Source organism: Oncorhynchus mykiss, chromosome 16, assembly GCF_013265735.2.
Source record: "Oncorhynchus mykiss isolate Arlee chromosome 16, USDA_OmykA_1.1, whole genome shotgun sequence".
In the NCBI taxonomy this organism is placed as follows: Eukaryota; Metazoa; Chordata; class Actinopteri; order Salmoniformes; family Salmonidae; genus Oncorhynchus; species Oncorhynchus mykiss.
The window spans coordinates 42,615,082-42,669,499 of NC_048580.1; the positions used below are offsets into that span (position 1 = coordinate 42,615,082).

At 41.4% G+C, this 54,418-nt stretch overlaps 1 protein-coding gene across 2 annotated transcripts; it reads right to left on the reverse strand.

Annotated features, from left to right (window-relative positions):
- Window positions 1-325: 325 nt before the first annotated feature.
- LOC110492056 (nuclear factor of activated T-cells, cytoplasmic 2) lies at window positions 326-48,727 on the reverse strand. 2 transcript variants are annotated; one of them, XM_021566034.2, is made up of 10 exons: window positions 48,299-48,727; window positions 44,397-45,324; window positions 44,047-44,215; window positions 38,448-38,650; window positions 37,529-37,701; window positions 23,803-23,943; window positions 17,906-17,961; window positions 17,529-17,661; window positions 16,526-17,272; window positions 326-1,546 (listed from the first exon to the last, which is right to left on the reverse strand). In XM_021566034.2, exons 1-10 carry the CDS (start codon window positions 48,441-48,443, stop codon window positions 1,491-1,493), a joined length of 2,751 nt encoding a protein of 916 aa, XP_021421709.2. In that variant the 5' UTR covers window positions 48,444-48,727; the 3' UTR covers window positions 326-1,490. The 2 variants fall into 2 exon arrangements, with proteins under 2 accessions (XP_021421709.2, XP_021421708.2); XM_021566033.2 differs by having other exon boundaries at window positions 16,520-17,272.
- Window positions 48,728-54,418: the final 5,691 nt, after the last annotated feature.

The following is a 54,418-nucleotide window of genomic DNA, read 5'->3' on the forward strand; positions in this document are numbered from 1 at the left end:
TAATCGTTAAGGACTAGGGAGTTTTTCAGGATAAAAAAAATAAGGGAATGGAGCTAAGCAACGGCAAAATCCTAGAGGAAAACCTGGTTCAGACTGCTTTCCACCAGACACTGGGAGATAAATTTACCTTTCAGCAGGCAAATGTTGCACAATCCAAGTGTGAAAGACTTACCCAGAAAGATTCACAGCTGTAATCGCTGCCAAAGGTGACTCTACAAAGTATTGACTCGGGGGGTGTGAATACTTGTCAATCAAATATTTCTGCATTTAATTTTCAATACATTTGCAAACATTTCTTATAACATGTTTTCACTTTGTCATTATGGGGTATTGTGAGTAGATAGGCAAGATTGTTTTTTAATCCATTTTGAATTCCGGCTGTAAAGTAACAACAAATTGTGGAATAAGTCAAGGGTTATGAATTCTTTCTGAAGGCACTGACAGACTATTGTAGTCAAATGTATTGTAGGCATACACTCAAAAACTATCCTGCTTAGACATCTTTATAGCCTGCTAATTTTGTAACTGGGAACAATACGCTATTACATTTCCCACTAATTATTTCCTGTGTAAGGATTTGCATGTAACTATTTGAATATAAGCCTTTTGAGGCTAATTCAATATTCAATAATTCATAGAGAAATGTACAATACTTTTTCTCTAAGCAGTTCAAAATAATAACCTGTATTAAAAACACTGGCCTCTTCGGCAAATCAAGTGCTTATACTGTAATATACATTTTAGTTACATTAAGTTCATCACATGACTCAAACATAATGAGGAAAAAAAACATTAAATATTGAAATAAAGACAACACACCATGTAAGAATACACATACACAACGATTCCCCTACTAAACAGTGCACATAACTTTGAAAAGCAAGAATATGGGGAGATGAACATTCCATCAAATATTTTGGGGGTTATTAGGATGGCAGTGTGCGTCTCCTTTAGAGTAGAAAGATGAGATGATCAAAGTAAGCTCAAGAAGAATTTCGGTCATTACATTTCATAACACAATACACATATCACAGTGCAATGCTGACATGTTGGCATATTTTATGCATGGTGTCATTAGTAGAAGTGTCAACAAGATGGGTTAGAGGGTGAAAGTTCCTTGAAAGGTTTGCATAAGGTTTTAACACCGAGTATTGCCACAGCTACTGCCATGATTGTGACTTGCTTGAATTAATTAATTTTCACCCTCTCTTCTACATTATACAAAATAACAAGGCACAATCTAGTTTACGATGATCCTAAAAATTAAGAAGATTTTCTTTGGTAGAACGTTCTTTGGCATTGGGTAAAAGGCACTGAATTTTTAGCTGAGAAACAGTTATTTGAAGAAAAAGGACTGAACAGCCAAAATGCTGGTAGCTGATAGTTGATTGTTGTTATGGAGATGGACAGTTGGCCACACAGGGAAGAATAAGAAGTTCCCGTGGCGACGCAGAGCGAGCTGCAGCTGTCCACTTCCTGTTTGCTGTCGTCTATGTCTGACCTCTGGCCTGCACGCCGGTCAGATCCTTCCTTATGATCTCGTTTACTACAGGGAGGAGAAGAGAAACAAGTACTGGGCGTTAGTTAGTCAGAGCATAAAATGTGTTTGATGTAATACTGTACTGTCATATGTTCTTCCCAGGCAGCATTTCACAGCTCCAGAGAGGGCAATTTTCACTTCTGGCCTTTTCATATTTTCCTTTCTCTTACAACAAATGCTCATAAAGGTACATTACATCGTAGAAAAGGGCATAACATCTTGACAAAAACATACTGATCCGACAGTAAAACATCAAGGGACACAACACCAAGAACTGCTGATTACTGTCCAGGTTGGCTGTAGTAGTGATAACAGAATATGCCGCAACAGTTCATGAGCTGCATTGGCACAGAGTGTCCACTAGGAGGAGGGCCTCAGTATACGATTCTACCGCTCTTTTACTCCCCCATTACTTCCTGTTGTTCTGCTGACAGCCAGGTGACACACAGCACAGGGGGAATAAATGGAAACTTTCACAGCTTCAGTGTTCTAAAAATAGACTCAGTCAAGGTGTGTGGAGTGCTTACACACACCATGTTGTGTGTAAGGTGGGGGAAACACATTTTACACACATAGTGATGTGATGAAACCTGTCTAAAGTTAATGTCTGGGAGCTCTGCGATGAGGGTAAATAAAGATGTATTAAAAACAGATCACCACCATTAAAGGCCCAGTGCAGTCAAAAACGTGATTTTCAACACATTTTGGAATTATTGTGAAATTGTGAAAATAATGATAATGCCCTTTTAGTGCAGGAGCTGTTTGAAAAGACCACCTGAAATTTCAACCTGTTTTGGTTTGATGGAGTTGTCACTAGGTGGTAAATTAGTTAATTGACCAATAAGTAGGAGTTCCAAACCTCTCTGCCAATAACAGCTACTGTAGTTTTCAGTTTTCCCCTCCCCCCTCAGACCACTCCCAGACAATTCTAGAACAATTCTTGCTCGAGAAATTGCTCTTTGCTAAGAAGCTAATTTTGTTTCTTTTTGACCATTTTAATTGAAAACAATCACAGTAAGGTACTTAATCGTTACCCAGAAATGATCTGATATTAAGATAAAAATGGCTGCGTTGGACCTTTAAGTAATTCAGATATATTACCATTTGAAAAAGTCTACAAACAATGATTGTACGCTTTCTCATTTAGCTTAATATGATCAGTTTGTATGGGGACCATTACAACATATTTATAGGCCTATCGTGAAATATAAAAAATTATACCTATACTGCAAGGTGTCAAACTGAATGCTGTATTGTATTCATAAACCACAGCCAGATGGTTATATGAAAACAAAGAGTGATTGTATAACATCACGAAACCAATAAGATAGCTACTGTAGCAGTAGCTTACACTACAACAGTATGTAATCACACTTTGATTCACATTGACAATAGGGAAAACCTGTAGTAAGCTCAGAGGAATGTCCAGTATGATGAGCATGTAGTGTGTCCGGATAGGCCACATCCTCTGTACTGCAGTCGATCTGTCTTTATCAGTAACTAACAACTCCAACAGCTCTGGAAGCACACTGTGTATACTGGCACTATGACATAAGAGCCTGGCGCCATGGCTTCTTGTTGTGACTTTTAGGGAACATTTTAAGGCATGCCCAAAATGGAGGAATTATAGGGTGAAATTGGTTGACAATGACATAAATTGAGCCAAAATGCCTTTAATTCTAGTACATCTGTGATTTTAAAAGCTAAACCCATTCATGTTCATGCGTGGTATACTATAACATGTTTTGAACATTCACAGGGAGGTTGGGTCTCAGTTAATACAGTAGTTTCACTGATATGAAGCATCCTAAAATATATGAAAATATGATCAATCTTTTTTAAGAGGAAACCTTTTCACTTAAAAGGGATGAATGGGGCAAGTTAGTAAGCAGTACCACCCGGGTTTTAGAGGAACTCAATATCCAACGGGCTTTTAGGGGGCCTTTTTAAAGCATTGACCTATATAGTGGGACAATGGAAAGGGTGCTGCCATTAAACAGCAAGTTAAGCGAAAACAGACACCGTCAACCAACCCACACAGATACACTCATCCCTGGCTGAGCAGTGTGTACCAATGTAACTCCCTCAGAGACACACAACAGCCTTTACATGCTGACCACACCGCTCGCGTCGCGTGCGTGAGCATCGCAAAATAAGTTTACGCATACATGTTATTCAATCATTGCACCCACACTTCTCGCGCGCGCCAACGAGCGGTCGTGGTAATACTATGAAAGTTAGAAGCCAATCACCATATAAAGTCCAAAGAAGAAAAAGCCTGGAAGGATGAGAGATGACTAGAAATGATTCGGTTGACCGTTTTACATGTGGATTAATTGTCGGAGTAGAGGACCTTGTACATTTCAGGTAAAACAACAACTCAACATTTATATCCCAGGACAAATTCGCTAGCAACTGCAAGCTAGATAAATAGGACAAATTAGCTAGCAACAGCTAGCTAGATAAATAGGACAAATTCACTAGCAACTGCAAGCTAGCTAGCTAAATTGCCATAAATTGTTTAATGTTTTTCGACCTGTCCACAAATTAATATAAGTGGTTCTGTTTTGATATTTCAACCTGCGTGTTGTGATCGCGCTTGGTGTGGGGGGACAAAATCAATTTGCGCATGCTCGCGTCCGGTCTGGGCATGGTGTTACCCTAAATAATTCTCAGTGAAACTGGTTGCAAAGTATGCACTAATACTTGAACCCTGTTTGTGTAGTTACAATGAGATAAAACAGGGTACAGTTAAGATAAAACATGATTCTGTAGTTTTCAATAACCTTCGCTTGTTATTGCAAGTCACTGAGTTATCTATCAGATATGCATTTTTTTTCCCCTGACAAACAATTCAGAAGCTGATCTAAAACAGCCTGCCAGCAGAGCAAACTCTAGGCCCACTTCTATCATTAAGAGTAGCTGCTAGACTATCCTCCTCCCAGTCCTCTCGACTCCTTCTGTCTCTGATCATCTGAAAGAGAAAATAAATAAACCATGGCTGTTTACAGCAGTTCAACACTAAGCACACTTTATGGAGCAGAGCAGAGCTGCATCTGAAACAGGGAGGGCAAACCAACTAGAGCGGCCAAACCGGCCCGGTTGCTCCAGCTCTCTCTGCTGTCAGAACCTCAACGTCCATGTTTATTTTATCCTCTAGTGGAATTCCCTTTGACACCTAATGCCTTAAAGAAACCTTCAACTACTCAACGGGGCCACAGGATTCTCCTGAGTATAAAAAAGAGGGATTAGAGAGGCGAGTCATGCTCCAGAGCAAGTCAGGCTGGGAAGTTATACAGTAGAGAGCTTTAACTGAGCCTCATGAAGGGTTGGCACGGTCTGGCCATTTAAGGCTGGCCCAGGGAACACTCAGACTTGACCATACAATAGATGAGTGTCTGGCTTTAGAGTCCTGCACCAATAAACATGTTTGTTTACCAACCAGGGGTGGGAGAGAGACACACGCAGTACAGTAGCTGACTCAGTCACTTCACACTGCCTCCTATGAGGTGGTGGTGTGAGTGAGTGAGTGAGTGAGTGCTAAAGTAAACTTCTCAGAATACAGTACTCTTTAACCCAGTTGAGTTTCTTAACTCTGGTTCTCTGAGTGACCATGGGCATGTTGCTATTGTTGTCGTTGATCTGCTCGCTCATAAGTGGGACGTAAGGGACCTAAAACTAATCTGTGCTCGGCATGCTGTTATGGTGTGCTTTTTCTCTGAATAGTAGCTCTCTCTCCTTTCACCTGCTGGAATATTTTCACCTGCGCCACTGCCTCTGGGGGTTAATTCCAGTCCGTTTCCCTACACCTATAGCATGAGTGGGCACGGAAAGATGCAGGTGCAAGAGTGCATCCTGACTCACTTTCTAAGTCATAGACAGCACCTTCACAGTACAAGACAGTGTTAGCCTATATATGAGCAAAGACACTAGCTTCTAGAAGAGGTCTTTAGAGTACAGTATGTGAAGCCCATTCCATGTTTTAGTTTTACTCATAATGAAATGCATTGCTTTCTTCTATTGCCCTTTATCTCGGTCACACCACAGAGAGCAGCACGACCAAGATGATATAGTTCTATAATCGAAACCACAGAATCATGACGCTCCAGAGTTAAAAACCTTTTCGAAATGAGCAAGGTGTGAAAGAGAGATCTGAGTGACTAATTTGAGAATCTTATTTCTCTGAAAACATCTTTGTGAAGTTCAAATAAATGAATGTTTAGGGCATAAACTACACCTTGACATCTAAGTAGTGAAAGACAATGGGACTTTCTGCATTCCCCATCTTCCTGTGCTTTGTTTTGAAGAAAGGGTTTGAAGGTGGAGCGGGGGTGTGTAACTACAAGTGGCACTGGGGAGGTGGATTCACACCCTACAACTGAAGGCTGTGTTTAAGAAAAAGTATTCTACTGATGCTCTCTCAAACTTCACCTATAGCCAACACACTATCACAGGTTATCATGAAATACAGTAGACACAAATGACTTATTCAACATTTTTGACAGACACACACACAAAAAAATGGTGTCCACCATACAATTTTCTATACGTTATGTTTTTGTGTTTTCTTCTTCTTCGCATTCGTGTCCAGTACATGATTTTCTTCATAACGAATTACATTTTCTTGGTGGCTAAAGTTAGCGAGGTTAGTGAAGTGACTAACCTTACCTAGGCTAGGGGTTAAGGGTTAGGAGTTAAGGTTAGGGATTAAGGTTAGAGTTAGGCGTTAAGGTTAAGGTTAGGGTTAGGTAAAATGTTAGCAAAGGAGTTAAAAAGTAGAAATAAGACAAACCTGAGATATAGCTTCATCCAACTGGCAAATCTCATCTTGACCATCCAGAATACAACACACACGTTTTCTACTGCCAAGGAGGCTCAAGACTTCTTCGATAAGCACACAAAATGTCCAACGCACAAGGGGAAGAGCTGACAGATCTAGGCTTTTGGCTGACTCAATATTCAGGTATGCTATCCACGCACAATCACGCAGCCTAGCCTATGGCTGTGGTGCTGCCCTCAGCATAAGACGATGATGAGAAACCCCTCAATTGGGTAAAAGGAACACTATTATTATTATTTCTGAACATTGGACTTTGTTATTATTAGATTGCCTATGTTCGAGGACATTTCGACATTGATGACTCCACGCCAATTAATGAAATATTTCCAATATATTGAAGTACCATACATTGAAGAGCCATACGGACTAGGGTTGCTTCCTTACGGGGCTACAGCACATTACACCCCTATGGGCTAAACTGTTCAAGATAGAATGTCAGTCCCATATGGGCTTCCACACAATTCCTTTTTTGCTTGTTTTTTATTCTTCCTCCTATGTTTAAGGTAATTTAGAGTTTATTGCTAACAATAGTGAGAATATTTGGCTGTTTAGGCTTGTATTTTCAGTTGCAATATTTCATTCTTTTTTAAAAATTTGCTAACTTAAATGTAAAGGTCTGAAGGGGTTAATTATTAGTTATTTTATGTTTTACTTTACTTATGTTTTGCAATACCTTAAGACCCCCCCAACATACAGTGCCTTGCGAAAGTATTCGGCCCCCTTGAACTTTGCGACCTTTTGCCACATTTCAGGCTTCAAACATAAAGATATAAAACTATATATTTTTGTGAAGAATCAACAACAAGTGGGACACAATCATGAAGTGGAACGACATTTATTGGATATTTCAAAAAAATTTAACAAATCAAAAACTGAAAAATTGGGCGTGCAAAATTATTCAGCCCCTTTACTTTCAGTGCAGCAAACTCTCTCCAGAAGTTCAGTGAGGATCTCTGAATGATCCAATGTTGACCTAAATGACTAATGATGATAAATACAATCCACCTGTGTGTAATCAAGTCTCCGTATAAATGCACCTGCACTGTGATAGTCTCAGAGGTCCGTTAAAAGCGCAGAGAGCATCATGAAGAACAAGGAACACACCAGGCAGGTCCGAGATACTGTTGTGAAGAAGTTTAAAGCCGGATTTGGATACAAAAAGATTTCCTAAGCTTTAAACATCCCAAGGAGCACTGTGCAAGCGATAATATTGAAATGGAAGGAGTATCAGACCACTGCAAATCTACCAAGACCTGGCCGTCCCTCTAAACTTTCAGTTAATACAAGGAGAAGACTGATCAGAGATGCAGCCAAGAGGCCCATGATCACTCTGGATGAACTGCAGAGATCTACAGCTGAGGTGGGAGACTCTGTCCATAGGACAACAATCAGTTGTATATTGCACAAATCTGGCCTTTATGGAAGAGTGGCAAGATGAAAGCCATTTCTTAAAGATATCCATAAAAAGTGTTGTTTAAAGTTTGCCACAAGCCACCTGGGAGACACACCAAACATGTGGAAGAAGGTGCTCTGGTCAGATGAAACCAAAATTGAACTTTTTGGCAACAATCCTTGGCGTAAAAGGAAACACAGCTCATCACCCTGAACACACCATACCCACTGTCAAACATAGTGGTGGCAGCATCATGGTTTGGGCCTGCTTTTCTTCAGCAGGGACAGGGAAGATGGTTAAAATTGATGGGAAGATGGATGGAGCCAAATACAGGACCATTCTGGAAGAAAACCTGATGGAGTCTGCAAAAGACCTGAGACTGGGACAGAGATTTGTCTTCCAACAAGACAATGATCCAAAACATAAAGCAAAATCTACAATGGAATGGTTCAAAACTAAACATATCCAGGTGTTAGAATGGCCAAGTCAAAGCCCAGACCTGAATCCAATCGAGAATCTGTGGAAAGAACTGAAAACTGCTGTTCACAAATGCTCTCCATCCAACCTCACTGAGCTCGAGCTGTTTTGCAAGGAGGAATGGGAAAAAAATTCAGTCTCTCGATGTGCAAAACTGATAGAGACATACCCCAAGCGACTTACAGCTGTAATCGCAGCAAAAGGTGGCGCTACAAAGTATTAACTTAAGGGTGGCTGAATAATTTTGCACGCCCAATTTTTCAGTTTTTGATTTGTTAAAAAAGTTTGAAATATCCAATAAATGTTGTTCCACTTCATGATTGTGTCCCACTTGTTGTTGATTCTTCACAAAAAAATACAGTTTTATATCTTTATGTTTGAAGCCTGAAATGTGGCAAAGGTCGCAAAGTTCAAGGGGGCCGAATACTTTCGCAAGGCACTGTATATGCTGTTTAAGACATGTTATAGATAAGGGGAGGGAAGGGGGGAATGGTTCACTGGGTGGGTTTCCCTGTGGGTCCTGCTTTTTGTTTCACATCCATGGGCTTTTTAACACTAAAGATAATAATAACAATATTAATACTACTTTTTTTTAAACAATGGCAACGCTAGCTATTCTCTCTTGACATTTTACAGGCCTGAACTCACATATTAAAAGTTCCTGCTGTCTTGATATCCTAAGAAGAAACCATATTGATATAGCAATGTTCAAAGAAACACACCTGCCCCAAAAGGACACACAGAAAAGAGAACCATTTGTGTCACTTCTTCACAGGAGAGGCATTTGAAAATGTTTATTTTTTAAAAGTGTTTTTTGTTGTTGTCTGAAATGCCTTCTGGAACATGTGAACTTTCATGTGCCCTAATAACAAATGTGTATGCCATGTGCAAATATGAATGAAAATGTAAAATTACGAGCCTAGTTGGTTAAGCCACAGAAAAAGTCAGGAGCCTTCCCGCTAGACATGATTGGCTGAGATAATGGATGGGCTGGACATGCCAAGAGATGAGTTTGGATTGGTCTGCCATGTAGCACGCTTCTGTCTATAACATGAGCTGCTTAGTATGTGTAGGTAGTCCTTTCTAAAGTGGCTTTTTTGAAAGCTATCACAAAGAACTGAAAAAGTGTTGATAAGGCTCTCCACTGTCTGGAGGACTGCATTTTGAAATCTATGGAATGCCCGGTGGAAGCAGAATATGATAGCTAAGGAGATAAAGAAAATTCTGGCATTTGTTGGCAAATGCGGAGGGAGTCGAAAAGAGAACACAGAAGGCTGTTGTAATAGCTGTTGTATAAAAATCTCTGGATTACATCTTCAAACTAAGGGTAACCATGGCATCCGTGACAGAGAGGGAGAAGCGTTCATCCATGTCTACGGGTAAGAGAGTCTAGCTAGCTACATTTTTTAGATACTATACATTTCAACATTTTGTCAGAAAGTCGTTTTCATTGCATGTTAAAGTTTATGAGACAAGTTCTAAAATTCTTCTATAGAATAGCCTGCTTTTATTTCGACACACTCACACCCGTAAACTATTTTCTGTAATTAGCTCGCCATTGACTTGTAAATAATAACATTGTTGTGAGTTTATTTTCCTGTAATAATGAATACAAATTAGGTCAAGTTTAGACGCTGTCAGCTACAATTGAAGTCGGAAGTTTACATACACTTATGTTGGAGTCATTAAAACTAGTTTTTCAACCACTCCACAAATTTCTTGAAACTAGGCACTATTTTTTATTTTTGGAAAAATAACGTTCCCAAAGAAAATGGCTTATTTCTCAGGACCAGATGCTAGAATATGCATATAATTGACAGCTTAGGATAGAAATCACTCTAAATAACAGAACTGATATTGCAGGCGAAACCCTGAGGAAAATCCAATCAGGAAGTGTCTCTTATTTTGAAACCGTTGTGTTCCTATGCATCCCTATTGGCCATTGAAAGGGAGATCAACCAGATTCCTTTTTCTACATATTCCACAAGGTGTCTACAGCCTTTAGACGTAGTTTCACGCCTTTATGTTGAAGAATGAGCGTAAACAACTACATTGCGTAAGTGGCCAGCTGAGGGCTCTCAGAGTGAATCTTGCGTAAAAGACAGAGTCATTTTTCCTCTCGCTCCTACTGAAAAGCCAATTGTCCCGGTTGATATATTATCGAATATATATTTGAAAAACACCTTGAGGATTGATTATAAAAAACGTTTGCCATGTTTCTGTCGATATTATGGATATAATTTTGGCGTTGTCGTGACCGCTATTTCCGGTGGATTTCTCAACATAACGTGACCAACAAACGGAGGTATTTTGGGTATAAAAATAATCTTTATGGAACAAAAGGAACATTTGCTGTCTAACTGGGAGTCTCGTCAGTGAACACATCCGAAGATCAAAGGTAAACGGTTAATTTGATTGCTTTTCTGATTTTCGTGACCAAGCTTCCTGCTGCTAGCTGGACATAATGCTATGCTAGGCTATCGATAAACTTACACAAACGCTTGTCTTGCTTTGGCTGTAAAGCATAATTTCAGAATCTGAGATGATAGGGTGATTAACAAAAGGCTAAACTGTGTTTCTCTATATTTCACTTGTGATTTCATGAATATGAATATTTTCCCTTACACAGCCTGGAGGTGTGTTGGGTCGTTGTCCTGTTGAAAAACAAGTGATAGTCCCACCAAACCAGGTGGAATGGAGTATCTCTGCAGAATGCTGTGGTAGACATGCTGGTTAAGTGTGCCTTGAATTCTAAATAAATCACAGACAGTGTCACCAGCAAAGCACCCCCACACCCTAACACCTCCTCCTCCATGCTTTACGATGGCAAATACACATGCAGAGATCATCCGTTCACCCACACCGCATCTTCACAAAGACACGGCGGTCGGAACCAAAACTCTCCAATTTGTACTCCAGACCAAAGGACACATTTCCACTAGCCAATGTCCATTGCTCGTGTTTCTTGGCCCAAGCAAGTCTCTTATTCTTATTGGTGTCTTTTAGTAGTGGTTTCTTTGCAGCAATTTGACCATGAAGGTCTGATTCACGCCGTCTCTTCTGAACAGTTTAATGAGATTTTTAGGGAGATTGTTCTAGTAGCTACCAGAATAAAAGTCCAGAACAGAGAGAAGACAGAGAGAGAGAGATATTGGTAGGGAGCTCTCAGATCAACACCTTGCAAACACAGTCCACCCAGTATGACTCTCCCAGTATGACTCTCCCAGTTACTCTGTGTTAAATCAGAAACAGTAAACGCTGTTGCTGTTTACAGAGGGAAACCCTGTTAGGCCATCTAAAACAAAATTCCACTCGTCCACTGCTGGACCCTTTTCTCAGTTTCATTTTTTCCATCCAAACTCAGCCCTTTCCTTTTTCCTGCTGCTGTTGCCTCCCGACTCCCACCCTAAGCGCTATCTTATGGAGATCAGACCGGATTTTCTGGAGGAGAGCAGCTGCAAATAGGATTTTCTTGTGCCAGATTGGCAGAATCTTGGGCCAGGGATGGAAAAAAGCAAATCCTCCAGTGTGTTCTCCACAGAATTGAGGGGTGTGGGGCCAAGGGAAACCCCAGCCAAGTATAACAAACAAAGAGGCTTTCCCGGGCTCTCTGAAGCAGCCCATTCCACTGTTTGACAATGGTTACCATGGAACTTGTTTTTCAGATCATAACAGTGTCAACACATCCAGGCGGTCGGTCAGGAGAGCTGGCTGCTTAATTTTTTTCTTTTTTTCTGTTGTTTTATAAAAACAAAATTGAAAGAAAGAGAAAAAAAGAGAAGTCTCATTTCCTGGTCTGTAGTAATGCCAGAGAAATCCCTCTCTCTCTCTCTCTCTATTTCTTACTGGGTTGTGCTGAACTGAACAACATGGTGATCCTTCAAACTACAGATCACCAGGGTTACAACACTTCCACATGGTCTAGGACATGACCTGTCACTGACGAGGACTAGCTACCTCCCCAACCAAAGAGAGGTTTAAAGGGACAACATCATTATCAGGTCTGGTGATCACACTGCAACAACATGTAGTTTGGATGTGGTCAGTTATTCTGATCTCACAGGGTGATAATGGGGCCGACATGGGTAAGTATAAATATATGATTCATAATCCATGTTATTTCCACATTGAGTGGAAAACTAAGTTGAACATATGTAACTACATCTCCTGGACTGGCAACTTGGGAAGGATTGTTGTTAAAGTGCACATGTGATTAGGGAATAATTTATGTTTGTCTATCATTTGAACCGGATTGGTCAGTTACGTGAACCAATCTATCGTTTTGGTTGAAACTATTTTTTAAAGAAACACTGACATCTAATAGTCAAATCATAATGTAAATGCAGGTCAGCTGCATCTAATATTTTTGGCCATTTTCTGTTGTTTTGTGGTAGAAAACTGAGCGCGTCAAGCATAACACGTCAACCCTGCTACCCATACACAGATACAGTACCAGTCAAAAGTTTGGACACACCTAATCATTCAAGGGTTTTTCTTTATTTTTACTATTTTCTACATTGTAGAAAAATAGTGAAGACATCAAAACTATGAAATAACACATGAAATCATGTAGTAACCAAAAAAGTGTGAAACAAATCTAAACATATTTTATATTCTTCAAAGTAGCCACCCTTGACGACAGTTTTGCACACTCTTGGCATTCTCTCAACCAGCTTCACCTGGAATGCTTTTCCAACAGTCTAGGAGTTCCCACATATGCTGAGCACTTGTTGGCTGCTTTTCCATCACTCTGCACAACTCATCCCAAACCATCTCTATTGGGTTGAGGTCAGGTGATTGTGGATGCCAGGTCATCTGATGCAGTGCTCCATCACTCTCCTTCTTGGTCAAAAGGCCTTACACAGGCTGGAGGTGTGTTGTGTCATTGTCCTGATGAAAAACAAATTATAGTCCCACTAAGCACAAACCAGATGGGATGGCAAATCACTGCAGAATGCTGTGGTAGCCATGCTGGTTAAATGTGCCTTGAATTCTAAATAAATCACAGACAGTGTCACCAGCAAAGCACCCCCACAACATCACACCTCCTCCTCCATGCCTCACAGTGGGAACCACACATGCGGAGATCATCAGTTCATCTACTCTGCGTCTCACAAAGACACGGGGGCTGGAACCCAAAATCTCAAATTTGGACTCATCAGACCAAAGGACAGATTTCCACCAGTCTAATGTCCATTGTTCGTGTTTCTTGGCACAAGCAACTCTCTTCTTATTATTGGTGTCCTTTAGTAGTGGCTTCTTTGCAGCAATTTGACCATGAAGGTCTGATTCACGCCGTCTCTTCTGAACAGTTGAAGTTGCGATGGATATGTTACTTTAACTCTGTGAAGCATTTATTTGGGTTGCAATTTCTGAGGCTGGTAACTCTAATGAACTTATCCTCTGCAGCAGAGGTAACTCTGGGTCTTCCTTTCATGTGGCGGTCCACATGAGAGCCAGTTTCATCATAGCGCTTGATGGTTTTAGCGACTGCACTTGAAGAACCTTTCAAAGTTCTTGAAATGTTCCGGATTGACTGACCTTCATGTCTTAAAGTAATGATGGACTGTCATTTCTCTTTACTTATTTGAGCTATTCTTGCCATAATATGGACATGGTCTTTTACCAAATAGGGCTATCTTCTGAATACCACCCTTACCTTGTCACAACACAATTGATTGGCTCAAACACATTAAGAAGGAAATAAATTCCACAAATTAACTTTTCACAAGGCACAACTGTTAATTGAAATGTATTCCAGGTGACTACCTCATGAAGCTCGTTGAGGGAATGACAAGTGTGCAAAGCTGTCATCAAGGCAAAGGGTGGCTACTTTCTAAGAATCTTTGTTTAACACTTTTTTGGTTACTACATGATTCCATATGTGACTCGTTTCAGGAAACTAGGCGTATATCGTGGGTCACTGCTTCACAGGAGAGCCATTTTAACGGAAACTTTCTTTTAATCAAAATGTGATTTTTGGCAGAAATGCCTTCTGGAACATGTGAACTTTCATGTGCCTTAATAACAGATGTGTATGCCATCTGTAAATACAAATAAAATTGTTAAATTACGAGTCTATTTGGTTTAGCCACAGAAAAAGTGAGCAACCTTCCCGCTAGCCATGATTGGCTGAGATAATGAGTGGGATGGACATGCTGACAGATGAGTTCGGATTGGTCTGCCATATAGCACGCTTCTGTCTATTTGAGCTGGTCAGTATGTGTAGGTAGTCATGTCTGACGCGGCTTAAAACAAAATGTATTGTGTAGTACGTGTAATAAGTGTTATTCAGTGGAATTAGTGGAATCAGTGGAATTAGAGTATGATAGCTAAGGAGAAGGAGAAAACACCTGTCTCCGGATTACATCTTCAATCTAAGGGCAACCATGGCATCCATGAAAGGGAGAAGCATGCATCTATGATGTATACTGGTAGACGTTTCTAATTTTGACAGAAAGTCATTTTCATTTCGAGTTAAAGTGCACTGTTAGCTAACCAGCTAATGTCAGCTGGCTGGGTCGCTAATTAACGTTACATGTATGAACTTATTATTCATATCTAAGAGCCATTTGCTTTGCTAGTTATAGCCTAATGTTAGCTAGCTAACATTGAACCTGGTTGGTTAGCTACCTGCAGATTCATGCAGGGTAGTAACGTCATGATATGTGATTATGGTTCATTGTTTACCAAGCTAGCTAGCTACATGTCTTACCAAAAGACTCCGCTATGCAAGTAACCATTTCAATAGAATGTCACTGCGACAACTGTTGATAGACGTAGCTGGTAAATTCGCTCTGGTTATCTACTCCGATTTCAGAGCACTCTCATCTGAGTATGCCAGAGTGCAAAATAACTGACAAATTTACGAACACTCAACAAGGTAGTTTGGGTGCTTGACTGTTGTTGTTATGATTGAATGCTCAGATCAACCCTTAAAGAGATGGTTTGGGCTAAAGCTTAAGAGGGTGTGAACGATGCTAAATAAGACCGAATCGAGGCAGTCGGTCACATATGTGCTATTTCATAGTTTTGATGTCTTCACTATTATTCTACAATGTAGAAACTAGTAAAGAATTAAGAAAAACCCTGGAATGAGTAGGTGTGTCCAAACTTTTGACTGGTACTGTAGACTAGAAATGTTTAACACATTTTTTTGGGGGGAACCTCCCTGTTGCACACAACAAGCTTCCTTCAACCCTGTTACAGTCAACCCTGTTACGGTCAACCCTGATTCTATAATTGGCCCATTCTATAGTATTTTTATTTAATATTTTTTTATGCTACAGAGGTGATGTATCATTTCAGCCAGTAGTTTTAAAAGTAGCGGTCACGAGCCAAAGCGCGTCTCAGAAAAGTGTGCACAATTGTGTACAACTTCACTCACTTCATGTCATATGGTACAGCCTGCAAAATAAATATATACACTACCATTCAAAAGTTTGGGGTCACTTAGAAATGTCCTTGTTTTTGATAGAAAAGCACATTTTATCCATTAAAATAACATCAAATTGATCAGAAATACAGTGTGTGTTAATGTTGTAAATGACTATTGTAGCTGGAAACGGCTACAATAGGCGTACAGAGACCCATTATCAGCAACCATCACTCCTGTGTTCCAATGGTACGTTGTGTTAGCTAATCCAAGTATGGCCAATTGATTGATTATTAGAAAACCTTTTTGCAAATATGCTAGCACAGCTGAAAACTGTTGTTCTGATTAAAGAAGCAATAAAACTGGCCTTCTTTAGACTAGTTCTATCTGGAGCATCAGCATTTGTTGGTTCGATTACAGGCCAGAAACAAATAACTTTCTTATGAATCTCATCAGTCTATTCTTGTTCTGAGAAATGAAGGCTATTCCATGCGAGAAATTGCCAAGAAACTGGAGATCTCATACAATGCTGTGTACTACTCCCTTCACAGAACAGCGCAGACAGGCTCTAACCAGAATAGAAAGAAGAGTGGGAGGCCCCGGTGCACAACTGAGCAAGAGTACATTAGATTGTCTAGTTTGAGAAACAGACACCTCACAAGTCCTCAACTGGCAGCTTCATTAAATAGTACCCTCAAAATACCAGTCTCAATGTCAACAGTGAAGAGGCGACTCTGGGACAATAAAAATATTAAGATTAAGATGGGGAAAAGAACACAGACACTGGACAGAGGAACTCTGCCTAGAAGGCAAATAACAAAATCGCAGGGATGTTACATGCATCATTCAAGAGCATTAATTATATTGATGTATAAAAGCCTGGCACTAACTTACACTCACCGTCATCAAGGTACATTTGATCCAGGTTCTCCTCCTTGACTGTGACCCGTCCTCCAGGGAGGCTGGCTCTCTGCTCCTCTCCAGGGGGGCATCTCTGGGCCTCCATCCCACCAGGGGAAGACCTGCCCTTGGGCACCGCCTTGGGCACATAGGGCTGCTGCTGGATCACTGTGGTTGGGTAATGTTGGGGGGAGTGGGCCGAGATAGGGGAGTGAGCTTGGGCTCCAGACTGCTGAGGGTAGCCATCACAGTAGATGATGTGCTGATGGTTGTCAGGCTGGAGAGGTGGAGGGTCGCTTCCCCGGAGCAAGTGTTGGTTGTTGGGGGAGAACTGGATAATGGAGGGGTGCTGGCCCTGGCCCCCTCCATGCTGCTGCTGCTGGGCCCCCAGCGGGGACGACTGAGCTGGGGAGCCCGTGTGAACCAGGACGGAGCGGTGTGGGTCGGGCATCACCCGCATCTCCCCAGTTTGCTGGTAGAGCCCCCCGGGACTGCCGCTCAGACTCTTTCCCCCACGGGAGTACACAATGGCTGGGCTCTGCTGCTGGAAGCAGGTGTCTGGGACGGGGGTGGGGAGGCCGGAGCGGACCTGCTGGCAGGAGGCCATGCTGGAGACCAGGCCGTTGTCTGGGTGGATGATCCCACGGGACCCAGGGCTATGGTGGTAGTAGGACTGGGGGGACACACCCATAATCTGGGTCATGGAGAAAGGATAGTCATCCACAGGCTCTGTTTTAATGGACGGGACTGTGGGAGAGACGGAAGACAACAGAGATATGAGTGGGGGTTAAGTCATACTGCTTAAAGTAACTATAATCTACTACACCAATCATTAATCTTAGTGACATATTAATGACATGGAATAACATGTGACTTGATATCATTCCTACATAATTGTAATGCTCTTTCACAAAAGCACCTAAAATAACACACAGTTCACTCAGACCATCACAGTCATATGATGGGTATTGCCTCCTTATTGCTGATGCTTATGGTTCCATACCTGCCAGTGGAGTGAATGTGAAGTGCTGAGGCTGGCTGCGCTTCCTCTTTCCGTTGATGACATAGAAGTTCACTTTGGCGGAATGGCAAATCGACAGGTCGCGATAGGAGGGTATTTCAACAAACAGCAGACTCTGTTAAAATGACATAATTTTTATTTCATATCAATCTGTCACATTATTATTAGAAATTGTATTCAGAGTATAACCACTGTAGATGTGTAAACAATTAAATTTGTGACAAAGTATGACATTATTATAAAAAAAAATGTTATTTAAACAAACTAACAGACAATTCCCACATTATAATCAGTGGACTGTTTTGACCACCTTTTCAGACATCGAGAAGTGGGCCATCTGTAAAAGTACTGATACTTACAGGCTGACATTTATCTTTGTCTACAGTTGCCTCCATCTCCCAAATCTGCTGTCCATCTGCAGAGACAGAGAAGGGAATGGTTGTTTCAGGTCATATACATATTTCAGGGTGAATTACAACACCCTGTTGGACACAGCAAAAACAGGAACACAGTACAGGGAGAGGTTATCTAAAACCAGAAAATGTGTGCATTTGCTACTCTGCTTTTGATTAATTGCAAACATGCTAAGTTGCAAACCAATTAAAAATGAATTCTAACCAGTAAAAATGTATATCTCAGATGTTTCCGTGTGTTTATAGTGAATTCATGAGCTCTATTGTCTCTTTGGCAGGTTGAGCCAGCGTGGTAGAGGATTCTCCGCTTTGTCTCAGAACACAATGCCTGGTTTCAACCTTCACATCATTGTCTGCCTGCCACTAACCCATAGGCCATATTATTAACACGCAAGAGGAGTTAGGAGACTCTTTGTGTCACATAGATTATATATATACTCTCACCACTTCCTCTTTCACCATTCTGCTCACCTACAGCCAGAGACAGCTACAGATTTATCATGAAGTAAAACCATTATCTGAACCTATATTTCCCATAATATATTGTAAGAAATCATACATAAAATCACATATTTACTCTGTGTCAAGCAATATTGGAATTATTTTAGAGGTTAAGAAAAGTCTATTCTAAAAAGGCACCCTGGCGGAGAGCTTTGGTCCAATGGCTGATGGTTGACGCACTGGTGATCAAAAATAGGCCAAACCTGTCTGGGTATGAAGGGATTCTTAACTAGGAAGTTGTTCATGTTCTTAACTCCATCCTTTCAAAACAGACATGTGAAAAGATTCTGGGGAGGAGCATGCACATCTCCAATAGATCCCCATTGTTCCTCTTGAGTGCATTTAACAATAACATTCAAGTAAAAGTTTTGGGTGGAGAGTTGACACAATTCCAAGTCTGGAAGGTATAAACCACCCTCAGACTTAGGGACATGTAAAACGTTCGTATTTATTCTATGCGTTTCATTTGCCCATATAAATTCTTATGGCCGAGTATACTTTTTTAAAGAATGTATTCGGTGGGGTAATAGGTATTACCAAATATAAATATAAAAACTTTGTTAAAAGCATGCCATTCTAAAGAGTTTTATTTAGATTTCTGGGAAGATTGCTCCATTTAATTATCATTATATATTTGTTGTTACTTATTAAGCATCCTAAGTATTTAGTATTTTTTGTGGTCCACTTAAAGGATTGCTGTAGATCATGAGTTATTATTTTTCCTATTGCCATTATTTCAGTTTTTTCATGTTCATTTTATTTCCTGATATTTGAATACTCAAGGGGGGCATTGAGTTTTCAAAATTAGTCATTGTATATCAACAGATCGGTGGCAAATAAGTTTAGTTGATATTAATGTTTACCAATACTGATACCTGTTACGTTTGGGTCCTGTACAAACAGGAGGGGGGAGAAAGGACATCCCTGTCTCGTGCCCCTTTCTAAAGCAATTTCAGCAGATGATGTATTATTTTTTTTTAAATTGCTTTAAGATATTTATATAATATTTTTTAGGAAATGTATTATTTCAGTTGGAAAGTTGAATGCTTCCAAAGATTGGAATAGAAAAGGCCATACAAGAAGGTCTAAAGCCTTTTAGGCATCAACAGCCATAAGTGATATATCTACATCTTTTTTTTTTTGCATATTGTATTATAGTGAATACATTTTTAATAAACCCTGTTTGTATCAAGTCTGGTAAGACTTTGCCATTCTGTTACTTATGAGTTTTGTTATTATGTAAAGGTAATTTAATTCAGATTTCTATAGATTTTCATGGAAGCTTTTAAAATTGTAATTAATTGGATTGTTGTTTCTAATTAAAGCATTTTTATCCTTATCTTTTAAAATGAGAAATGGTTTGGCGTGTATTCGTTTTGTGAGGGCTGTTTAACAGGTTTATTATCCGTGAAATAGTATGCTTAATTTGAGTGTAACCTACAGTTGTTGGCTCTCTTCAAATGTAAAAGATCATATTTTTGCTTAAAGGAAAATTCCACCCAAAAGCTATGTTTTGGTATTTGTTTCATTAGACCATTGTTGACATAGTCCCAAAACGTTTTGCTTGTCAGCTATCAAGTTTTCAAGATGCGCAACTTTCAAAATACAGAAAGCATCCCTGTATGATAAATGTAGCATTATATGATGCAAAACGCAGAATCATATGATGCAAAATGCATCATACAGGGATGATTTCTGTGTTTTGAAAGTTACATATCTTTTGAGACTATGTTAACAATGGAATAATGAAACAAATACCAAAACATACTTTTTCGGGGGACTTTTCCTTTAAATTCAGAGGTGTTATTTTCCTCTTTGCCTTGTGAAGATTATTTATGGCCCTTTCCCAAGATAGAAAAATAAATAATGAACTCAGATTGAATTTTTGCAGAGTTTAATAAGATTATAATTCCGGGTCTTGAAGATGCGCTGTAGGGCATTAATTGATACCTCAAGGTTAGGTCTTGCTCAATAACGTAACATTAATGTGTTGAACATTTTTGATGTGCTGGGTAAATGACAGCACAGGTATTGTTGCTGCTATCTGCATTTAGCTGTGTCATTTAATGTTATTTCATCATATTGCAGTCATTTACAGTTAACTGGAAAAAGAGTATAGGTCAACAACTCAGGTGTTGGAAATTATGCTGACGATGACTTCTTGTCATTGATGATCATAAACTTACAAAAGCAAGATAACAAACTGACAACATGTCAACCCGAAACACACAAATAACCCCAAATGTTTTTTTTGTTATCATCAACATTTTAGACATTTTAACTAGATTAGCTCTCTATTAAAAATAAACAGCTTAAGCATTTTCTCAAAAAAGAAAGAAATCCTGTATTTAGCAGTCGGATATCTGTTTAATGCTATGTAGGAAACCTTTATGTCAGACTGCAAATGAAACGCATATGGCTGAAATGAGTCAGAAGGAGAAAGGGGGATTCCATATGTCTTGCCAAGTTTTCTTTTTCTCTCGTTTTATGATCAACTCGCTCCGTTTCAGTACAGAGTAACGACAGGTGATGACTGTTGCTTTCTTGGCGTTTTACATTTGTTTGCGTTTTGTTCCAAAACTACTCTACGGGACACCCCTTGTCTTTTCTTTTTTCTCTGGTAATTAGGAATGGAGGCAGCCAGAAAGAGTTGAAGAGGCCCAGCTTGGCTTGACTGTGGGAATCCTCGGTAACACTTTATGTTAAGGGGCCATAATAAACCATTTATAAGACATTTACAAACCGTTTGCTCACCATTTATTAATCATTACACCCTCATTTTTGTGAGAATTGACATTAGTCACTCAAAACATGTAATAGCACTCACTTTAGATTAGGGACTGCAAAAATACTTTACGAATGATTAGTAAATGGTTCATGTGGGAGTAACGATTTATTAATGCCTTATAAATGGTTTATTACGGACCTTCAAATAATGTCTTATGGAACACTCCTCTCCTCCCCTCGTGGAGCCACGTCCATGAGATCGAGCCAGAGGAGCCCCAGCCGAAGCCAGCTGTGTGTGTGTGTGTGCACAGTGTGTGTGCACGTGCATGCATGCGTGTGTCTCCTAGAGCCAGAGAAGGCCAGAGCCAGTTGTGTCCCATTCAAAGGGATTTCACAGCCTTACTGTTCCAGAACTCTGGGTCACATGGAGAACCTCTCCAAAACAATGGCAATCCCTCTTCTACGTAGATCTACTTTTTTTTATTTGCGTCTCCAATACTAGCCATTAGTGCAGTGTGTCGTAACCCGACAGCAGGAAAGCCTTGATTAAAAAAAAACCTGGACAGACAAGGTCCAAGTTCTAGCTGAAGCAGCCCCCTAGAGAGCCCACGTATCATAGCTCCCCACACTCGGCCCCCGGAAAGCCCATGCCTCAAAGCTCCCCATACTCAGCCTTCAGACAGGCCATGGATGTAATGAGTCACAACCATTATGCTAACAGACTAGTAACAGATAAAGCATCTAAACACTAGGCTACTCTTCTGCTGTCCCATGCAGTCCAGAGACATCTGAGGGCTATTAACAACAACAACTAAAGGACCATAAATAAAAACCTAGATCTGATTTATGGAAGGTTATAAACAAAGATTGGATAGCCAAGCTATATATAACAAAAACATAACATAACAGCTAACCAGGAATAAATAGTTACATTAGAATAGTCCCTAGGTTGTGCATCTGGCTTTATAAGAGCTGGCGTTATGGTTAGTGTTTGGGTGACGAATGCCAAGGTAAACCAAGTAGCTGCCGTAAGTGCTGTAGATGGATCAATGAGGACCACTCTTCTCTCTGGACTCAGTATTGAGGATATTGAGGTGCCATAAATTATATATCCCTCACTACACAGGCAGTCTGTATTGAGGCGACAGAGAGCGGGACAACAAAGACTGTACTGAAAACTGTGACTGACAACTATAACAAAGTACATCTCCTCAGCATACAATCCTGTAAGCTGTCAATGAAGCACATGAACAATCTGCACAATATACTAATACTTCAGTAAGCTTGTTAAATAATCGTGTGAAGTTCTAAAATAAACCCACAATAAAACCTATCTTGCTGTGATAAGCTCCTTATCCTAAAAGGGTTGGCACCGTTTAGCATCAGAAGGAATTGGAATGTCATGCAAATATCTGAGCGGTGGGTGAGGAGGAAAGGTCGGGATTCAAATGACAGACAGAAAGTATGGTGGCCTTTGTCACTATTACGCAATCACATTGATTAATACAGCAATATCTGAGACTATCTTGTAATGGTGATTCTGCCATTCCAATGTACAAGTTAAATAATTGTGTCACAAGGCCTATGACTGGATAGAGCAGACCAATAAGAATGCAGTAGTACACACACTAGTAAATGCGCACTTTAGGTAGAATTCTGGTACTGCGATGTCACAAGTAAGCCTACTATCACTTTTTTTCCCCCCTAATGTACTGAGGTATTTGAAGCTCGTCTACAGTATTGTGCAGGGAAAGGGGAGTACCTAGTCAGTTGCACAACTGAATGCCTTCAACAGAAATGTGTCTTCCCGCATTTAACCCAACCCCTCTGGATCAGAGATGTAGGAGGGGGGGGCTGCCTTGATCGGCACCCAGGGAGCAGTTGTTGTTGGGGGTTAACTGCCTTGCTCACCTTGCCGGCTCGGGGATTTGAACCAGCGATCTTTCGGGTTACTGGACTAACGCTTTTAACCGCTAGGTCAAATTCCGCTTGGTCCTATTCCTTAACAGAGGTCCTATTCCATGCACAACAAAATAAACAGCATAATGATAACATAACACATGGATAACAGGCGAGGAAGGAGAGGGCACAGGAGAGTGAGGCTGCTGCCTTATCTGATGGATCATGCAAATTATTCATAGGTCAAATGCAGCATGGTGGTGGTGCTGTGGCACTAGTGAGCGAAATTTGTGGAGGCATGATCAACCAGAGTAATAATAATAATAATAATAATAATAATAACAATATAGGGCTGTGAAGTAAATTGCCTCTAAATGAGCATGGGAAATAACTGTCTACATCTGATTATCATGGCTGGTTTATGAGGGTAAACACTTGCAAAAAGGTCAAAAGTGAATAAATACCCATATATTCCTATGTAAAGTTTGGAAAATTCCCAAAACGTTTTCAATGCTACTGGCACGTATTGTATGAGTGTTTTTTCTCTCTCAGCAGAATCTAACAACGGTCAGAAGAATACCGGCAAACATTTCACTCTAGTAAAATAACCGTAACATTTTTAACAGATGAGGTGGGACATCATATAGAATATGGTCCATGCCACCATCATCCACTTCCACCCCCAGAGGTGTTGACTCATATTGAGTAATACTCACCATGGGTTTTCTCCATAAAGATGACCTTGGAGTCGGAGCTGAAGTTTTGTCCCGTCAGAATCATCTGCTGACCTCCCAGGACAGAACAGCTGTCCATGTCTTGTTTATCCACCATGGGCAACTCATGGGCGGAACGCTGGGCTGTGAGATGGAAGAGAGAACATGACGTTACACACTGTGGTACTGACAGGCCGTGTTGGCGTAGTGGGTAGAGCTGTAGGACAGGAGACAGAGCATGGCATTACTTTGACAATGTTACACACTCTGTGGTAGGTCATTTTGGGATAGTCTGTTTGATCTCTGGTTGATGTTTGCTTTGAAGTCACAAGGTAATTGTTGACTGATTACAATGAGACTAGTACCGGCTAATTAAAAAAAAACATATTTCCTCATTGTGCAATTTAAATATTTGTCTGAATATTAGATTTGTGTAGACATTAATATGGGGCAATTACTTGGTATATATGAATGAAGAGATCTTGTTTGAATTTGATGTTCTAGTGTCAATTGCGGCTACACGCCACAGGCCTGGACAAACAGAGCACATCATGGAAGTGGGACTCTGTCCAGTGGAAACATATGACAGCGTGTGGTAGCCTACAGTACAGAAAGGGGTTGAGGGAGGAGGGGGAAGGAACATGGAGGGTGGACCTCTCCAACACTATCATCATTATGCAATGGAGCGTATGTTGGAGTATGTTCAATAAACCCTGTGACCTGTCCATGATGTAGACACTGATTGGCTGCTGTACTGTATCCTCTCCCGGTACTGTAGATTTCCAGGACTGATAGCTTAATCAAGCAGTGGCACTGAAGTTGCAGCCACAGAGACAGTGGTAACCATAGAAGTATACTTTGCTAGAACGGAAAAGCTCCACAGACCATGGCAATTCAACTGGAACACCTATGGGTGCACTCAATATGGCCACCAGTTCACCCATTACAGACCCAGTGACTTGAAAGGGAATATCCGTTCTAGTAATTCTATTTCTATGGAGGCAGCCATGTTTAGGGAACCAATACCTTACTACAGAAAATCAGGGCTTGACTCTCTGCTCCTCTCTTTTAGTGACTGACCTTATTATTGGGGATCGACTGTCAGCAATGCCAGCATAAGGAGTTGCCTTCCTTTTAGCCGGATCATGTTTACTACTAGAGAGTGTGTGGCAATTAAATCTAAAAACATGTTGTACACATGATGAGATTGAGACCAAATTCATGGAAGTTACTTACTCAAGCTTATCATCACGTCCCGCCTGAAAGACTGAAAACCTATCTCCAGTGAGGTGTGTGAAGTGTAGACAAACAGTTGTGACCTTCGGACAGCCTACTATACTGTGAGTCAACACAGAGGATAATACCTGGAAGCTAGTCTCTTCAAACACACACACCACTGACACAGTTTAGTTTGCTTATTGGCCATTTTAACAGATGTGTTGGGGGTGTTCTTTTACTTGACTGGTTTTCAGTGATGCCAGGTTTGCTGGGGAGCATGACTGCATATTTTTCTTTCGCTCATCAGACAACAATGTTCTGACACTGCGGAGTGAGATTGCATCCGAGTGTTGGACAGTACCCACTACATAATTTTGCACAGCACAGTGACGTGCAATCAGGGTAGGCAGTGCTTACCCTGTGATAATCTAATTTAGAAAACAAAAACTGTCATGAAAAGCCAAATAAAAGACACATATTTAAAAAAATTGTTATCTAATGTTTTTTTCTTAATGATTATGGTGGTTTTTATGCTCAAAAACGAAAAAAATGTGCTGAAACTGCATCAAAACCTCAGGAACTGTGCCAGGGCGTTCATGCCTTTCTTTCTAGCCATTCAAATCCATTCAAATCGTTGATGCTGCGGCCATTCCTGACTCCAGTCCCTGTTAATGGACGGGGTCAGTACATGCGTCGTTGCTTCGCCTAGCTTGAAGTAGCTTCATTTATTGCCCTTGAGCTCAATTTCATATTCTGAGCATGAGTATGGCCTAAACATGTTGTGTGGTTATTGCCTGGGGTAAGCTACATCATTTGGCGCTCACGTCCCTTGAACTGATCAAACTCGAAGCTAGCTAGCAAAAACAACCGGACAAATGGACTATACTGCACCTCAAATAATATTCCAAGTTGGAATAATGTAAGGCTCTGTTTGGAGGGTTCGAAAGAGAGGAACGCCAACCATAATGAAAGTTTCGACCAGACAGAGGCAGCATACCTCTACAAGACATGACAGGCAACCACCATATCCCTTACTGCTAACTGTCGGGCAGGCGAACAGCGAGTACAGGACTGTCCACTTGTCTGAAACGTCGCAACGACTTCCACGTCGCTGCCACTGCAGGGTTGTACTGTTGAATCGTGTGAATAGGCAGCATTCCTTTGAATGCATTTGATTTATCAAGCTAGAATTTCATTGTGACAAGACACATTTTCAGTCATTTCGATTGTTGATGTGGAAATTTCGTTAGAATCTTCCCAGCAAACCAGGAACATTCCCAGAACATTATGTACGATTCCTATTAAGTTCTAGTTAGGGTTTTATCTAACAAAAGGACATGTTTTAAGTAAAATATCCTTGGGAATGTTCTCCTAACGTTCACTAAAATGTTGTGCACAACATCTGTAACAACCACCACAGAACATTCCCCAAATGTTCTCATTAGGTTCCAGGTAATGTAATAACACAGTGTTCCGGTAATGTTCTTAGAACATACTGGCACAACTAAAATGTTCTGCAAATGTTGATGGATATGTTATTCAAAACACCCATAACAACAAGCAGGGAATATTCCTACAATGGTCTCATGAAGATATTCTGTAAGGTGATCCATGATGATCAATCATTTTTCTAAAAACATACTTCTGTGATAATGCATGATAATGTTCTGCTAATATTAATGTGTAATGTAACATTATTATAACTGCCATCTTCAAGCCTTGTAGGCTACTTAGTCTGCTGCGCCAACAGGATCCTAATGTTTCTAGTAGATTTCCCTTTGTACTAAAATCCTTAAATTATGATGCAAACTACGGCTATTATGATCCAAACTATATGTCTTGGTACATTTACATTTTAGTATTTTAGCAGATGTTGTTATCCTGAGCAACTTACAGGAGCAATTAGGGTTGGTGCACTCGATGAGCTCAAGGGCACATCAACAGATTTTTCACCTATTCGGCTTGGAGATTCAAACCAGCAGCCTTTCGATTAACTGCTAAGCTACCTGCCGCACTGTACATACATATGCACATCTACACTCAGCAAAATAAGAAAATTTTCATTTTTCAGGACTCAATCTTTCAAAGAAAATTTGTAAAAATCCAAATAACTTCATAGATCTTCATTGTAAAGGGTTTAAACACCGTTTCCCATGCTTGTTCAATGAACCATAAACAATTAATGAACATGCACCTGCGGAACGGTCGCTAAGACACTAACAACAACGGTAGGCAATTAAGGTCACAGTTATAAAAACCTAGGACACTAAAGAGGCCTTTCTACTGACTCTGATAAACCCCAAAAGAAAGATGCCCAGGGTCCCTGCTCATCTGCGTGAACGTGCCTTAGGCATGCTGCAACGAGGCATGAGGACTGCAGATGTGGCCAGAACAATAAATTGCAATGTCTGTACTGTGAGATGCCTAAGACAGCGCTACAGGGAGACAGGATGGACAGCTGATCGTCCTCGCAGGATCGGTATATCCAAACATCACACCTGCGTGAGTTACACCAGGAATGCACAATCCCTCCATCAGTGCTCAGACTGTCCGCAATAGGCTGAGAGAGGCTGGACTGAGGGCTTGTAGGTCTGTTGTAAGGCAGGTCTTCACCAGACATCACCGGCAACAATGTTGCCTATGGGCACAAACCTACCGTCACTGGACCAGACAGGACTGGCAAAAAGTGCTCTTCACTGACGGGTCGAAGATTTGTCTCACCAGGGGTGATGGTCAGATTTGCGTTTATAGTCGAAGAAATGAGTGTTACACCGAGGCCTGTACTCTGGAGCAGGATCGATTTGGAGGTGGAGGGTCCATCATGGTCTGGGGCGGTGTGTCACAGCATCATTGGACTGAGCTTGTTGTCATTGCAGGCAATCTCAACGCTTTGCGTTACAGGGAAGACATCCTCCTCCCTCATGTGGTCTTCTTCCTGCAGGCTCATCCTGACATGACCCTCCAGCATGAAAATGCCACCAGCCATACTGCTCATTCTGTGCATGATTTCCTGCAAGACAGGAATGTCAGTGTTCTGCCATGGCCAGCGAAGAGCCCAGATCTCAATCCTATTGAGCACATCTGGGACCTGTTGGATCAGAGGGTGAGGGCTAGGGCCATTCCCCCCCAGAAATGTCCGGGAACATGCAGGTGCCTTGGTGGAAGAGTGGGGTAACATCTCACAGCAAGAACTGGCAAATCTGGTGCAGTCCATGAGGAGGAGATGCACTGCAGTACTTAATGCAGCTGGTGGACACACCAGATACTGACTGATACTTTTGATTTTGAGCCCCCCTTTGTTCAGGGACATATTTTTCAATTTCCGTTAGTCACATGTCTGTGGAACGTGTTCAGTTTATGTTTCAGTTGTTGAATCTTGTTATGTTCATTCAAATATTTACACACGTTAAGTTTGCTGAAAATGAACGCAGTTGACAGTGAGAGGACGTTTCTTTTTTTGCTGAGTTTATATACCCCTCACTCCAATCTGCCAGGCAACATTTTTACATGATTTCTGAAATCAAGTTTGTAGTGAAAATAAAAGTCAAAACATCCCAACTTTACAGTATGTAAAGAAGATTGGTGGAGTAAGAAAGAATAGAGGATACGTATTGGTATCCTCTTTTGCAAAGACAAAGACCACAACCTGAAAGTCAGAGTAAAGGTGTGAACAGCTTGTGTATTTGTGTTAGTCCCATCCCTGTGATGCACTGGATTCATTCCAGAAACAACACTCCAAAGTTCCCAGGTTCGATCCTCACTTACAACTACAAACAAACTACGGTAAAATCTACATTTTGTACAATAAATGTCTAATAAATTGTCATGTGATTCCAAATAATTGCCATGTGTCTTTCTACATGGATTTTTTTTGTACAACTAACTTCCTCAACAGTAAGATAACACTAACACATGAAATAAACCTCCATGGACTGTTCAAAATTGAATTTTATAATTCTGGGAACATAGGAATGACATTGTAAAAACATTGTGGGAATGTTTTGTGCACGCTGATAGAACTATTGTGAGAATGTCATCACAACTGGACAGATTTTGTGTTAGGGAAACTATCTGTTGTCATATCCCCTCAAAACTATCTGTTGCCTCATCCCCTCAAAACTTTTAAAGAACATACCAAATGTGTTCTGGGAATGTTTTTGCAAGATCAGGCGTGTTTTTTCAACATAGTAAAAACATTGTAATTATCAGCACAACTGTACAGTTTTGTGTTATGGGAACATATCTCTTGTCATGTCCCCACAATGTTACCACAACCTAAAGGAATGTGTAAGGAACTTTGAAGAACATTAAAAATGTGTTCTGAGAACTTTCTTGTACGATCAGGTGAATGTTTTTTGTACCCTAAAAGAAACATTGTACAATCATCCGCACAACTGGACAGTTTTTGTAACATGTCTTTTGTGATGTCCGCACAATGTTCCCACCAGACTGTTCCCACAACCTAATGAAACATTCTGGGAACCTTTAAAGAGTAGACGAAACGTGTTCTGGGAACTAGGGATTAGCACCGGTAACCGGGATTCCAGAACTGTCCCGGGACCACTCTTCACATTTCCCCAAAAAATAGGACAAGACCCGGGAAATTACAACATTTTCCCCCAAAGTCTCACTAATGTAATTCTACAAAATACACAACATGAGCAGCAGCAGATTGGCCAAAAATAAAATAGCACATTATCCAAACAGGCTGTCGGATGGAACCCTTTAGCCTAGTGTATTTACTTCAAACAAAGTCGCAGTTCAGAGTTTTCATCAGAACTGAAAACTCGATCCTGGTCCGACCCAAGCATGGTGAGCTGAAGCCTGAGCCCAGGCCTAGTCTGATGTCACAGAGATGAAATGAGCTCAAACCCAAAAAAATGCCAAATTTCTAGAAAACAGTAGGCAATATTGATTTAAACTGCTGTTGAAAACAACGCGGTGGGAGAGGGAGAGGGCGGCAGGGAGTGAGGAGACGAGGAAACAGCGTTTAGGCCTAGATATTCAAAACATTTCCTCTTTTTATCTCCCCGCTATTCATGAGTTATCTGTACAGTCATCAACTCAATTTTGCCAAATCTGAGATTTTCTGTAATTTGACAGTTATCTAGCAAGTTTAGCAACTTTGGTCATTTGACTTTTGTTTGACTGCCGTTACAACGTTTGTATGATTCGACAACACTTCAGCCTACTCGGGGTGAGGTCTGTGTGTCCTGAGCATGCTCTGTGTCGAGATGAAATGCGCTGAATTAATGGAGAAACATGATAACACTCTGAATTTATGAACGGCCTGTTTCGCATTTCACAACAATGTCATTGCCGATCAAAGTTACTCTATCGTTACTAAATATCAGTTTCACTTGCTGTGAAATCTTTACATAGTGCAGTCAAGCCGGCAATGTGGTGCAGCGACAATCTTATTTTGGGAGAAACTTGGCATAGTGACCATATTTTGGTTTTAAACGCTTTAAATGGGCACTTCTGATTGAAACTTGGTAGATTTTCAGGAAAATAGTCATCCCTACTGGTAATGTTCTTGCAACGTGAGCAAATGTTTTATATAAACATTGTATAATCATCAGCACAACTGGACAGTGTTTATGTTTGAAAAAAATGTGTGTTTGTGAACATTTTCCGCCACCAAACGAATGTTCTAGTAACTTTGTATCCAAGATGGCGTAGCTGTCGGACGTGTGTTTGTCTTGTCCCATGTAAATATGGAGTTTATCGTTTTTTCACTTTCTACCTATGACCTAAATATACTTTCCTGAAACCCGCCTCACCCAATGTGGTATGGATCTGCTATTTTTAAACGTTATAACTGGAACCTCCATCAGAAGCTAGCCAGCTAACTAACTACTAGCTAGTAGTCACTGTTAGCCACGGCTAGCGGTCTTCACCTTTAGCCCGGACACCAGCCAGCTTTAGCTCGGTCAATACCTGTCAGTCTGTGCAGCCCAATATCAACCCAGAGCATATCGGACTGCTTTTCTCCACCACATCTCAGGATTCCTGCCGCAAGCTCTGGGCCATTACACAGGATCATCGCAGCTAGCTAGCTACAACCGAGTGGCTACTGCTGGCTAATGCCTCTGTCCCGAAGCAAGCACCAGTTAGCCTTGAGCTAGCTTCAAGCTAGAACCATCTCCCAGCTAGTCGAAGAGGTATACCCGCTAATTCGTGGGCTATAATACCTCTTTTGCCAATTGGCCTGGACCCTTTATTGCCGACACGGAGCCCCGCCTATCCATCACGACTGGTCTGCCGACGTAATCGTCCGATATGGTTTCAACAGGTTTTTCCGTTGCGATGTTGCCAAAGACCCGTCTGCTAGCCACGGCCCACTAGCTTTCTGAACGCCGTGCCTCCCGCTCGCCTAGCATAGTAGCGACTACCGAACGGCTCCAGGACTCACCTATTGCTGCTCATTGGACCCTATGATCACTCTGCTACACATACCTCTCTCTAATGTCAATATGCCTTGTCTTCTGCTGTTTCTGTTAGTTATTGTTTTATTTCACTGTAGAGCCCCTAGTCCTGCTCAACATGCCTTAGGTAGCTCTTTTGTCACACACATGGGGAGACCTCACCTGGCTTAGCTGCTGTCTCCAGAGATGCAAGCTCTCTCATCGTCACTCAATGCATAGGTTTACCCCCACTGTACTCACATCCTACCATATCCTTGTCTGTACATTATGCCCTGAATCTATTCTACCATGCCCAGAAATCTGCCCCTTTTATTCTCATGTTCCCAACGCACTAGACGAGCAGTTCTTGTAGCCTTTAGCCGTAGTGTACCCTTATCCTCTGTTCCTCTGGTGATGTAGAGGTTAATCTGTCTGAATCTGTCTGAATCCTGGCTTAGGAAGACCACCAAAAATTCAGAAATGTCCAACATTTTCCATCAAGATAGAACTGCCAAAGGTTGCGGAGTTGCAATCTACTGCAGAGATAGCCTGCAGAGTTCTGTCATACTACTCAGGTCTGTGCACAAACAGTTTGAGCTTCTCCTTTTAAAAATCCACCTTTCCAGAAATAAGTCTCTCACTGTTTCCGCTTGTTATAGACCCCCCTCAGCCCCCAGCTGTGCCCTGGACACCATATGTGAATTGATTGCCCCCCATCTATCTTCAGAGTTCATACTGTAAGGTGACCTAAACTGGGATATGTTTAGCACCCCGGCCGTCCTACAATCTAAGCTAGATGCCCTCAATCTCACACAAACTATCAAGAAACCTACCAGGTACAACTCTAAATCCGTAAACATGGGCACCCTCATAGGTATCATCCTGACTAACTTGCCCACTAAATACACCTCTTCTGTCTTCAACCAGGATCTCAGCGATCACGATCTCATTGCCTGCATCCGCAATGGGCACGCGGTCAAATGACCACCCCTCATCACTGTCAAACGCTCCCTAAAACACTTCAGCGAGCAGGCTTTTCTAATCGACCTGGCCCGGGTATCCTGGAAGGATATTGACCTCATCCCGTTCAGTAGAGGATGCCTGGTTGTTCTTTAAAAGTGCTTTCCTCACCATCTTAAACAAGCATGCCCCATTCAAAAAATGTAGAACTAAGAACAGATATAGCCCTTGGCAAACTTGACTGCACTTGACGAACACAAAAACATCCTGTGGCATACTGCATTAGCATCGAATAGCCCCCGCGATATGTAACTTTTCAGGGAAGTCAGGAACAAATATACACACTCAGTTAGGAAAGCTAAGGCTAGCTTTTCAAACAGAAATTTGCATCCTGTAGCATTAATTCCAAAAGGTTTTGGGACACCGTAAAGTCCATGGAGAATAAGAGCACCTCCTCCCAGCTGCCCACTGCACTGAGGCTAGGAAACACTGTCACCACCGATAAATCTACAATAATCGAGAATTTCAGTAAGCATTTCTCTACGGCTAGCCATGCTTTCCACCTGGCTACCCCTACCCCGGCCGCAGCAACTTGCCCAAGCCCCCCCTGCTTCTCCTTCACCCAAATCCAGATAGCTGATGTTCTGAAAGAGCTGCAAAATCTTGATACCTACAAATCAGCTGGGCTAGACAATCTGGACCCTCTCTTTCTAAAATGATCTGCCGAAATTGTTGCAACCCCTATTACCAGCCTGTTCAACCTCCATTTCGTATCGTCTGAGATCCCTAAAGATTGAAAAGCTGCCGCGGTCATCCCCCTCTTCAAAGGGGGAGACACTCCAGACCCAAACGGTTAGACCTATATCCACTCCAGACCTACAGTATATCCAGCCGGGCCTGCCTTTCTAAAGTCTTCGACAGCCAAGTTAACAAACAGATCACCAACCATTTCGAATCCCACCGTACCTTCTCCACTATACGATCTGGTTTCCGAGCTGGTTATGGGTGCACATTAGCCACGCTCAAGGTACTAAACGATATCATAACCGCCATAGATAAAAGACAGTACTGTGCAGCCGTTTTCATCGACCTGGCCAAGGCTTTCGACTCTATCAATCACTGCATTCTTATCGGCAGACTCAATAGCCTTGGTTTCTCAAATGACTGCTTCGCCTGGTTCACCAACTACTCAGAAAGAGTTCAGTGTGCCAAATCGAAGGGCCTGTTGTCTGGACCTCTGGCAGTCTCTATGGGGGTGCCACAGGGTTAAATTCTTGGGCCAACACTTTTTTCTGTATATATCAATGATGTCGCTCTTGCTGATGGTGATTCTCTGATCCACCTCTATGCAAACAACACCATTCTGTATACACCTGGCCCTTCCTTGGACACTATGTTGACAAACCTCCAAACAAGCTTCAACGCCATACAACACTCCTTCCGTGGCCTCCAACTGCTCTTAAATGCTAGTAAACCTAAATGCATGCTCTTCAACCGATTGCTGCCCACACCTGCCCGCCCTCCTAGCATCACTACTCTGAACGGTTCTGATTTAGAATATGTGGACAACTACAAATACCTAGGTGTCTTGTTAGACTGTAACCTCTCCTTCCAGACTCACATTTTAAGCATCTCCAATCCAAAATTATATCTAGAATTGGCTTCCTATTTCGCAACAAAGCCTCCTTCCCTCATGCTGCCAAACATACCCTTGTAAAACTGACTATCCTACCGATCCTTGACTTCAGGGATGTAATTTACAAAATAGCCTCCCACACTCTACTCACCAAATTGGATGTAGTAGTCTATCACGGTGCCATCCGTTTTGTCACCAAAGCCCCATATACTACCCACCACCGCGACCTGTATGCTCTCGTTGGCTGGCCCTCGCTACATATTCGTCGCCAAACCCACTGGCTCCAGGTCATCTATAAAAGTCTTTGCTAGGTAAAGCCCAGCCTTATCTCAGCTCACTGGTCACCATAGCAACACCCACCCGTAGCACGCGCTCCAGCAGGTATATCTCACTGGTCATCCCCAAAGCCAACACCTCCTTTGGCCGCCTTTCCTTCCAGTTCTCTGCTGCCAATGACTCGAACAAATTGCAAAAATGACTGAAGCTGGAGACTTATATCTCCCTCACGAACACAGCCCATCTGTAAATAGCACACCCAACTACCTCATCCCCATACTGTTATTTATTTAGTTTTGCTCTTTTGCACCCCAGTATCTCTACTTGCACATCATCATCTGCACATCTATCACTCCAGTGCTAATGCTAAATTGTAATTATTTCTCCACTTTGGCCTCTTTATTGCCTACCTCCCTAATCTTTCTACATCTGCACACACTGTACATATATTTTTCTATTGTGTTATTGACTGTACGTTTGTTTATCCCAAGTGTAACTCTGTGTTGTTGTTTTTGGCGCACTGCTTTGCTTTATCTTGGACAGGTCGCAGTTGTAAATGAGAGCTTGTTCTCAACTGGCCTCCTTGGTTACATTTTTTAAATCACAGAACCAGTGTTAGTTTGCTGGGTTATTTGTTATATACAGTGCATCCGGGAAATTATTCAGACCCCTTGACTTTTTCCACATTTTGTTATGTTACAGCCTTATTCTAAAATCTCCACACAATACCATATAACGACCGGCTTTAATAGATTTTTGTAAATGTATAAAAAATACAAATCTGAAATACCAAACTTACATAAGTATTCAGACCATTTGCTATGAAACTCAAAATTGAGCTCAGGTGCATCCTGTTTCCATTGAACATCCTTGGGATGTTTCTACAACTTGATTGGAGTCCACCTGGGGTAAAGGCACACACCTGTCTATATAAGGTCCCACAGTTGACAGTGCATGTCAGCGCAAAAACCAAGACATGAGGGCGAAGGAATTGTCTGTAGAGCTCCGAGACAGGATTTTGTGGAGGCACAGATCCGGGGAAGGATTGAAGATCCCCAAGAACACAGTGACCTACATCATCCTTAAATGGAAGAACTTTGTAACCACCAAGACTCTTCATTGAGCTGGCCTCCCGGCCAAACTGAGAAATCGGGGGAGAAGGGCCTTGGTCAGGGAGATGACCAAGAACCCGATGGTCAATCTGATAGAACTCCAGAGTTCCTCTGTGGAGATGGTAGAACCTTCCAGATGGACAGCCATCTCTGCAGCACTCCACCAATCAGGCCTTTATGGTAGAGTGGCCAGACGGAAGCCACTCTTCAGTAAAAGGCACATGACAGCCTGCTTGGAGATGGCCAAAGGGCATCTAAAGGACTCTCAGACCATGATAAACAAAATTCTCTGGTCTGATGAAACCAAGATTGAACTCTTTGGCCTGAATGCCAAGCGTAACGTCTGGAGAAAACCAGGCACCACTCTTCACCTGAACAATACCCTCCTTACGGTGAAGCATGGTGGTGGCAGCCTCATGCTTTGAGGATGTTTTTCAGCAGCAGGGACTGGGAGACTTGTCAGGATTGAGGGAAAGATGAACGAAGATAATTACAGAGGGATCCTTGATAAAAACCCGCTCCAGAGTACTCAGGACGTCAGACTGGGGAGAAGGTTCACCTTCCAACAGGACAACGACACCAAGCACACAACCAAAACAATTGCAGGAGTGGCTTCGGGACAAGTCTCTGAATGTCCTTGAGTGCTCCAGCCAGAGCCCGGACATGAACCCAATCGAACATCTCTGGAGACTTGAAAATAGCTGTATCATCATACAGCTTTTTATCATCATACCCAAGAAGACTTGAGGCTGTAATCACTGCCAAAGGTGCTTCAACAAAGTACTGAGTAAAGGGTCTGAATACTTATGTAAATGTGATATTTAAGTTATTTTGTAATATTTTCAGTTATTTTGTAATAAATATGTCTAAAAACCTGTTCTTGCTTTGTCATTATGGGGTCTAGTGTGCAGATTCATGAGGGGAAAAAATATTTATTCCATTTTAAAATAAGAATGTAACGTAACAAAATGTCAAAAAAGTCAAGGGGTCTGAATACTTTCCTAATGCACTGTACGTGTGTGTAATTATAGTTCACATCATAATATTATTATGTGTGTGTGTGTTTTTACACACCGTGCATTGGAAGAATTGTGAAAAGGTGCCACATTTTAGTTGTAAATGTAGATGCTACATTGGTATATGGCTGAGCTGAGTTAAGCAGTGTGTTATTTTGTCAGATCATTTTAAATATCCTGCCATTTCATGAAAATTTCAGTTAATAGCCTATGTCACTCTGGTTTTTGGAGCGATCTGTTGTATGGTGAACTTGGGCTTCATTGTTTATTTGCGAGTAAATCTGGCTTTGATAACCAGTGCCTACAAAGCCACCAAACTCTACGCACGTCACTGGCATAGCATACACTGGTACATGGACTTCATGTTCCCTGGACATGTTAGCCTACACGTAAGTAATGTTTTGCTTTTAACTAGGATTCAGACACACAAGCACACAAACACACACACTCGCATAAACACACACACAACAAACACACACCTAAAAGAGTTGAGGTTTGAGAGCTGCTAGCCTAATCATAAAACAGTCTTTGTACATCCATGTGCCTGGACTATCAGCTCTACTCTGAGTTTTAGCCATGTTTATTCATTATGTGTGTTCCCTCTGGTTAACATCAGTGCAATGAAAACAGGGAAGAGGAAACATACACGGAAATGTACTGCATTGTGTAACATCAAAATACTCTATAACCACATGTTAAACCCAAATCACATTATAAATCAGGTACTTTGGGTCCTGGATGCTGATTGCCTGAAACAGCATTTCAGCTATGTGTATATCCGACATTATATTATGGGTATGAAGCTAAAATACTTGTTTACTGATCTATTTAGGTTGGTATCCAGTTTATAATGGCAATAAGGCACCACATGGGTTTGTGGTATGGCCACTATACCATACCCCCTCAGGCCTTATTGAATTAATGATAGCACATCAATAGAAGGCTATAGAAGGGAAAGACCACATAGAACCACAGACTATATGCTTATCACACTAAAGAGCACGGGTAATATGTCTGCCTTTGAAAATAGGTATTCTGGCCTCAATGGGACCTGGTTAAATACATTTTAAATAAATAACTATGAATAACTATGAATGTACTTACAGCACTCAATAGGATGGGAGGCGGTTTGCAGTGAGATGTGTTGCCCATTAGGTTGGGGTACATGCACACGAAACACTAGACGCACACGAGTGTTCTTTCGTCCGATGTCCGTCTCGCCCTTCCTCAGCTCAATATCAGCATTCCTGAGCTTCAGGATCCCAGCACAGTCGATTCTGTGAGATAGGAGGATTAACTACTGTAAGCCCTGTACAGATACCCATGTGTTGCATTATGATCACAACTGATATGGTTAATGAGATCAGATCTAGGTTCAATTAGTATGAGTTTTATTTCAAAAACTTGATTGAGCATGTCTGGCACAGCCTCCCAAGTGGTACGGTGGTCTAAGGCACTGCATCGCAGTGCTAGCTGTGCAACCAGGCTCTGTCGCAGCCTGGTGCGGTGCACAATTGGCCCAGTGTCGTCCGGGTTAGGGGAGGGTTTGGCCGGCAGGGATGTCCTTGTCCCAACGTGCACTAGCGACTCCTGTGGCAGACTGGGAGCAGTGCATGCTGACATAGCCAGGTGTACGGTGTTTCCTCCGAAACATTGGTGATGCTGGCTTCCGGATTAAGTGGGCATTGTGTCAAAAAGCAGTGCGGCTTGGTTGTGTTTCGGAGGATGCACGGCTCTTGACTTCGCCTCTCCTGAGTCCTTACGGGAGTTGCAGCGATGAGACAAGACTTTAACTATCAATTGGATACCACAAAATTGGGGAGAGAAAAAGAGCATGCCTGGAACCAATGGAATATTCCCATCAGTTCAAATTTTTCCCGCTTATCTGGTGGCATTGGAGACAGGCTCAGTAAACAGGCTCAACGAGTTTGAAAGAAAACAAATACTGTTTGAACCAGTCTTCAAAGGACACTGCTTTGTATGGGTGGTGTTTGACATGAATCACTACTCTAACTTCTCTCACATTGCTTTCATGTCGTTCTTGGGCTCCAGAGGGATCTCCAGGACTTTGGTGGAGTTGATGATCTTCTCGTAGCTGGTGGTGGTAACCGTCTTGCCCGTGATGCGGTGAACCTGGTAGAAAGCGTGGGGCTTCAGGATCCTCTCATCTGCGGTCCCGATGAAGATCTGCAGGCCCAGTGGCTCCTTTCCCCTGTAGCCATGCAACTGGAAGAAACTCTAATAAATATATTTTTTTACATGAAGTCAAGATGTTCACACTTTTCATAATGGGTAGTTTTTCAAGTTCCTATTCTGCCTGTTCTGCCCCCCCTAATAATTTCTCATTATTTGCCTATATGGTCATTCAATTTAATTTCAGCAAGCTATGACACCCACCATCTCAGATGCTTCTGAAATGGTTTCTGTAGTTAAAAAATAAATAACATAAGCATTCCTGCAACATTATTTTGTTGAAATGTTAATTTATAGGATTCAACTACTATTCAATAAACATAAAACCCAACATCCGATTTGAACCAAACCTCTTCTTAACAATTATCAAGACCTGAGGAATCCAAATAAATGGTCAAGTCACCCATGGATCCCCCCCCCCCCCCCCCCCAAACAACACTCTAAGCCCACCCAAATGTCCAATATCAGTTCTTTATGGTTTTAGCAAGTAGTATGAAGCCGCGGATTGGAGTATTGTTTATTCATACTATGTAATGTATTCTCAGTGAATTTGTGGATGTTTTTTTCCCCCTGTTCAGAGAAATTAGCCATTGAAGTAGCTCGCATATTTCCCGATAAATGAGTAAAAATGCCAGGTTTTGCCCAATAGATTATGTTGTTCCTTCTACTGCCACACCATTTTATCAAATGTTGCTGGTTTATTGTGTTTACTAAATGGGTCACATCATTTATGTTGCAACCTTGAGTAGAAAACCAATAGCTTTTGCTCATGATGTAAATACAGTGCCTTGCGAAAATATTCGGCCCCCTTGAACTTTGCGACCTTTTGCCACATTTCAGGCTTCAAACATAAAGATATAAAACTGTATTTTTTTGCGAAGAATCAACAACAAGTGGGACACAATCATGAAGTGGAACGACATTTATTGGATATTTCAAACTGTTGTAACAAATCAGAAACTGAAAAATTGGGCGTGCAAAATTATTCAGCCCCTTTACTTTCAGTGCAGCAAACTCTCTCCAGAAGTTCAGTGAGGATCTCTGAATGATCCAATGTTGACCTAAATGACTAATGATGATAAATACAACCCACCTGTGTGTAATCAAGTCTCCGTATAAATGCACCTGCACTGTGATAGTCTCAGAGGTCCGTTAAAAGCGCAGAGAGCATCATGAAGAACAAGGAACACACCAGGCAGGTCCGAGATACTGTTGTGAAGAAGTTTAAAGCCGGATTTGGATACAAAAAGATTTCCCAAGCTTTAAACATCCCAAGGAGCACTGTGCAAGCGATAATATTGAAATGGAAGGAGTATCAGACCACTGCAAATCTACCAAGACCTGGCCGTCCCTCTAAACTTTCAGCTCATACAAGGAGAAGACTGATCAGAGATGCAGCCAAGAGGCCCATGATCACTCTGGATGAACTGCAGAGATCTACAGCTGAGGTGGGAGACTCTGTCCATAGGACAACAATCAGTCGTATATTGCACAAATCTGGCCTTTATGGAAGAGTGGCAAGAAGAAAGCCATTTCTTAAAGATATCCATAAAAAGTGTTGTTTAAAGTTTGCCACAAGCCACCTGGGAGACACACCAAACATGTGGAAGAAGGTGCTCTGGTCAGATGAAACCAAAATTTAACTTTTTGGCAACAATGCAAAACGTTATGTTTGGCGTAAAAGCAACACAGCTGAACACACCATCCCCACTGTCAAACATGGTTTGGGCCTGCTTTTCTTCAGCAGGGACAGGGAAGATGGTTAAAATTGATGGGAAGATGGGTGGAGCCAAATACAGGACCATTCTGGAAGAAAACCTGATGGAGTCTGCAAAAGACCTGAGTTTTTGATTTGTTAAAAAAGTTTGAAATATCTAATAAATGTCGTTCCACTTCATGATTGTGTCCCACTTGTTGTTGATTCTTCACAAAAAAATACAGTTTTATATCTTTATGTTTGAAGCCTGAAATGTGGCAAAAGGTCGCAAAGTTCAAGGGGGCCGAATACTTTCGCAAGGCACTGTAAATGGTGTGGTCATCTTCACAATTTATGCCAGACCTCCATGAATTGTTGGACCTTTTAGGAGAGTTGGATGAGGCATTCGTTGCTAAGAGAAGGACACATTTGATTGCTTTCATGGAGGACTGGCTTGACTTGTGAGGACACAATTCATTTTCATCTTGAACAAAAGCTATTGGTTTTCTACAAACCATTGTTGTGAGCCATTTAATAAACACAAGAGATCAGCAAAAGGGATAATAGGTTGGCAGTAGCAGGAATAGTGGCAAAATCTGGAACTTTCACACTCATTTATGGGGGGAAATGCAAGCTACTTCAATGGCTAATTTCTCTGAACAGGTGAAAAATCCCCACCAAATTCACTGAGAATACATAACATAGTATGATTCAACTGTACTCCAAACCACAGCTTCATACTACTTGGTGTGGGAATTGGGGGGGTCCATGGGTGGCTTTTGACCATTTATTTGGATTCCTCAATCATTGTTAAGAAGAGGTTTGGTAAAAATTGGATATTGGGTACTATATTTATTAAATATTACATGAATGTCATACATTTAAATGTACAATGTGGGGGCAATCAATTAGTTAAAATGTTTTTCACCAAAATAATGTTGCAGTGATGCTCATATTATTTTTTTCTAACTACAGAAACAAAACCATTTCAGAACAATCTGAGATGGTGGGTGTTGAAATTCACTTTCTTGTGCTTTTTGAGGGTGAATGACTCTATAACTACATCTTCTTTGACAGTTTTCTGCTAACAGTTTTGGATGAACATAAAGCTAACCCCCTGGTAGGGTAGCCTGGTGGGGTCACATGTTGCTCAGTTGGTAGAGCATGGCGCTTGCAATGCCAGGGTTGTTGGTTCGATTACAATGTGAGACCAGTGCAAAAAATATATAGAAATGTATGCACTCACTACTCTAAGTTGTTTTGGATAAGAGTGTCTGCTAAATTACTTAGATGTTGGCTCAGCAGAAATACTCACTGCTGGAAACATTAGTATCCTCAACCTTGAATATCAGCTAGCAGCTCTTTGTTCTAAAGTAGCTGTCTTTGGAATTCAAAGGAGCTCCATAGGAATCAATATCATTCATTGGCATGCTTATTAGAATATGACTGCCTTAGTTTAGCCACATGTGCCACGGATACTTTCAAGACAAAATAAAGACTAGGTCTACATTAATTCCAGTACTTCTACAGTGGAATGGTTTGGAGAATTGGAGGTGGCCACATAGTAAATACATGTTTATAACATGATGTAAAACGCCTAATCACAAATATTTATCAAAATCATTGCATACAATTGCAAAGTAGCTGTAGGCCTAGTTGTTGCCAATATTCAGATAAATAATCAAAATATGCTTGCAACCTTGTCAGACGTCTACACTTTACATAGTCCCCTTAACTCATCACTAAAACCCCGTCTGTCTCTCTGTCTCACACACACACACATTTTCAAGCTGATGATTTTTCAGAAAGATAATTTTAGTTGCAAGTTCACACATTGTGGTTTTTGCATGCTTCCTTCCGAGGTAGTCTCTGGTCTCTCCACTAATCTGTCTTTCTCTCTCTGTGTGTGTGTGTGTGTGTGTATTTTATGACAGGTGAGAAGAGTATAGTGAGGGGGCAGAGTTTGGCTGAAAGAGGCATGGCAGAGATCACATCTCATCTAATTTCCTTGTTGCTCAGACATACAGAGAGACAGAGAGACAGAGAGACAGAAAGACAGGGAGACAGAGAGAGAGACAGACAGAGAGAGAGACAGAGAGCGAGAGAGACAGACAGACAGACAGACAGACACAGACAGCAGAGAAACAGGCATGGGGGGGCTGACCGAGAGAAAGAGGCACATCCCAGGAACCTGAGTAGCCTACAGCATAGTTTCCTCTTTAAAGTCAAGTGAGAATTACAATATTCACATTCACTGTTGTAGAGCTTTTTCACTGGTGAACCTCCTTACAACTGCTCAATGTAAGCAAAAACTATAGTGACATGAGTGGTCTTGAACACAGGTAGTTGAGTCTGACACAATGAGTAAAATAGAGGAATTCTATCTGAGAACAGGCCATCTGAGAAGCTGGTTGCTATGGTTGCAGTGAGTGAGTCAGAGCGAGTGGGACTAGGAAAATTAAAGTGGAGGGAGTTCAGAGTCTGGGACTGAGAGGGAGTAGTTTGGCCGCGCCTAGCCAGCCACGTGATCAGACGACACCAGGCACAGCTCACTGACCTCAAAGAGAGCCAGAGAAAATGGAAAGTGAGAAATGCTTAATTTCCACCTGGCCAGGTTCTGGCAATCAACAACAACAAGTAAGCTTTCCAGATGTTGCCTTGGAAACATTAAAATATGAACTGAAAGTTCTATTTCCTACTTCTTTCCTAAATATATGGACGACGTGGAAATGCCTTCTGTTATGTTCAGCTTAGATTGAACATGTAAAAAAGTGATACTAGCTCTATATAGCAAAACATAACTTTTTTTTTCATATGAGTATGCCTGAACTTAAGTTCACCACTCCTGTCTCCAGAGTACACTGGGGGTAATGTGACCTGTGTGTAAATGGGCCAAAACAACTGCTTGTGGTTAAAACATTGGTCCGTGAGAGGCAAAGCAGCAGTGTATTTTCTGCAAGAAGACAAGTGTTCTCATGACACTTTGGTTTGAAACAATTAACACAAAAGCTGTTGCTCATAGTAAATGAAGACAAAAACAATAATCTGCAAGGTGTTTACTGTAATAATGGCTGGGAGTTGACTTGATGAAACAGTAGCTGACATGCGTAAGATATCAGTGCACATTATAACTCATTTCAGTGAGTGTAGCAGGCTGCTAGGAAGAAGAGAAAGTTAGAAGGAGAGAGACAGGGAGAGATAGAAAGGGAAAGATAGAGAAAGGGAGGTATATAGAGAGAAAGGGAGAGATAGAGAAAGGATGAGGTAAATAACATATACTGTAGAACGTACACAGTAACACACAGTAGTAATTTTCCTAAGCCAGGCCCTGGGACAGTAGTAGCATAGCTATGTACTGACTAGAAAATACCATTACACACAACAGGCCTTCCTATTAGGGCTGTCCTACACTAAAGGGGGCTACCTAGAACCTGTAGGATAACTCTTTTGGTTCCAGGAAATGTATTATCCTTTTTGGTTCAAGGTAGATTCCTTTCACCAAAGGGTTCTTAAAAAGGTTATTTGAGGGTGCTTCATTGAGTGAAAAGATTCTATCAAGAACCAAAAAAGACTTCCATAAATCAACTTATTTTCTAACAGTGATACAGAGCCATTCCACTGGGGACACACTGATTAAATCAACATTGTTTGCATGTCATTTCAATGAAATGACATTGAACCAAAGTGGAACAGACGTTGAATTGAAGTCTGTGCCCAGTGGGATGCAGCGTACCTGGACAACAGGATGACCACCAGTGGGGGCTTTGACCGCGCCCCTGCTCCCCTCTGTCTCATAGTGGGCTCGGTGGTGGGGCTTGGGCTGCACGTCAACGTGGAGCTTGTACTGGTCTGTACGGCTGGGGACAGGCCATTCCAGAGGGGGCAGAGAAGACAATGGGATGCTAAAGGAAATAAGACATGGGGGAAAAGTATTAATTTGTCTTGTGCAATGACTAGGCACGCTAAATTGTGGTTCCTAATGAGCAATGAAAACTTGGTCATACAAACATACAAATTAACAACTAAATCAGATTCATAATAAAACTACACGATGCACCTATACAGGCTTCCTACACCATTCACCTGCAGAGGTTGGGGACCATCTGCTTGGTCCAGATGGGAGGGATCACAAAGAAGGATTCAGCCCCAGTTTTATTCTTAACATCCTGCTCACAGGACACCAGGTAGTTGACCTCCCTGTGGTTCTCTGGGTAGAAGGCATATGCCTGGTTGGCTGTCTTCACTATCTTGGTGGGGACTAGACCAGGCTGGACAGTGCCATAGCCGTTCATGGCCTCAGCCAGACTGTTGGAGGTCCCGTAGTGGGCCCCTGCGTTCTTTTGGGGATGCTCCTCGTGGCCCCTATGGGGGGAAGGACTGTTGGAAGGGATCCCGTTGATCAGGCTGGTGTTCCTGTACATGTCGTAGGTGCGTTTGCCCTGTGGGGAAGCGGAGCGGGATCCTGGCCTGAGGGATGGGGAGGGCGAGCGGGGGGCGATGCAGCCCTCCTCTGTGCGGGGGGAGGTGCCTGGGGAGGTGCGGGGGGAGCCGGTGTGGATGTTCTGGAAGCGGGGCCAGAGGTCCCCAGCCCCGGTCTGGCCACTACTAGGGGACACGCAGGGAGAGGCCCAGGGGGAGTAGCTCTCCGAGTGCCAGCTGGTGGAGGAGTTGCTGGAGGCTGGGCTCAAGCACTGGGGCTCACGGTAGGCCAGGCTTTCGTGGCCCGGGACGGTCAGGGTGGGACGGGGGCTGATGTTCAGAGTGTGGTTCTGCAGGGAGTCTCGTCCATCGCTGTAGTGCTCACGTGACGGTGTGATCTCGATCCTGGGGCTCAGGGCAATGCCCCCAAGCCTGGAGTGGTCCAGGTAGTTTTTGGCTTCCAGGTGCTCATAGCCAGAGAGGCTCTCTGGGTTGTGCTCACTACACTTAATGCTGTAGGGGGAAGCCTCCTCCTGGATGTAGGCCAGACCAGATGGAGGGCTGACTCTCTGTGAGGAGAGATTTGGCTCATCTACAGGAGATAGGAAACAAGGAAGAGAAATCATTAGGAAAACACATGAAAGTACAACAAAATACATTATTTATAAAAGGGATTGCCCATAGTCTGTAAAATCATTTCTCACTAAAGATATTCACTTTCCCCCCGAAATCGCATATCTTACAAAACGTACATGTTTTCAATGCACATGTTGAGAGCCACACTGAATTGAAATTCTGTGTTTATTGAATTAATCAATTAATCAAAATTAATAAAAACCATTTCAAATAACCATATTGTTAATCATTTTTATTCAATCCCTTAGATCAGTTTGATTAACAATTATATAAAACAAAAGGCTTAGATTTGGAAATTATTCACAAATCACATCAAAAGGGTCCTCTATTTGTAACCATTAACCCATTATGTACATAAAACAAATGTCATGATGTTTTGTGGTTGGAAAGTGTGTTTAAACAAGCTCTACCAATGCACTGTAATCAACTTAACCAATTGCTTTATTCTTTCTTTGAGTTGAGTGGACTTCAGAAGGACAAGAATTTGAGCTAACGTGTTAAAAGTTTGTTTAGTCAACAAACTGCTCGAAGTGGGCTGAATTTGAACCAGCTTGTTGAGTAAAATTACAACTTCATGTTTGATCAAAACCACTCAAAACCACACCCACTATTATCATATTTCCCAGCATGCCATACTACAGGTTGATTTTCAGAAATGTTTGTTTCAATACCTGTATTTCTGCAAGTACATTGATGGGTTGATTAATCTTATGCTACACAAACATAAATAACATACATTTTTCGAAACCAATCCAATCTGTTAATGGTTTGACTTATTGCACCCGTTGCGGAGATGGCCGTTACAGTTAATATGGTTTATGTAGCCTCTAACAACTCTTTCCTACCTGGCCAGTCATTCTCAATACATGTTGTGAGTGATTGATATTGTCAAACACATGGTGGCTACGTAATTGGGGAGGTTGGGTTCAAAGTAATGGCTTGAATGGAATCAAACACACTGGGCAGAAACTGGTTGAATCAGTGTTGTTTCCATGTCATTTCAACCAAAAAATTCTGTTTGATGTTTAATCAACATTGAGAACTGATATTATATTCCAGCCATTGTTGTGAGCTGTCCTCCCCTCACCAGGCACCTGGGATGAATTGTTGGATATCCTCATTCTGGCTGGATTCCAATACAACATATACATCACTTTGCAAGCCAGCATAATGTGACTTGCAAAGTGATGTGGCCTGTAAAGTAGCGATGGGAAGTTTGGCTCTTTTTATTGACTCTGATCTTTTAAACTCGTTTAGTCAAAATAACATTTAGTTCTTTGGATTCAGTAATTCCCAGATCACGCAGGAACCACTACCGGTGGGTCCTGAGTGATTCTACAAGCCTCTCGCTCGCCATAATTGCCTTATTGGAGCTGTCATTCGTGGCTGAGAGTGTGTGCTTCAAACGATGTACATTTGTGATTGCTACTCACTGGGCACACCACGTCATTTCAACGTGGAGAATTGGGTCATATTTGGTTGATACGTTGATCAATGAGATTCCAACCTCAAAAAGACAGTCAAAAGTTTAATGAATTCCCAATGAGTTATCACTATGCTTTCAACCATTTAAAAACACAACCAAATTCCAATGGAAAATCAATGTCTGATTTTTGGTTTAGTTGTTACCTAAATGTGATATCACTGTGCTTTCGATCATTTTTTTAATGGGAATACAATGTCAGATATTTTGTTTATTTTACAACAACTTAATGTGTTATCATTGTGCTTTATCTACTAGCACAACCAAATTACCTGGATTGATTATTTAAGTACATGGTGCAAGTTGTCAATGCCATTTGAGATTCTGCTCAGCTTGTTCTATCAATTGTGAAGATCTCCACAGACCTGTGACATTTCCATGCTATCTTTCTATTATTACATAAGAAGACATTTATTGTTACAGTAACCTCAAAATGTGTCCAGGGATGTGTTACTAATTTTAAAGACAAATAAATACTGTAAAATCACCTTAACTTTAGGCTATTTACTGTATTACAAAAGTAATATTGAATTGTGTTTGGTTGACAACGCAACATTTAAAGAAGATGCATCTATTGCTTGGATAGTTCCATCTGAGCCACTGGCTTAATCCTATTCTTTAACTTTTATTTTAGGTTGAGATGGAGATCTGAATCCAACTGTATCATTTGTTGAATCATGAATCCAGAGTCAGTAAAAGGATTTGTTAAAAAAACAAAATTGTTCAAACTGCACATCAGTACTGTAAACCAGTAGGGAAACTTGAAACAGGAGTATTAGACCACTGTGTTAGGATGTATCTAGGCTCTCAATGAACGGCCATTTGCAATGTATTGTCAGATTTTAATTGTAAAGATAACATATTCACTTAGACACTCACTTGGTGAAGGCTAAAGGACTGAAACCCATCATCTCTGTTGCTGACAAATACAGTCATGAGTTGTAAGTACAATTCACTCACAAGGCAAAGCACACTGGGAAATATGCAAATAATGTCCAAAAAATTCTGAAGTTGAATTCACTCAACCTAAAATTCTAAGTAGAATGACCATACAATTCAATTTGAGAATGTATGTTGGTTCAGCTATATGCCCAAATGTTGAGCCAACTCACAATCCTGTTGCAGCTGGTTGCCTTACAAATGAATCAACATCTTATTTTACAGTGTGATTATACAATGTATACAAACATGCATAAGAAATACAGGATCAATCGTATCATTTTTGTCAACTTTTTTTATTTATGTTTAGTAATGACTACTAGAACTAGAAGTGGAAGAAAAGTAACATTGTCAAAATTACTTCCTGTATATTTGTTTTCAATGACGCCAATGAATTAAACGTTTTTGAGAGCAGAACATTGTTTAAGAAGTAATTTGTCGTTAAAGTACTATAACGCATATAAAAGTTGAAAAGCGCGTGGGAGACTTGACAAACCATTGGACAAACCTTGATCTTCCCCGGGAAAGTTGTCGCAAGGTGGTTCGTATTCAAACAGGTAGTCAAACTCCAACTCATCTTGGCAGTTCACTTGACTCAGTTCCTCTTCCAACCCTAAATCACTAGGGTTTTTTCCGTCGTAAAACGAGTTCATCTGTCTTATTTACTCAGTTAAGTTATGAGAAAAACGAAAGGAAATATAGTTTGTAGAATCAATGATATTACGCTGGCTGTTGTCTTTATCCACTAAGGCCATGCGATGTTGGAGGCGGAGAGACTATTTACTTGCTCGATTGAAGCGATGATGCGACCCTGATGCATCAGTAAAACGCTTTGAAAAGAACGATCAGTATCGTAGTAGTAGCTAAAGCTTCCTGTTTCAAACTTAACCGCATGGTGAGACAAGGGGTGTCTATTTCACAAAGTAAATAAATACGATGCAAGGTGTCAAACGCGGAGTGATCACGCCTCCCTATGATCACTGACAGAACAGTTGCAGGTGGACAACTTCATAGTGACGAGTTGCATCAGTGGTACAGTTGAAGTGCTGCTGCCCCCGGGTGTTTGGCACCAAACAATTACGCATGACATATATAGGCTAGGTGTCTTACTATAACTTTTAATTCAAACTGTAAAGATAGTGTGTCCAAGTAGGCTATAGTATACTGTAAGCTACTATTGTGCACAATATCTTTACAGTTTGAATTAAAAGTTACAGTAATTGCAGCATTTTCACCCACCCATGCTGTATCAATGAGTCAATACATAAAATGAATACATCATTATTATACATAATTATGAATGACCTTTTTTATGTATTGTTTGGGGGGTTTACTGGTATGGTCTATGTTCTAATGAATACATTAATTCATTCATTAATTACTTTTAAACCCTTTATAAACTACACTGAACAAAAATATAAACGCATCATGGAACAATTTCAAAGATTTTACAGAGTTGCAGTTCATACGAGGAAATCAGTCAATTTAAATAAATTCATTAGGCCCTAATCTATGGATTTCACATGACTGTGAATACAGATATGCATCTGTTGGTCACAGATACCTTAAAAAAAGGTAGGGGCATGGATCTGAAAACCAGTCAGTATCTGGTGTGACCACCATTTGCCTCATGCAGCATGACACATCTCCTTCACATAGAGTTGATCAGGCTGTTGATTGTGGCCTGTGGAATGTTGTCCCATTCCTTTTCAATGGCTTTGTGAAGTTACTGGATATTGGCGGGAACTGGAAAACACATGTTGATCCAGAGCATCCCAAACATGCTCAATGGGTTACATGTCTGGTGAGTATGCAGGCCATGGAAGAACTGGGATATTTTCAGCTTCCAGGAATTGTGTACAGCTCCTTGCAACATGGGGCCATACATTATCATGCTGAAACATGAGGTGATGGCGGAGGTTGAATGGCATAACAATGTGCCTCAGGATCTCCTCACGGTACCTCTGTTTATTCAAATTGCCATTGATAAAATGCAATTGTGTTCATTGTCAGTAGTTTATGCCTGCCCATACCATAATCCCACCTCCACCATGGGGCACTCCGTTCACAACGTTCACATCAGCGAACCGCTCGCGCACAGGTCGCCATACACCCTTACAAGGACAAGGGGAATTGAAATGGTATTTTATTTGATCCTTAGCACATCGATTCTTCTCTGAGATGCTTTATGAATACGGGCCCTGATATACATTGAATTGAGAGAGCTAGCCTGCTGGTCCCAGGTCAGTTTGTGCTTTGGCATGACAATGAACATATGAGATTGTAAGACAGCACAGACAGATCTAGCTAAGATCAGGCTAGAGAAAAATTGACAGAAAAATTAGACTCCTTCGTGTCTAAACAAGTGGAACAAGTTTAAGACCATGTGTAGGTATTACATTTGTAAACCCTACTGTATCAGCTATAACAACCATTGTAAAGTTATAGGGTTATAATAACATCTTGTCATAACACCATACAACAATAGGTACATTGTGAAAGTTTAGGCCTACAGCAAAAGTAGGAAATATGTCTGGGAGGGGTCCTAATTGTTCCTAACAGGAATAACTGAACAATAATGCCTTGATAGCAGAAATGTGTCAAAAGTAATTTTTTTGAAAAGAGCCTACACATTTTTATAATTGATGACCTTAAGGGCCCGATTCAATCAGATCTGCTTTAGCCGAAATCTGCTTAGTTGATGTTTTGACGGTGTGGGAGGAGGAATTGCGTAGAGCTGTCAAATCCACAAGCTGCTCCGGCATTATATTGCCATGTCTGCACGGAGTAGCTTTGAGATAAATCCCATGCAGCCTTGTTTACACTGAGATGTGAGATGTAAACCTACACATCGTTTTATTTAATTATTTCCCATTTGAGCGTCATTATTTCTATATAGCCTACATTTTCTCGCCGTGAACTTCCAACGCGAGTGGGATGGGTATGGCTTCGAGACAGCTATTACACGAGCAGCTGCTCGCCGATTTGACCGCTCCGTCCAAAGCAGTTCCACCTCTCGACACCGCCAAAACATCAGCTAAACAGGTTTAATCATGTCCTTAATCATCCCAAACCAAACTGTTCAATAGCCATACACATCTTGCCTTGGTATTGTCAACATAGAAGATGAACTCCCCAGGACGCACTGAGCGCGTGCACATATCAGTCACAATTCATAATGCTAATATTTTATCATAGCCATATGAATTTTGGTACCTTACTGCTCATTATAGCTTGCAGTCATGAATGTTTTATTTTAATAGTTAAACATGTAAATGTAATCTACTACAACATGAAGGCTCATTTTCATGTGACTACAATGACGTGTAGTCTACCACTACAGTAGCGTAGCCTACCTTACATAGCGCTAGCGTTCCCCTCGCCGCTGCCCAGGGCATGTAGGCAAATAGCGGAATCACCATGGAATAAACTGATCAACTCATGTCCATCAGTTAGATACCCAAACCACTAACTGACAGTCCAAATATGCCACACACGATATACAACTACACAGTCAATATATCATATTTTGTGGATTATACAATGTACAATTATACATGAACACATGTCTAGGACTAAGCTACTCGAAAATCAATAGGGTTGATAAATTACCAGATTATCATTATTCAGCACGCGGCATCCATACCTTGATCCATCGACCTCATGGTGTGGTACTGTGCCAGTCTCCAAGATTCTCTAAACATTTGAAAATAAAGTTTAAAAATATATTTAAAAATGAAAAACTATTCTGCTATAATAGCAGTAGAAACCCACTTGCATAAAAAAAAGGCAATATTAAAATGAAATATTAGACTTCCAATACTCCTTTATAAATTCAAAAACATGGAGCTAAAATAGACTCCAGCAAGCTATGGTTATGGTTTGAACTTCTTTCCTTGCTCTGAGGATTACTTGAGTATCAAGAGCGGCTTCCTTCCCCGCTCTGGGTGTTTATAATGGTCCAATGCTGTAAAATAACGGGATTCCCTCAGTGTTTCCTCCTGTTTATGCGCTTTGCCATGGAAACCTGGAGCGGCTCCATCTCGGAGACTCAGGGCTTTCCTGCAAAGCCCACACTCAGGAATCCATGACGTCTCCGGCTCCTGCGCCAAGGCATTTCTGTGGCTTCTCGCAGACAGTGGCACACAAGAACTTCATTGTAGGGATGTGAAAAAAAATTACTGCAGGACAGGGGCTAAAAAAAATTAAACAGTAGGCCTATGTATACTATATACAGTAGTACATCACTTTTTTAGGCTACAAAGTTTTAATGTTTGCTGGTCACCTTACTGTAACTTGTGCATTAACTGAGTTTTAAAAATCAGCAGTAGTTCTAGGTAGAGGTCTTCTCAGGTCAAAATAGTTGGACCTGGACCCGAACAGACTCGAGGGCAATCAGACCCGGACCCGAACGACCCTACAACAACCAGACCTAGACCCGATCTAGACCAGACCTGATTGGACCCAGTGACATTGTTTTTTAAATCAGCCAAGTTGTTATTCTGGTTAACGAATAGGTCTTTATATGTTGGCTAAGCCTTCTATAAGTCAATACATTCCTTGTATTAGCATAAAATACAGTGCCTTGCAAAAGTATTCGGCCCCCTTGAACTTTGCGACCTTTTGCCACATTTCAGGCTTCAAACATAAAGATATAAAATTGTATTTTTTTGTGAAGAATCAACAACAAGTGGGACACAATCATGAAGTGGAACGACATTTATTGGATATTTCAAACTTTTTTAACAAATCAAAAACTGAAAAATTGGGCGTGCAAAATTATTCAGCCCCTTTACTTTCAGTGCAGCAAACTCTCTCCAGAAGTTCAGTGAGGATCTCTGAATGATCCAATGTTGACCTAAATGACTAATGATGATAAATACAATCCACCTGTGTGTAATCAAGTCTCCGTATAAATGCACCTGCACTGTGATAGTCTCAGAGGTCCGTTAAAAGCACAGAGAGCATCATGAAGAACAAGGAACACACCAGGCAGGTCCGAGATACTGTTGTGAAGAAGTTTAAAGCCGGATTTGGATACAAAAAGATTTCCCAAGCTTTAAACATCCCAAGGAGCACTGTGCAAGCGATAATATTGAAATGGAAGGAGTATCAGACCACTGCAAATCTACCAAGACCTGGCCGTCCCTCTCAACTTTCAGCTCATACAAGGAGAAGACTGATCAGAGATGCAGCCAAGAGGCCCATGATCACTCTGGATGAACTGCAGAGATCTACAGCTGAGGTGGGAGACTCTGTCCATAGGACAACAATCAGTCGTATATTGCACAAATCTGGCCTTTATGGAAGAGTGGCAAGAAGAAAGCAATTTCTTAAAGATATCCATAAAAAGTGTTGTTTAAAGTTTGCCACAAGCCACCTGGGAGACACACCAAACATGTGGAAGAAGGTGCTCTGGTCAGATGAAACCAAAATTGAACTTTTTGGCAACAATGCAAAACGTTATGTTTGGCGCAAAAGCAACACAGCTGAACACACCATCCCCACTGTCAAACATGGTGGTGGCAGCATCATGGTTTGGGCCTGCTTTTCTTCAGCAGGGACAGGGAAGATGGTTAAAATTGATGGGAAGATGGATGGAGCCAAATACAGGACCATTCTGGAAGAAAACCTGATGGAGTCTGCAAAAGACCTGAGACTGGGACGGAGATTTGTCTTCCAACAAGACAATCATCCAAAACATAAAGCAAAATCTACAATGGAATGGTTCAAAAATAAACATATCCAGGTGTTAGAATGGCCAAGTCAAAGTCCAGACCTGAATCCAATCGAGAATCTGTGGAAAGAACTGAAAACTGCTGTTCACAAATGCTCTCCATCCAACCTCACTGAGCTCGAGCTGTTTTGCAAGGAGGAATGGGAAAAAATGTCAGTCTCTCGATGTGCAAAACTGATAGAGACATACCCCAAGCGACTTACAGCTGTAATCGCAGCAAAAGGTGGCGCTACAAAGTATTAACTTAAGGGGGCTGAATAATTTTGCACGCCCAATTTTTCAGTTTTTGATTTGTTAAAAAAGTTTGAAATATCCAATAAATGTCGTTCCACTTCATGATTGTGTCCCACTTGTTGTTGATTCTTCACAAAAAAATACAGTTTTATATCTTTATGTTTGAAGCCTGAAATGTGGCAAAAGGTCGCAAAGTTCAAGGGGGCCGAATACTTTCGCAAGGCACTGTAAATGTTTTTAATTTCTAAGCAGTGCTGTGGTCGGGTCCACTCGGGTCTATCAGCTGTAGTTACATAGACCCCATTGCCACGGGAAGTAGCAGTGTAGAGGGTGCTGCAGCACCCCCTGAAAAATCGGAATAAAAAATATATAATTCAAATTTGAAAAATTTGTGCACTGGGCCTTTAGTAGTCCTGTATTAGCAGACTGATTTAGCCATCTGTAGCGCCCCATCTTGCCGCCCCTATCATAGACCCGAGACCTGATGACAATCACACAGAAGCCGACACAGACCCGAGGGGAAAGTTTGAATTTTGGACACGGTCCCAGATCGGGTCTCGGGTATTCGGGTTCGGTTGAACCCGTGAAGACCTCTAGTCCGAGACGTCCCAAAAACTGGACGAATCAACGTTGTTTCCACATCATTTCAACCAAATG

Bases quoted from the DNA above. Each gene is read 5' to 3' on its own strand.
- LOC110492056 (XM_021566033.2), bottom strand. From the start codon at position 48,443: ATGAACTCGTTTTACGACGGAAAAAACCCTAGTGATTTAGGGTTGGAA. The intron at 38,651-44,046 runs GTACGCTGCATC...AGTTTCTTCCAG, and splicing joins GTGGTCATCCTGTTGTCCAG to TTGCATGGCTACAGGGGAAA. The intron at 17,962-23,802 runs GTGAGTATTACT...CTGTCTCTGCAG, and splicing joins CTTTATGGAGAAAACCCATG to ATGGACAGCAGATTTGGGAG.